The 69,756-nt window shown below is 49.4% G+C and overlaps 3 protein-coding genes across 6 annotated transcripts; 2 read left to right on the forward strand and 1 right to left on the reverse strand.

Annotated features, from left to right (window-relative positions):
- The first annotated feature begins 2,250 nt into the window (after positions 1-2,250).
- Positions 2,251-20,379, forward strand: OASL (2'-5'-oligoadenylate synthetase like). The gene is made up of 6 exons (XM_082417502.1): positions 2,251-2,575; positions 7,518-7,800; positions 9,220-9,395; positions 14,154-14,395; positions 16,652-16,799; positions 19,361-20,379. Exons 1-6 carry the CDS (start codon positions 2,378-2,380, stop codon positions 19,922-19,924), a joined length of 1,611 nt encoding a protein of 536 aa, XP_082273628.1. The 5' UTR covers positions 2,251-2,377; the 3' UTR covers positions 19,925-20,379.
- A 1,984-nt stretch (positions 20,380-22,363) lies between these two features.
- LOC309639824 (protein CUSTOS) lies at positions 22,364-30,325 on the forward strand. 2 transcript variants are annotated; one of them, XM_082417592.1, is made up of 6 exons: positions 22,365-22,540; positions 24,666-24,708; positions 24,888-24,986; positions 27,764-27,837; positions 28,374-28,464; positions 28,977-30,325. In XM_082417592.1, the coding sequence occupies exons 1-6, from the start codon at positions 22,417-22,419 to the stop codon at positions 29,326-29,328; spliced, it is 783 nt and encodes a 260-aa protein (XP_082273718.1). In that variant the 5' UTR covers positions 22,365-22,416; the 3' UTR covers positions 29,329-30,325. The 2 variants fall into 2 exon arrangements, with proteins under 2 accessions (XP_082273719.1, XP_082273718.1); XM_082417593.1 differs by lacking the exon at positions 24,888-24,986 and having other exon boundaries at positions 22,364-22,540.
- Positions 30,274-55,689, reverse strand: HNF1A (HNF1 homeobox A). Of its 3 annotated transcripts, XM_082417469.1 has the most exons (10): positions 46,062-55,689; positions 39,252-39,451; positions 37,545-37,731; positions 36,863-37,104; positions 35,720-35,871; positions 35,396-35,597; positions 34,438-34,629; positions 33,194-33,315; positions 32,966-33,110; positions 30,274-31,572 (listed from the first exon to the last, which is right to left on the reverse strand). In XM_082417469.1, exons 1-10 carry the CDS (start codon positions 46,388-46,390, stop codon positions 31,445-31,447), a joined length of 1,899 nt encoding a protein of 632 aa, XP_082273595.1. In that variant the 5' UTR covers positions 46,391-55,689; the 3' UTR covers positions 30,274-31,444. The 3 variants fall into 3 exon arrangements, with proteins under 3 accessions (XP_082273595.1, XP_082273593.1, XP_082273594.1); XM_082417467.1 differs by having other exon boundaries at positions 31,513-33,315; positions 36,875-37,104; XM_082417468.1 differs by having other exon boundaries at positions 31,513-33,315; positions 35,456-35,597.
- Between the last annotated feature and the right edge of the window lie 14,067 nt (positions 55,690-69,756).

The raw sequence follows: 69,756 nt of genomic DNA on the forward strand, positions 1-69,756 counted from the left end.
AAACAAGATTGTCTATAGGCTGGGACTTCCCTGGCAGTCCAGTCGTTAGGACTCTGTGCTTCTACTGCAGGGGGCACGGGTTAGATCCCAAGTTGGGGAACTAAGATCCCGCGTGCTGGGCGGCCAATAAAAATAAAAATGGGCAGAAGACCTGAAAAAACATTTTAAAAACTGTCTACAGGTTGATGATTGTTGAAGGTGGGGGATGGTACATGGAGGTTCATTATATTATTCTACTTTTGTTCATGTTTGAAATTTTCCATAATAAGAAAATTGAATCATACCACTTCTCCCTACCTTTCACTGCTACCATTCTGACCCAAGGTGCCACACCTCTTGTCTGGACTGTTGTACTAGCTTCTTAACTGAATTCCTGCTTCTGCTCTCACCTCCACTCCCCACCCTCTGCTTTTAATCTAATCTTCCCACCAACAGTCAGTGTGATACTGTTAAAATGAAAGTCCAACCATGTCCCTCTTCTGCTTGGAACTCCCCAGTGGCTCCCCATTTCAATCAGAGTAAAAGCCAAAGTCTTAATAGTCTTCAAAATCCTACACAATTTACCCCCCACCCTTGTACTCAAACCTCATCCCCTCCCACTCTCCCCCCTTGATCATTCCATTCCAGTCACACTGCTATTCCTCAATCCCACCAGGCATACTGCCGCCACAGGGCCTTTGCACTTGCTGTTCCTTCTCCCATTCTTTTTTTTTTTTTAATATTTATTTATTTTTTTCTTTTTGGCTGAGCCGGGTCTTAGCTGCAGCACACGGGATCTTTCGTTGCAGTGTGTGGACTTCTTAGATGCCGCATACAGACTCTTAGTTGCGGCATGCATGTGGGATCTAGTTCCCCGACCAGGGATCGAACCTGGGCCCCCTGCATTGGGAGAGTGGAGTCTTACCCACTGGACCACCAGGGAAGTCCCACCTTCTCTCATTCTTCCCTGTGACATACGTACAGCTCACTCTTCGCCTCCTTCATGTCTTGGCTCAAATGTCTCCTTTTCAGACCTTCCCTAACCACCTTCTTTGAGACTGAACCCCTAAACATCGCCACTTCTCACTCCCCACACGTAGTTGGTACCTTTTAACCTCTTTCCCTGCTTTATTTTCCTGATTAGCACTTACCACCGTCTTAATTACTATAATGTTACTTATTTATCCTGTTTACTATCTGTCTCCACCATTAGAGTGTAAGCCCTCTGCAGTCTAAGAATTTTGCCTATTCACTGCTGTATCCCCAGGACGCCTGCCTGGCACACAGCAGGCGCTCAACAAATGTTTGTTGAATGAATGAATGAATGGCATTCTGAGTCTCAATCCCTGCCCACCTGTCCAGGCACAGCTCTCACCTCTCCCCTCCCTGCCCTCCATGCCAACGTGGATCTGAAAGCCGAGTCCTGGCACATACCAGGATGATTCACACTTCTCAGCCTTATCCAGTCTGGTGCCCTCTGTCTCCTGGCCGCATTCCCAGTCTTTTAAGACTCTTCTCAAGCAGGTGTCCACTGACACCACAGGTGACTCCAAAGAAACTCTTCTACCTGAATTTCCACCAGGTTTCTGTGCCCTCTTTTCTCCTAGTACACAGGACACTGGACTCTCTGTGTCTCCTCTGTCTCCCCTGCTGCTCTGGGAGCCCCTGAGGCAGGAACCACATCTCATGTTTTCTTCTTAGCACAATGTCTGGCACCCAGCCAGCACTCACTAGATGTACAGTGAACGAATAACAATACTTGCATTTACTTAACGTTTTCTCTGCTAAATGTTCTCACGCTTAATCCACACAACCTATGGGGTAGGTATTATTCTTAAACCCATTTTAAGGATTATTTATGTGAGGATCAGAGAGGTTAAGAGTCTGGCAGAGGGCAGAGTGGAATTCTAGAATTTGTTCTGCGGGACCCTAGAATTCCCACTGTTCAGCCCAACCTCGAGCGAGTCCCTGCTCTTACTGACCTGTTTCAGGTGACAAGGTGGTGGGGATGGGATTGGTGGATACCGTCCAATTCCCATCTCCTGGGGGAGTTGCCTTTCCCAGGGCCATCCTCAAGCCAATTTCAGTTTCCAAGTTGTAAAAGGGAAACTAAAAGTTGAGAAACGAAACCTACAGCAGAAAGGGTGACTAAAAGCCACGCCTGTTAAGGTGGTTTCACTCAGTGTCCCTCGGTGCCCCAGCTGCAGTGAACGGCCTCCAGGAAGAGGATCCCCTGGTCAACCAGACACCCCTTGTTTCCTCTCCACTCTGGTCCTTTATTCCACAGGGTGCTGGAGGCCAGCTGAGGAGGAGTCCCCTTACAGAAGAGTGTGTGTGCCAGGAGCTGGGTTGGTGTGTGTGTATATATCTAGCCACCAGTGGTACTCTCAAGACAGAGATGGCAGTGCCCCCGGAGCTGTTTGTCACCCCGGCTTCCAGGCTGAACTCCTTCGTGGCTCACTCTCTGCATCCCAGCCAGGAGTGGAAAAAAGAGGTTCTGGAGACTGTGCAGACTGTGGAGCAGTTCCTGAGAGAGCAGAGCTTCCAGGGGGAGCACGGGCTGGACCAGGAATTGTGGGTGCTGAAGGTGGTCAAGGTGAGACTGGTCCCCTCCATCCCCAGACCAGGGCTGGGCAAAATGCAGCTTGTGGGTCTACATCCCTGAGGATGCTGGGACCTCTTGCCTCATTATCCCTAGCCCCTGCTACTGACATCTCAAGACACTCCATTCCAGTGCACTGCTGCCTTGAGCAGAGCAAGTCCAGTAAGGAAGCTAATAATAAGAGTGCACTTTTTTGGATGCACTACACTAACCCCTTAACATATATTATCTCTAATTTGTGTACCCTGTGAGGTATGTACTATTCTTTTCCCATTTTACAGATAAGCAGAATGGAAACAGTGATTTAAGATCCATAATGACCAAATACAATGCAAATTCTCTGATTGGATTTTGGTGTGAATGGACCATCTGTAAAATATAATTTGGGAACAATTGGGGAAATTTCAATATGGCCAGAATATTAAATAATATATATAAGGGAATTTTTTAAAAATATTTATTTATTTTATTTATTTCTTTTCTTGGCTGCATCAGGTCTTAGTTGTGGCAATGCAGGATCTTTCGTTGCAGCGTGCGGGCTCGGGCTTCTCTCTAGTTGTGGCGCGTGGGATCCAGGGCGTGTGGGCTCTGTAGTTTGCGGCACGTGGGCTCTCTAGTTGAGGCGTGGGAGCTCAGTAGTTGTGGCATGTGGGCTTAGTCGCCCTGCGGCATGTGAGGTCTTAGTTCCCTCACCAGGGATCGAACCCGAGTCCCCTGCATTGGAAGGTGGATTCTTTACCACTGGACCACCAGGGAAGTCCCAGGGAATTGTTTTTTTGAGACATAATAGTTTTGTGGTTATGGGGGAAAATGTTCTCCTTTGTTGGACACAAATGCTAAAGTATTTAGGGACAATAGTCCTTAGCGTCTGTAATTGACTTTAAAGTGGCTTAGTTGAAGCAAATATGACAAAGAGTTTAGACTTGTTGAATCTGGATGGATGTATAAGTGTTCATTGTATTCTCTTTCTATTTTTCTGTTTAAAATTTTTGATAATGGAAAATGTTTTTAATGGAAGCTCAGAGAGGTGAGGTCACTTGCCCAAGGTCACACAGCTAGTGGTGAAGCTGGGATTTCAACCAGGATCTATCTTACTCCACTCCAGGCTGAGCTTTTTTCCCCCAAGCCTTTCCTGCAGCTGCCTCATGTCACCTCCTGTCCTAGCTAGGATAATAATGCAAGAGGGTCAAAACTAGAAAGGCGTGATGAGAAAAACAACTTTTGAGGAAAACAATTTTGTTTTTCTGAGTGGCTGCCTAGGCCTTTTACAGTATGGTGACCCTACTAACACCAAAAGTTCAGAGTCTGGACTTGTAGATAGGTTTAGGGTATCCCCACAGGTTCCTGCTTTGCCTTTCCCAGTGGAACCTTTTAAAATAGCCACTGAGTGGGCTTCCCTGCTGGTCCAGTGGTTAAGACTCTGAGCTTCCACTGCAGCAGGCACGGGTTCGATCCCTGGTCAGGGAAGTTCTGCATGCCACACTGTGTGGCCAAAAAACATAAATAAATAAAATTTTTTAAAAATGTAGAGCTAAGAGCGTTTATAAAAAATTTTTTTTTAATTAAAAAATAATAACCACTTAGAGTTAAGCCTGTGAAAAGTTAGTAACCTCTGCCCCAATCACCTTGTAAGTACTAGGTGCTTGCTACCCTGCTCTATCTCCTGCTGGCTTGTGACCTGGGGCGGAGAACGGCCCTTCCCCCAGCTCACTGCGTCCCCTTGCTTCTGGGATCTGTAAGTAATAAATCTTTTTTTTTTTTCTTTTTTTTAAAAATGGTGCTGAAAGAAAGGTTGTGACCAAATTAAAGGTTGTTGACCAAATTTTTTTTTTTTTATTTTTATTTATTTATTTATTTATTTATGACTGTGTTGGGTCTTCGTTTCTGTGCGAGGGCTTTCTCTAGCTGCGGCAAGTGGGGGCCACTCTTCATCGCGGTGCGCGGGCCTCTCACTATTGCGGCCTCTCTTGTTGTGGAGCGCAGGCTCCAGACGCGCAGGCTCAGTAACTGTGGCTCACGGGCCCAGCCGCTCCGCGGCATGTGGGATCTTCCCAGACCAGGGCTCGAACCCGTGTCCCCTGCATTGTCAGGCAGATTCTCAACCACTGCGCCACCAGGGAAGCCCTAAATTTTTTAAATTAATTTTTGTTGGAGTATAGCTGCTTTACAATGTTGTGTTAGTCTCTGCTGTACAGCAAAGTGAATCAGTTATACATATACATATACCCCCTCCTTTTTAGATTTCTTTCTCATTTAGGTCACCACAGAGCATTGAGTAGAGTTCCCGGTGCTCTACAGTAGGTTCTCATTAGTTATCTATTTTTGAAAGTAATAAATCTTATGACTCTACTCCCTTTGTATGGGTGTATTGAAACTGCACCTTTCCTCCAAATGACCCCGTGGGTTTCATTTCCCCACGGAGGGAGTTTGGATGCTGAGGGAGCTACCTGCCCACCCTGTGTGGGCGGCTTGTGCCCCCCCAACAACAATGAGAAATTAACACTTTATTTGGGCTTTAAACCCTCCCCCCACCCCTGAAAATCTGGTGAGCTGTGCTGGTCCACAAGAGTGAATGCTTGTCCTTGGGTTTGAATAGGTTTGGGCTGAAGCAAGTCATGAAACCTGTTCTAGAACGCTCTTTCCTCTCTGCCTGTATCTTACCACTGGAAAAGGTGGGAAGGGCAGTGCAGGCACAGCCTTCAGCGGGATGTGCTCTTCATCTGCACCCAGGGTGCCATTCCCAACACTCTCACATGGGGCAGAAACGCTGAGTCCGAATGCAGGTGGAGAAAGAAAATGGAAAAGGAAGAGGAAAGAAAAGATGGCGGACTCCTGCACAGAAGCAGGGCCTGCCACATAGACTTGGGTCACAGGGAAGAAAGAGGTAGAAGCACCACACCTGGTGTTCTGACTCATCTGACTGTGACTATCACTCCTGGCTGTGAGTCCATGGCAAGTTGATTAACCCCCAACTGCCTCCCTTATCTCATCTGTACAATGGGGATAATTATACTAGTCCCCCCACCTCAATTAATGGGGGTGAGGATTAAAAGACATTGTGTGTATAAAGGGCTTTCAGTGGTGCCAGGCACAGCGAGGGCTCAATTGGCGGCAGCTGGGTCATCATCAGTGTTCCTTGACTCCACCCACCAGCAGAGGTAGCCGACCTGTGGTCTGATGCATCCCTGGCAATTCCACCTCCCGACCTGGAGTGAGAAAGAGAGAAGGCCAGAGAGTTGGGGGACTTAGTATACCAGAGGCAACAGTGCTGGAGAGCAAGTTTAGGATCTCAGAACATCAAAAAGACCCTTTCAAAATCATCCAGCTCAGGCTCCTTCAATTCAGATGGGGAAGCTGAACTCCAGGCAGCAGAAGAGATGATCTAAGTCAAGTAGAGCAGAAGGAAGAGAGATATATTGCTGACTTCCTGTGTGCCAGGCACCACGGCAAGCCCTTGGCACACACTGTCTTATCGAATCCTCCCAATCACCCAGTGACTCATGTGCCATCATTACTCTGAGGTGACAGATGAGGGACGGCGTTCAGAAGGATCACGCAACTGAGAAACAGGGGCAAGAGGCGAGGTCAAGATCAGGCTGCCTCATTCCCCAGCCCGTGGTTCTTATCCACCAGGCAATACTGTGCCCCCCTTTTTATTTTTATTTTATTTTATTTTTTAGATATTTATTTCTTCATTTATTTATTTATTTAGGCTGTGCCAGGTCTGAGTTGCCACAGGCGGGATCTTAGTTTTGGCATACAGACTTCTTAGTTGCGGCATGCATGCAGGATCTAGTTCCCCAACCAGGGATCAAACCTGGGCACCCTACATTGGGGGGGGGGCGGAGTCTTACCCACTGGACCACCAGGGAAGTCCCTGTGGCCCCCCCTTTTTTAATTTATTTATTTATTTATTTATTTATTTTTGGCTGTGTTGGGTCTTCGTTTCTGTGCGAGGGCTTTCTCCAGTTGTGGCGAGCGGGGGCCACTCTTCATCGCGGTGCGCGGGCCTCTCACTGTCGCGGCCTCTCGTTGTGGAGCACAGGCTCCAGACGCGCAGGCTCAGTAGTTGTGGCGCACGGGCTTGGTTGCTCCGCGGCATGTGGGATCTTCCCGGACCAGGGCTCGAACCCGTGTCCCCTGCATCGGCAGGCAGACTCTCAACCACTGCGCCACCAGGGAAGCCCTGCCCCCCTTTTTAATGTCATGAAATTATTCAGACCCCCCCCCCAGAATCCTCCTACCACCACCCTGTGGAGGATGACTGTTCCCTTGGAGTGGGGATCACTCTGCCGATAAGGCTGAGTCTCAGAAGCGAGGCAGTGGAGTAAATAAGAAACGTGTGCTGTGGAGTCTGGCTCCCTGGTTGGAAGCGCCCACTGTGTGACCCTAGAGGAGAGGCTTGCCTCTCGACATCCCCGCTTTCTCCCCTGTAAAGAAGAGATGTTAATACTCCCCACCCGGACATCCCTGGTGGCACAGTGGTTAAGAATCCGCCTGCCAATGCAGGGGACACGGGTTCCGATCTCTGGTCCGGGAAGATCCCACATGCCGCAGAGCAACTAAGCCCATGCGCCACAACTACTGAGCCTGCGCTCTATAGCCTGCGAGCCACAACTACTGAGCCTGCCTACCGCAACTGCTGAAGTCCGTGCGCCTAGAGCCCGTGCTCCGCAACAAGAGAAGCCACTGCAATGAGAAGCCCGCGCACCGCAATGAAGAGTAGCCCCCGCTCGCCGCAACTAGAGAAAGCCCGCGCACAGCAACGAAGACCCAATGCGGCCAAAAATAAATAAATAAATAAATAAATAATTTTTAAAAAAGGAAATACTCCCCGCCCATCCCTCAGGGCGGTGGTGATCATCCGTGGAAGGAGCCTCAGGGATTGCCTGGTCCAGGCAGTGGCCTCGTGGTGACGGGACTCTGTGCTCTGCAGGTGGGCTCTTTCGGGAACGGCACAGTGCTCAGGGACAGCTCGGAGGTGGAGCTGGTGATGGTCCTGAGCGGTTTCCACAGCTTCCAGGAGGAGGCCAGGCGCCTCGACGACGTTCTGAGCCTGCTATGTGAAAAGCTCAGGTACTGCCAGGACCTCCGGAGCCTCCAGCTCCAGGACCTGAGGCTGGTCCCGGGAGTCCCCTCTGCTGTCGCCTTCACCATCCAGTCCTGGGAGACTGCGGAGCCCATCACTGTCACCGTCGTGCCGGCCTACGGGGTCCTGGGTAAGGGGAAGCCCACCAGACTCACACGACCGCCCTCCCGGGGGACCCGCAGCTTCCTCACCTCTCCTTCGTGGCCACGTGCAGACACCTGTATTCACCCATTCAACCCACGTCCTGTGCTGGGTGCTGGGTGACCGCAGTGCCTGGGACTGACTCAACTCTGGCTGTCCTGTGGCTCAACTTAGGAAACAGATTTATCAAAGAATCACGCAGATAAATATATGGTTGGAGAGGAAGTGAGAGCCTTGGAGGGGAAGGAGGAAGAGCAACCTCGGGTGCTTCTGGAACATTTACCGCGGGGGCGGGGGCCTGTCATTGTCTGTGCTTTCCCGGAAGCAGACCCTGAGACAGGGATTTGGGGATAAGCAGTCCCAGGAGATGCTGGTAGGGAAGCAGGGGAGCGAGACGGAAGGGGAGGAGCCTGACAAGGTGCACGTGGAACTAGTCACCACGGTGAGCAGCTGGGCTTGTGCCCCTGCAGAGCTCCGGTAGAAGTGCAGAGCACGCCTCCCAAGTGGGTTGTTGAGTGTTTCATCCACGAGCTTCCCATCGGCCATTGGCTGAGGGCTGCTTCCCGGGAGCACCGATGGCAGTAGTAACGGTATCAGCTACAAACCCAGATGATACAGCTTTCACCTGGTGCACCAGCTCCTCTTAACTAGAGTGGCTGCTGGGAGTTGCTCCATGGAGAAAGTGTCACAATTGGGATCCCATCTGAGCCAGAAAGAGACAGTGGGAGACATTAGTGGTAGTGATGTACGCCCCACCCTTCGGCAAACGTGCTCTCTGAGCCCAGCTTTCTTATATGGAACTGGTCCTTCCCTACAGTGATGGAAGCTTCATATAAATCGCTGAGAGATCCAAAACAGACATTAAGGGAAACTGAGGGTGTTGGGCACATCAAGAGAGGACAATAGTCCTTGAGTAGCCTGAGGAATAGAAAACCCACTTTTAAAAAAAATGTATTTTATTGAAGTCTAGTTGATTTACAATGTTGTCTTAATTTCTGCTGTACAGCAAAGTGAGTCAGTTATCCATATATACACCATTATGTTTTATCACAGCATATTGAATCTAGTTCCCTGGGCTGTACAGTAGAACCTTGTTGTTTCTCCATCCTATGTATAATAGTTTGCATCTGCTAATCCCAAACTCCCAATCCATCCCTCCCCCACCCACCCTCCCCCTTTGGTAATCACAAGTCTGTTCTCTGTGCCTGTGAGTCTGTTTCTGGAAAACTCACTTTTGATTCTCCAGAAGGACAATCAAGAAGGCAAACTGTTAGTCTCTTAAGCTATGTGGTCCCAGGTTTCCCTGGAGAGATACTCCAATAATTACCAGTCTCTCCCCCATGGACTAGTCAGCAACCTGGGGCTTCCTGAGCCCTCACTCTCTCCCCTTTGCCTCCTCTCTCCTCAGGGCCTTCTGTTCCCAACCCTCATCCCTCCCCAGGGGTCTATGTGAGTCTGATTAAGGCCTGCGGTTCCCCTGGACATTTCTCCCCATCCTTCAGCGAGCTGCAGAGAAACTTCGTGAAACACCGGCCAGCCCAGCTGAAGAGCCTCTTGCGGCTGGTAAAACACTGGTACCTGGAGGTGAGGAGGCTGCCAGGCTGGGGGCAGGAGCGGAAGATGGAGGAGGGAGGGGAAGAAAAAGGCAGGAACCATATCTGTTATCTCGGGAAACTGCACCCAGAAGCAATGAAGGTTGGGTGGGAGGGAAGGCTCATCTTTTAAAATGTAAACCTGGCAGAAGATGCAGATGAAGAAGGAGGAAGGAGAGGAGGGGGAGGAGAAAGAAACACAGGAGGAAGGAGAGAAATAAGGAACGTACTGTATTTCAAAGAACGAGTGCTTGTAATGGTCCAGCTACAGTCCAGTGCTGGCTAAGGTCAACTTCTCTGGGCTCTCTGGACATTAATCTCAGCTGATTAAGGACTAACAAGAGGAAAAATTCGTTTAATTCCACACTGCACCAATTCCCCCTCCAAATGATTGAGTTCCTGAGTATCATGATCATTACTGAGTGAATACATCCACAGCAGCTACTTTTTAGATTTCACATATGATGTCTGCATGGTACCAGGTATATTTCAAAATACCCAGATGAACATGTCATCTGAACTTATGAAAGGAAGACTCAGAGACAAGCAAAAAATGAGAAAGAAAGAAAAAAGATGCTTTCTTATTTTTAAAAAAATGGTAAGGGTCAGATTTTAGAAAGACCGGTCCAGTCCAAAAAGAAAAAAAAGTATTTAAAGATAAAAATCAGAATATTACCAAAGTTAGTTTATAGTTAGTATGTTTATGGTGGGAAAGCAGTCATTTTCTTACATGATTATCACTTCTACCGAGGTTGTGATGTATCTTCAGATGTTAGCATCACAGAAGCCAAGAATGAAATTGGTTTTTTTGGTCAGTCAGGCACTTAAGAGGAATTGATCCAAGGTTTTGTGGATTTGGAGAGCTAGAACTCAACAAAATGATCTGTTTGCTTTGTTTGTCTGCCTGTCTAAGTGTACAAAGTGTTTTCTTCCTGTATATGACTTGCACATTTATTGTAACGTCCACAGAACAACATATCAGCTTTACTTCTATAGCCCTTTCTTTGTTCAAGTCTCTGCCACTAAGGGACTTCCCTGGCAGTCCAGTGGTTAAGACTCCATGCTTCCACTGCAGGAGGCACAGGTTTGATTCCTGGTCAGGGAAACAAGATCCCCGCGTGGCCAAAAACAAACAAAAAAGCAAACAAAAAAACCCCAAAAGTCTCTGCCTCTAAGACAAGAATTTGTCTGCATATGGTTTTTTGAAACAGTTTTTTGATTCAGTATTATTATTTATTTATTTATTTATTTTTGGCTGTGTTGGGTCTTCGTTGCTGCGCCCAGGCTTTCTCTAGTTGCGGCGAACGGGGGCTACTCTTCATTGCGGTGCGTGGGCTTCTCATTGCGGTTGCTTCTCTTATTGCGGAGCACGGGCTCTAGGAGCGTGGGTTTCAGTAGTTGTGGCTCGCAGGCTCCAGGGCGCAGGCTCAGTAGTTGTGGCGCACAGGCTTAGTTGCTATGCGGCATGTGGGATCTCCCTGGACCAGGGCTCCAATGCGTGTCCCCTGCATTGGCAGGCGGATTCTTAACCACTGGGCCACCAGGAAAGTCCCAATTTATTCTTGATTTATCTAATTCTATCCTGGTAGGAAGGAGGACAGATTTTTTGAACGTATGTAAACACTACATATTCCTGAAAAGGAACTTAATAAAGACACTTTGTGAATATTAAGCCATCATTCTGAATAGTTTTATAAACAAGGCCAATTTACATATGCTATTATTTTACAGAATAATTATTTTTGTTTTCCTGAGGATTTGTTAGTTCATAATCTATAGTAGGAATTTTTATAGGGATTTTTTTTAATTCTGAGGTGTCAGTTGGAATAATATATCATTTACAGAATGTATCTTAGTTTGCGCATGTATTTCCGTATATTGAGGGTAGGAGAGTAAGAAAGAAAGGGTTTTTTTTTTTTTCTCTCTCACATAGTCATCAATAGAACATTAACCTGAGTAATTAATTCTCATTTTGTTAAGCAATCTGCTCTTATGAAGTTGCCTGCTTCTGAAATAAAAGATTCTGGTGAAATTCTGACTCAGTCCCTTTGGTGGCCGTGAGTCTTTATCCACGAATTTATTACACTTCATAAACTTCCCGTAGTGGAGTTGGGAGGAAGAGATTTGCTGGCAGATAGATTATATTGTAATCAGACCATTCTTTTATGAAATCCTTTTTTTTTCATTTACATACATAAAAACAAAAAGAATTGGCAGCTGTGATTTTACTATTTTAATTATGTGTCCAAAATAAACACAGCATAAAATCTAACAGTCCATCAGCTCCTAATTTTACAGGGCGGTTTTCCAGGAATCACATGTGTGTGCGTGCACACACCACACCCCTACCCCCCAATTTTTGAGTGATTTAAATTCATAATGGCATAGAAGACAACAATAACAGGGCTCCCAGGAGATATCTGAATTCTCAAGACAAACAGACCAAACGAGAGCGAGAGAGAGAGAGAAACACAAAATACAATCAAATTCTCATCGACTGCCACCCAGCAGAGAATAAATTCCTATCATCTGTCTCCCGATAGAGACCACCAGATGGTCAAACCATAAAAGCAGAGTTACAGATTGTAGTCATCAGTGGGGACATAAGTGGCCCCATACAAATACGTACAAGAACCAGAATCAGACTTGTCCAAGAATCAGACAATCTAGAATCAGAAATAAAAACAGAGTAGAGGTGGGGAGGGAGGAGAGAAACATCAGAAGAGTAAAAACTATTGTACTACAAGATTCACCCTCAGAGTTGAAAAAAGGGGCACATCTGAGTGTAAACAGCCCATGGGGCGCGTTTCTCAGGCAACACAGTTTACTCAGCTTTGGAACAGTCTCAGTGGAACCTCCAGCTGCAAACAGAAACAAGAGGTAAAAAGTCATTTATTAAATAAGAACTTGCAGAGAAGTTGCAAGGGAATCAGACTGCAGAAGGAAAGGCTTAATCCAATAAAAAATATATAATAGGTGTTTAAAGAAAAAACGATTACCAAGATTACTAGGTTTACAGTTCATCTCTGTTGGTGGTGGAAAAATAGCAAATTTCTCACGTGCTTATCAGATCTAGAAAGGTCATGAAGTATTGCAACTTCGCAAAAGTCAGAGAAATCCAAAATATGAAGAAATCAGAGCATCACTAACATAAATCAGCACTGGAAGGGAACATAAATCTTTTCTTCTGGTTTGCTCTTTTTTTTTTTTTTTATGTACCATTAAATAGTCTATCAAAGGTCCTAAAAGAAATGAACGGCTCATTTTTCCTAAGGCTTACATCTTATGATTACAGGCATTCTGCATTTTCTTTGTCATGTAAATTTAAGAATCTAGCTAGTAAAATTTCACTAGTATTGGAGAAAATAAATTGTCTTGTCATGAGTTTACCTTCTTAACAAAATTATAATTTTATTAGTTAAGATTTACAGCTTTGTGAGATGTGAATTCACAAAATGTTACAAAAACAAATTCATTAATTTATGAATAAGTTTGAAATCAATAAAAAAATTTTAAAGTCAAGGATAAAGTTGTTTTTGTTAGTGAGTCAATAACTTACAGGAAAGGCACAGGTTTCATTTATTTTGGGGACTAGAACTAGACCAGATGGCCTCGTTTCTGTTTGTTTCAAGGTCAAAGTGGGTTTTTGTCCCTTTGAGGGGTGTGATATAAAACTTATTTATAATGGCCACAGGACAAGATGACAATTTTGCTTCCACAAACCAAATAGCTGGATGTTTGACAGAAATTTTCATTTCCTAGCTCAATGTTAGAGAGGTTCTTTAGACAGGAGGTGACTGGTATCCGTTAAGATGCTTCCTTTTGCAAGTAACAGAAAAACAGAAAAACCAACTCAAACTGGCTTAACCAATAAAGAGAATTATCAGCTCATGTGTGAAAACCCACAGCAGTGGAGAGGAGGCTTCAGGCACTGTTTGATGAGTGCTCCAGCTCAGTTTCTCTATAATACTCTCAGCGTCTCTCAATTCTATATGTCACCTTGGTCCTCAGGCTGACTTCCCTCATGGTGGCAAAATGGCCACATCTGTTCCTGCCCTCACATCCACATACAAGAGAGGACTTCTCTTCTTTCAACCACTGAACAAAAGAACTAAGCTTGACTCAAATTAGGCCAACTTAGATTACAAAGCTTCTCTTGAACCAATCACTTGGCAAGGGGAATAGGTTTATACTGGTGACCCTGTCCAGTCAGGGCCAACCCTGGACAGGAGGATTGGGTCAATCCCGTCCAAACAGCATGGCTACTATACAATGGGGAAGGAAGAAACGCCTGTTAGAGAGGCAACCCCAATGTTCACCATGGATTCTCAGCTATTACCTAGTCCTATAGTCCCCCAACACACTCATACTTTTTTTTTTTCTCTTTAGCTAAGAAGACTTTTCTTTAAAAGAAATCTTTCAGAGGCCCAAATAGATTAAAATGGAGCTGCTTAGGCTGGGGTGCTGGTGACAGAGCCCAACCTGCTCACTCCTTGGGACACCCCTTTATCATTCCATTTCCGGGAGTTATGTCAAGCACAGTTTGAAACCAACTGGACTAACCTAGCTGCTTAATTCTAAAATGGAGAAACCCATTTAGGGTCAGAGAGGGAAAGTGACTTGGCCATGACTACGCAGCCAGTAGGTAGCAGAGCTGGGACCAGAACTTGGATTTTTCTAGTTTCTGGTCCAATGTCATCCTTATAAGGAATCTTGGGGTCTCGCTCTCTCTTCCCATGTCTTTCAACAGTGCGTGAAAGCCTGGTGCCTTCGGGCCGAGCTACCCCCTCTCTATGCCCTTGAGCTACTGACCGTCTACGCCTGGGAAGTGGGTACTCAGGAGAAGGAATGTTTCCGGTTGGACAGAGGCCTGGCTACCGTGATGAGCCTGCTCCAGCAGTATCAGTTCCTCTGTATCTACTGGACCAAATACTACACGTTCCAGAACCCAATCATTGAGGACTTTGTCAGAAAACAGCTCAGAAAAGAGAGGTACTAGATCACTGCATGCCAACCACATCTCAAAGAGAAAAGAAAGAGAATTAAGGGAAAGGTGGTATCGAGTTTTCTGGGTGGGCTTCATTAAGTAGGAAAGCTGATACCTCACCCTGACACACTTGACATCTCAAGTTGATTGCCTTTCAAAATTGCAAGGACCTTAGGGGCTATAAGCCTTTTCCTTGTTCCTCGAGCCACCACCCCACCCTACCTTAGCCCTCTTGCCCTCAGAAGACCATTTCAGAAAAACATTTCAGAAAAGCTAAGCTACCTTAGCTTTTTAGTGACAGCACAGGAAACTGGAAAGAAACGTGGAGACCCAAGTGTGAGCCCAGCTCCACCATTTTCTCATCTCTGTGAGCCTCCGTTCCTCATCTGTAAAACAGGAGTAATTGGCACCAACATGCAGGACTGTTGGGAGAGTCAGACAAAATATTTGTAAAGGGCCTACAGTATCTAGCCTATGGTAGATGCCAGACAAATGTTGTAGCACATGCTGCCTGTACCCATTCATATCCCCTGGGCCTTTACCGTTTCCAGGAAGGCTGGTTCAACCTCCAGCTGTCAGCACCTGCGTCCCTTTGCCTGTGGGTTTTCAGCTTCCCCCAGTGACTGATGGAAGTTGGTGTATAAATACCCCAGCTCCCTCCCATCTCAGATGGAGGGACTCTCTTTGGGACACATGTTCTATACTACTTCCCAGAGTCCACCCTGGGGGACTAACCCCCAGTTGCTCACAGTGGTAATCACCTTGACACATACCCTTTATTGGCATCCTTCCCTTCCCTGTCTCACTTTCTCACTCTCTTATTGGTGCTTCCTGGTATCTCCTTCCAAATAAATGACTTGCACTCAAATCCTGATCTTAGGATCTGCTTCTGGGGGAACCCAACCTGGGACAACTCTTTACATTAGAAGTTTTAGGTCAATGCAAGCAATATCGCAAGATTGTTTATTATTCCCTTATGTGAGTGTTGGGTCTTTTTTTACAAGGGAGAAAATCCCGGCTTCCTAATGAAAAGAGGATTTATTGTAAGGATGACCAGAAAATTGACCTTGGAAAACCACTGGGACCTGAGGCAAATCTATAGACTCCCCCTCTCTCTGTTGCTCACTCTCATTGCCCACGTGCTCCCTTTCCTCTCACTGCTTCTCTCTCCACACCTGTTCGGCTCCCCTCTTACTCCTAGTTGATGAGGAACCTCCATCATTCCTGGTCCAAACTCCAGAGGGAACCAGTAAGTTCGCTGGGCACAGGCCCTGCATATCAGGTCACCTGGTGTGTCACTTTGGGTCAGGTGACCCCATCCCATAGGACAGCGTGTTATGACTCTAAATGAGGCAGGACCATTCAGTGAGCCAGGGATGTTGGGAGTTGAGAGCATGGAGCCTAAGGTGTCTAGTTCATGTCAGTAGCCTGCTATCACATTCTGTCACTTAGATCAAATCTCAGCTCCCATCTAAGTCAAAAGCTCCTGGAGTACAAGGGCCGGGTCTTGATCATGGGCTTGCCATCCAACACATGTGGTCACCCCAAGCAACCCAAATAGGCTATTAGACCCCCTTCAAGCCAATATTCTTTAAAGTATTTATTCAACATTTACCTAGAGGAGAGATGCTTGGAGACAGCCCAGCCTCTCCTCTGTTGAGGCAGAGGACATGGGTAAGAACCTCACCTTCAGGTTGGGAGAACCTAGGGAGGTCTGTGCCTCAGTTTCCTCATCTGTAAAATGGGGGAAAATCATCATCATCACCATCATCATCATCATAGTCCCTACCTTATAGAATTGTTGTAGGGATTAAAATAGGTTAATTCACATAGGGTTTGAGCCCGTGCCTCAATAAACATCAGTAAATAGTGGTGGTGGTGTTACTGTCATCCAAAGCAATTCAGCAGCTCTAGCCTTGAACTCACTTACGTAGCCTGTTCAGCAAAATGAAAGCTCTGAACTTGAGGCCCACCTGCCTGAGTGGGCCGCTGTTACTGTTCCAGCATGCCTTTGGGGTTCTCACCCTCCATACACCTCAAAAATTCCTTGCAAACACCTAAAGTACTCTCCCCAAGAGGAATTCTTGGAAAAAGAATCCTCTCCATTCTGTTACTCTCCGGCAATGTTTTTGGGCCCTCCTAGACTGATAGTCCTGGGCTCTGGACATAGCAGATGCTCAGATGATTGCCAAGAAGGTTTCTTTCTGGCTTGCGGGCCTCCAAACCAGAAAGAACCTGGGCGCCTTCTCTCTGTGTTGCAGACCTATCATCCTGGATCCGGCTGACCCCACCCATAATGTGGCAAAAGGCTACAGATGGGACATAGTCGCTCAGAGGGCCTGCCAGTGCCTGAAACAGGACTGTTGCTATGACGACAACGAGAACCCAGTCCCCAGATGGAACGTGAAGGTAATGGCTCCTCTCTGGGCTGCCAGGGGCTTGAAGCTCAGAATGAGATAACTGCATAGTATTTACTTCTGTGTCAATGGAGCCAAGAGGACTTTAGTGTCAGTTTGAGGCCTGGCTGCACCACCTACCAGCTCTGTGAACTTGGGGAAATTATTCAACTGTCTGAGCTTCAGATTCCTTATCTTCAAATTCTTGTTTTCCTGTTTTTTCTTCTTCCCATAACCTACCAAAGAATCACTGGGATTCTTTGCTCTCAATCATTCTCTGCATAAGCTGAGCCCAGGCAAGTCAATTCAATCAGCTGTTTTGTGTTAGCACCAGGCTTGGGGTTGATGGGGGGTGACGAAAGGGGCAACAATGGTTCAGAAATAAGACATGGCCACAACCCTTAAGAAACTTGCCAGATGGAAGCAAACTTGCACAAAACTCCTAAATAGAATTACCAGAGAAGATACTCAGAAAACAAAAAAATGCCATATAATATTATAATGTGATGTCAAACCCACAGTACAGGTAAAGAACATAATAATCTATTTTATTCACATTGTGCTTTACGATTTGCATAGCACTTGTTCAGGGACAAGTCTGTAAAGTAGAAAGGTCAAGTAGTATTATTATCTTATCATTATTATCCCCATTTTACAGATGAGGAGATTGAGGCTCAGAGAGGTAAAGTGAATTAACCAAGGTCACACTGCTAAGAAGCAGCAGAGCCAGAATTCACACCCAGGTCTTTGTGGGGCTGTGGAATCGGAAAATAAATGTCATCATCATAAGTCACCAAGGAAGATTTCTTGAAGAAATTAAGGCTTGAGGTGGGCCCTAAAAGCCAAGGAGGGATGTAGACACTCAGAACAAAGAGTACTCCATCCAGGTAGAGGGTCAGGTAGGGGATGAGGGGCAAAGGACTAAAGTTGTGTTCAAAAGACTGAGGTGCTTAGAGCAGAAGGCAGAAGCAGAATCAGAGGCTCCCTAATAAGGAGCAGAGATTACAAACTGGGGGCCCACCAGCCATATGAGGCCCACAGATGGGCTAAAAAGTATATGCCTTTGGATTTTTCCTGAATATAAAAACCATCATGAAAAGATTTTTATCTTGACAAATCAGAAGACTTGGCAATGCTGGGCCTATATTCCTTCTTAAAAGGATCAGCTAGAGGTCTGCCCACCATTCCCCTCCCCCAGCACCTTCCAGATGTTGCTCTTCAGACATCTGGGGCTCTCAGGCCCTTGAGTGTGGCCTCCAGTGGTGAAGAACAGACTTTGGAGTCTGGCTGACCTCAGTTCAAATACCCGCTCTTGTGGGCAGAAGACCTAAATAGACATTTCTCCAAAGAAGACATACAGATGGCCAACAAATACATGAAAAGATGCTCAACATCACTAATCATTAGAGAAATGCAAATCAAAACCACAATGAGGTATCATCTCACGCCAGTTAGAATGGCCATCATCAAAAAATCTAGAAACAATAGATGCTGGAGAGGGTGTGGAGAAAAGGGAAGCCTCCTGCACTGTCGGTGGGAATGTAAATTGATACAGCCACTATGGAGAACTGTATGGAGGTTCCTTAAAAAACTAAAAATAGAACTACCATATGACCCAGCAATCCCACTACTGGGCATATGCCCTGAGAAAACCATAATTCAAAAAGATACATGTACTACAATGTTCATTGCAGCACTATTTACAATAGCCAGGACATGGAAGCAACCTAAATGTCCACCAACAGATGAATGCATAAAGAAGATGTGTCACATATATACAGTGGAATATTACTCAGCCATAAAAAGGAACGAAATTGAGTTATTTGTAGTGAGGTGGATGGCCCTAGAGTCCGTCATACAGAGTGAAGTAAGTCAGAAAGAGAACGCATATATATGGAATATGAAAAAGCATTACTGATGAACCTAGTGGCAGGGCAGGAATAAAGACGCAGACATAGAAAACGGACTTGAGGACATAGGGGGTGGGGAAGCGGAAGCTGGGATGAAGCGAGAGAGTAGCACTGACATATATACACTACCAAATGTAAAATGGATGGCTAGTGGGAAGCTGCTGCATAGCAAAGGGAGATCAACTCGATGCTTTGTGACAACCTAGAGGGTGGGATAGGGAGAGTGGGAGAGAGGTTCAAGAGGAAGGGGATATGGGGATATATGTATACATATAGCTGATTCACTTTGTTGTACAGCGGAAACTAACACAACATTGTAAAGCAATTATACTCCAATAAAGATGTGGAAGAAAAACAAACAAACAAATACCTGCTCTGCTCCTCACTACTTTTGTGATGGTCAATAAATGGCGTAACCCTGCTCAGCCACAGCTTCCTCATCTGTAAAATGGGCTAATAGCAGAACCAACCTCATAGGGCTGTGAGAATAAAATACATTAAGAAGAGTATGAACGGAGCCCAGCACAGGGCCTGGAAGGTGATTGGCACCCCCTAAATATTTGCAGCTGCTGCTGTCGTTGTAAAGATGAGGGCAGGTAAAGGGCACTTTTGTACTCAGACAGAGGGATGTGGACTTAACCCCTCTTTATCCTCTCCCTTCCAGGGGGCACGAGACATCCAAGTGACAGTGGAGCAGTGGGGCTTCTCGGATTTCATCATCACGGTGAACCCTTATGACTCCATAAAGAAGGTTAAAGGGAAGATCCAGGGGAACCTGGGCTCCACAGCCCTACAGCGTCTGTCCTTCCAGGAGCCCGGTGGGGAGCGACAGCTACTCAGTAGCCAGTACTCCTTGGCTGATTACGGGGTTTTCTCCAACACTCGCATCTGTCTGCTGCAGACCATCTCCCCTGAGATCCAGGTCTTTGTGAAGAATCCCAGTGGTGGGAGCCACGCCTATGCCATTTGCCCTGATAGCCTTGTCCTGAACCTGAAGCTGCAGATTGAATTCAAGGAGGGGCTGCTCAGAAAGGAGCAACAGCTAGAGTTCCAAGGCCAAGTCCTGCAGGATGGGTGGAGTTTGAGGAGCTATGGTGTCCAAGACAGCACCACCTTCACGCTGAAGAAAGAAGAAGAACGTGGAAAGAAGAAGAACCCAGCTAGTTCCTCTGAAAGACCTCTCTCTGAATTTCTGCCATTTAATCCAGACCCCATCAGTTCCACCTAACCTTGCCAGTAGACGGATGACAAGGGATATGAGAGACTAGATATACAAACGAACAATGGCCAGACTATATTCGACAATAGAACTCTGACCTACAAGCTTTGCAGCTACCAGCCCGAAGCCAAACCACAATCCCTGCATCAATCAACCCCAAACCATCAGGATTTGGTCAATAACTGCCAGCTTCCTTATTCCCTCCCTTCCAATTTAGGATCGATGAAAGAAAGCCAAACAAGCTCCCTAACCAATCACATAGGACACCCTGCTTCTGCTTAGCCCACCTCCAGCTTCCCCATGCAAACAACCTCAGTCAGGGTATGCCTGAAGCCTTCTCTTTTTCCCACTATAAAGCTGTCCCACAGCCCTGCTTGACTTGGAGTCTCTGCCAAAGGCAAGGGATGGTGGCTGATTCCCTGGTTATGGCAAGTTGGGAATAAATAATCTTTGTTTGTTCTCTTTCGGATGGTCTTCATTTCTTTCCACAGATGCTAAGGCTGTCCTGGCATTATTGCTGAAACATTTGAGCCTCTTAACTCTGGAAAGTGAGGGCTGTAGGGAAACTGAGATGAAGAAAAGCAAAGTCTGGGAGAGCGAGGATGATGTGGTGTTAAATGTCCCCTTGGACTTCCCTGGTGGCGCAGTGGTTAAGAATCTGCCTGCCAATGCAGGGGACCACGGGTTCGAGCCCTGGTCTGGGAAGATCCCACATGCCGCGGAGCACCTAAACCCGTGCGCCACAACAAGAGAAGCCATCACAATGAGAAGCCCGCGCACTGCAACAAAGACCCAACGCAACCAAAAGTAAAAATATAATAAATTTTTAAAAATCCCCTCAACTTATTTACAAAACAGAAGTAGAGTCACGGATGTAGAAAACAAACTTATGGTTACCAGAGGAAGGCGGGTAGGGGTGGTGAGGGATAAATTGGGAGATTGGGACTGACATATACATACTACTATATATAAAATAGATGACTAATAAGAACCTGCTGTATAGCACAGGGAATTCTACTCAATACTCTGTAATGGCCTATATGGGAAAATAATCTAAAACGAAAAAAAAAGAGTGGATATATGTATATGTATAACTGATTCACTTTGCTGTACACCTGAAACTAACACAACATTATAAATCAACTATACTCCAATATAAAAACAAACAAACAAAAAAATTCCCTCAACTCCTGCAATACACACACAAACAGTACCTAATGGTCCAAGGATGTAAGGACAGTAATAGCATCTTTAGCATCAAAGGACATCATGTGATCAGGTTTACTCCAATCAACCCATTAAATGTTTGCTTTTCCTCCCCTCCCCTTTGACCCACTTTCTAAAGGACTACTCACCGTAGGGGGGAAAAATGTACTTTATAATTGGTTCTCAATAGTCTCTGGGCAATTTATCAATAGCAGCCTGTTTCCCACCTCTTTTTGCCTTCAGGGGCGGAAAGAGTGCCTCCTTTCCATGGAGCAGACAGGTGAGTCCATCCCACACCCTTTGTATCCTTTATAAAGCCCAGTGTAGCCCACATTGTAGGTAGTGGACCAATTCTTGTTTAATAGAATGATGAATAAGTTACCTTCCTCTCTTTCGTAATAGGAAAGCTGAGGCCAGAGAGTTTATTTTTTTTTAATTTTGACACACTCAGCTTCAAAGATAAAACACAAAGAAAAGCATTCCAAAGACAAAAGTGATTTTGTTCATATTTTATATTGGAGTATCTTAACTGTGGAGAGTCTAATGTGTCGGTCTTGGGGGGATCTTAGGAGTCAGTATTTTAAAGTTTCCCAAATGTTTCCGATGTGCAGGTTGAGTGAAGTCCTGAGCTAGAAAACTGCAGAATGTTTCCCAAACCATATTGTGCAACAGAATCACCTAGGATAGTGCCTCTCAAACTTTAGTGTGCACACAAATCACTTGGAGATCCTGTTTAAATGCAGGTTCTGATTCAGGAGGTCTGGGCTGAAGCCAAGATTCTGCATTTTCTAACAAGCTCTGGAGTTTGCCGGTGCTGCTGGTTCACGGATTATACACTGAGTAGCAGCAAGGCCCTAGGATGTTGGAGGAAATACAGATTCCTGAGTCCCATTCTTGGAGATTCTGATTCGCCTAGTTTTTAGTGAGACTCAACAATCTGCATTTTAAAAAGTTCCCTAAGGTGCTTCTGATGCCCAGACGGATTTACCAAAACCTGGGAACCAATCCTGGCTCATTAACCCCTTGTGTGACCTTAGGCAATTCTTTCCTCTCTATAGGTCTCACTTTCCTCCTCAAGGATAGATAAGTTGATTTCTTAGGCCCTTCCAGCTCTCACGTTTAAGGAAACCCCCATTAACAGTTTAGGACCAATGGCGGCCTGAGTCTGAGAACTACAATCCCCACAATGCCCTGTGCTGCTCCGCTCCCTTGTGGGATCTTGGAAGAAGATCGCTCCTGGAGGCGCTCCCCACAATCCTTTGCGGTGCTTCAAGGTGGCGGCGCCCAGGGGCGCCATGAGCGATATGGAGAGCAGCAGCAGCAGCAGCGATGCGGAGGAGCTGGAGCGGTGCCGCGAGGCGGCGATTCCGGCCTGGGGCTTGGAGCAGCGCCCGAGGGGCCCGGAGAAGCCAAGAGTCGGTAAGGGACTATGTTCGGGGAGTCTGGCCGAAGGGCGCAGGATCTTCCCCTGCGGCCCGAGAGGATGGATGGTGGGGAGGGAGTCCCTGGAATTCGACTTCTTTCCCCGAGGAGGCTCCAGGGTCTGGGTGGGGTTCAGAGTCAAAGCGCGGACAAGTTCAGCAGGGAGGGTTGTTCCATTATCCCCGTCAGAGAAACCAAAGCACCTGAATGTCTCTTGACTTTGCTTCCCTGGGTCCATCCTAACTGTCGCACCCTGGGCAGCCCACCACCTGTCCGAGGTGACTGCGACCCTTACTGGATTTTCGCATCCAGGCTTTCCCCGCCTCCAACACTTTCTCACTCCCTGGGGCTGCCAGCGAGCTGTGTCCTACACGTCTCTCTGACCGTGACTCCCTAGTGCCCTGGGAATAAATCCAAAACCCCTTAACTTAAGGGTCCCTAATCCCGGACAGAATCCAGAGGGTCCGTGAATCTGAATGGGAAAAATATTTCATCTTTACTTTCATTAATCTCTGTTTGAAATTTAGCATCTCTTTCCATCATGTATGTGAACAACAAGCCACAGTAGTTTTGGCAATACCTGTTAACTTTGTCTTAACAAAAGTCACAGATTTTCAAATCCCATTACAGTCTTTGCAGATATATCAAAAATATTTTATTCACAATAAAATGTTGAAAAAAATCATTTCCACTCATCCCTGCTTTTAAATTACAGTAATTTTTAGACCCATCAGTAGATCTTATACATTAATTAAGAAGCACATATATTAATAATATCCCAAATTTGGCTTTTTACTATTAATGATAACTGAATTTCAGTATCATTGGTTTTCTTTGTAATCCTATGTGTTACATTTTTTTGCATCTAAATCATTCTGAGAAGGGATCCAGGCTTTACCAGACTGCCAGACCAGGCCGTGGCAAAGAACCCCTGCTTTTGTTGAGAAGGACTTGCAAGCCCTTTGGTAATCTATTTTTTTGCCTTCCTGCCATACTGCACACTTCCCGTAGGTAGGCTCCAGACCATACTGTGCCCTCTCATCTGTGGGCACCATAACTCTGCAGTTTTCTCTTCATTTTCTATAGGCAGAAATGCCTTTCCATCCCCATCACTTACTGGCAGTAAGAAATTTGGGCAAGGTACTTAAATCTCACTGTACTTAAATTTCCTCATCTGTAAAGTGGGGGTAATGGTAGTACCTACCCCATAAGGTTGAGAAGGAACTGAGATGATGTATCTGCAGTGCTTGGCACATATTAAAGGCCCAATAAATAGCAGCAATTATGTGATCGGTCTCTCTTCATGGACTGCTTTCCCCCTCCTGTCTGACTCCCACTCATCCTTTAATACTACAGCTGAGACACCATCTCTTCGGGAAAGCTGGGTTACACGCCTTCTCTCCACCATCATCATACTTTGTGTGATTCCCTTCGTATATAATGCTTTCCTTTCTTCTACAATTGCCTCTTTATTTATCCTGTCTTTTTTCCTTTCATCCCCTGCATCCCCAGCACCTAGAGTCAACTCTGGCCTGTACTTGATCCACAAATATTTATTGAGCGAGAGGTTACATGATGTGAACTTCACGAGGGCTGGTATCCCTTCACCATGGTATCCCCAGGGCCTACACAGTGGTCAGGAAAATAGTTCTTAAATAAATGAACTTGCTGGAAAGGCACCTCTAATGAGTGGAGGCTGAGACCCCAGCCAGACTCCCAGTCCAGTGATCAATATAACTGAGCCCCCTTCTTCTCTCTCTTCCACAGCACTTAGCACACAGCCAAGCACATAGTAGGCACTCAATAAATGCTGGAATCAAATTACACTTGCTTGTTCAGCATAGTGGTTAAGGGGGGACCTTTGGAGCCAGATGGCCTGTGTCCTCATCCCAACTCTGTCGCTTATTAGCTGTTTGACCCTGGCTAAGCTATTTTACATCTCCTTGCCTCAGTTTCCTCTTCTGCAAAATGGGGATAATGGTAACCCCCACCCCCCACCCCATGGGGTCATTGGAAAGATTCAATGAGTCATACATGTAAATCACATAAAATAGTGCTTGGCACACAACTGATGCTATAGTCGTTTCCTCTATAAATGCTTTGGTGTTCGTTATTTTCACAGGTGCTGCAAATACTCAGTTGCCAACCACCCAACCGAGCCTCAGGTACTGTGCACTTTGGGTTCACGTTTCATGCATTCATTCATTGATATTGCTCCCCTGCTGTGTGCCAGAGGCTATTAGACCCTGGGATGTCAGTGCGAACCAGACACACGTCTTCCCCGCCCTCATGGGGGCAGCTTCTGAGCTGGCAGGAAGTGAGGTCCTTTTCGTGTGTGTTGTAGGCACAAGGTGGATGAGCACGAACAAGACGGCAACGAGCTGCAGACCACCCCTGAATTCCGAGCCCATGTAGCTAAGATGCTGGGAGCCCTGCTGGACAGGTAACCTGCCCTTATTCATTAATACGAAGAGTAAGGGCTCCCATGGCCTGGAAGCTCAGCGTGTGTAAGTCGACATCGCGGCAAGCACGTGGCATCTGTCACATCATCGCTTTTCATAATCACCCTACCGCGGAGGTCCTGTCGTTGTCCTTCTCTAGATGTGGCAACAGGCTCCCCTCTGTGAGAGGAAGCATTTGCTTGAAGTCACAGGGAGGGAGGAGCAGAGTGGCTTTGACTCCAAAGGCCCTGCTCTTAACCACTGTGGAATCCTGCTACCACGAGAGGAAGAGGGGAACCCGAGCTCATTCCCACTGCAAGAGGGCAAGGGACCAACTGTATTCCTATTTCTTGGGTGCTTTCTGTATGCCAGGCACTGTGAGAATACAATCTGTAAAGATCCAGGTCAGCATTCCCAAAATAGGTGCCCAGAAATGCGAGTCCAGAGTGTGGCTCTTGACAAAAGGGGTCCAACAGCAAAGAGGTGGAGAAACGCTGCACTCTGCATACCCCCGTGCCTGGGAGATTTAGATTCCTAATAGTGTATTCAAGGTCCTGAGAAGTCCTGCAGTAAAGAGACCTGTGTAACTTTGTTTAGCCCAGCATCTTGCGAATTCATTTGGCCACAATGCCGCTGTTCCATGGATGACTGATAGTGTGTCATGGGACGTGTTCCGGGATAGGCTGGTCTACATCCATCCCCACTTGACAGAGCCCTAGCAGGGTTTTTGTTGTTGTTCTTTTTTAATATTTATTTATTTATTTGGTGGCACCGGGTCTTAGTTGCCACTCCAGGGCTCCTTAGTTGTGACATGCAAACTCTTAGTTGCAGCATGCATGTGGGATCTAGTTCCCTGATCAGGGATCGAACCCGGGCCCCCTGCATTGGGAACGCGGCGTCTTATCCACTGTGCCACCAGTGAAGTCCCCAGCCTAGCAGGTTTTGAAAAGGAGATTGAGGGTGTTCAGGCCATAGTCCTGCAATTTGAAGTAGTCATTGAAAAAGGACAAATAAGCCTTCCCAAAGTGCACACCAGCTGCTCCTCCCAGACAGAATGTAGGGCCAGGCCTCAGCAGCCTGCACCCCCATGGCGTTAGTGCCAGTCCCCCAACCTGGGAATGTGTTAAACATGTTTAGGAAGGTCAATTAGCATCTCACCCCATGGGAGCGGTTTTTCTCCATGACGGTTCGGCTTCAGGGTGACCAGGGCCCGCCTGGCGTTGCAGTGATCCGCAATGGATGCTTCCCTAGGTGGACATCCAGCAGGATGCGGGTTACACGCGGTCAGGATATTCCCTGCAGCGTTCCCATATTTCTCTCCAAAGAAACGATACTCCAGTTGGCCCCTTGTGTTAGATCAGGGTTTCTCATCTTGGCACTATGGACATTTTGGACTGGATCGTCCGTGGTTGTGCGGGGCTATACCATGCACGTAGGATGGTTCGCTGCCTCCTTGGCCTCTACCCATGAGATCCTAGTAGTGTCTCTCCACCAGCCGTGACAACCAACTGTGTCTCCAGACATTGCCTGGTGTCCCCTGCGGACCGACGTTGAACTACTGGGTTAGATACTACCCGGGTCAGGGGCGGCGCCCAGTTGGGCCAGACCGCGTCTCCGCTCCCTCTCCCCAGACCCCAGACCGCGTCCCGCACAGGACTTCGGGGAGGCCTCTGGCACCTACAGAAGGCAGTTAGGAGAAGCACCCAGTGCATTGCTGTGTTCGCTGCGAGGATGTTGCTGAGAGCGTCGGTCTCTGCGGTGCGAGGTGACTGCCCCACCAGCATTCCCCCAAGACCTGCTTCCTGGTCTCGTCAGTTCTCCCCGCTCTCTCTGTGCTTCTAGAGAAAGGGGGTCCTGTGAAGCTCATTGCTTATCTTGACAACAGTAATCGTCTTCAGCATCGTCGTAGCTGCTGTTTACTGAGCGCTGGCTTGCAGCCAGGCTCTGTGCTCAGGGCTTGGTACCCACTGTCTCATTTAATTCTTGTGGCAGCCCTCAGAGGCGGGGACTCTTAGCACTCGCAGTGTAGAGACAGGTAACACAGGCTCAGAGAGATGAAGTCCCTTGTTAGTAAGTGACAAAATCAGGATTCAAAACCCAGGTCTGAAGTCCGAAAAAGGTCGGTGGGTTGTAGCAAAGTCAGTTTCCCAGTTGTGATAATGGACCCTAGTTACACGCAGTGTCACCAGAGGGAGAAACGGGGTGGGGGGGAGTCCGTGGATCTCCCCGTATTATTTCTTGGTACTGTATGTCAATCTACAATGAGCTCAAGTTTTTAAAAATTTAAAAATGAAAAAAAAAACAAACAACAAAAAAAACAGGTCTGCCCTGCCCTAGGAGCTGACCTCTGAACTGTTTTTTGCTAGACTGGTCATATTTCCCTTTTCGTGCTTGCTGCCAGGAAGTTCAGAACGAAATGTGTACCCTCTGTCTAGCAAGTGTGTAGGGCTTCCTGGCCACACTTCTGGCTCTTTCTGTCCTTCCTGCTCTTGTTTTCTCTTTGCCTTATTTGAAATTGCACTCATTTTGTTGTACTGTATCTTCAAAACTTCTTCAGCACTTTCTGGAATAAAGTAGGGTTTAAACCAGTGAGGCACCGCAGTTCGAGCTGGCACTATGGACATTTGCGTCCCCATCAGGCCGGGGTGCTCTCCGCCTTTGCACTTAGTATCACGTTACCCTACCCCCTCCACTTAAAGGGAGAAAAGCAAGTTTTAATTAAAAAGAATTTTCGTTGTTACCCAGAATCTCATCTTAAATCCACCCTCTCTTCCCTTAGCTCCATTACCATCTCAGAAGTAGTGAAGGAGCCAAGAAAGGCTGAGGTACCGAGAGGCGTCCTGGAGGATGATGGTGAGCAGTTATACTTTCCTTTATCAAGCACCTCCCGTGAGTCTGGAGCTGGGAAATACATTTTGGCATTTTATCTTCTTTCATCCCTGCAGCCCCTGTGCGAGGCGTGTATTACGGTGATCCTGTTCACAGGGGGGAGTCATGAGGGGACTGGGGCTCTGGGGAATGCAGACACTGGCCCGAGGTGACCCTAAGCAGGAGTGCCTAGCCACTGCACCCTGCAGCCTCTCCCGCATGAGTCTCTGTCCCCTGCCCAACTCATTAGCCACTCTGAGGGCTGCCTTAGGCGGGAGGCTCAGCTGCTGGCTCCCTGAAGCCTCTGAGGGCTTGCTGACTTGATTCGGCAGCCGGCATCCCCTCAAGCACCCCATCCTCTCGCTGCAGCAGGTAGCAAGTGAGCCTCTCATCCTACGAGGCACCGTTTTGTAGTTAGGAGCGATGCCCGCTGGACTGGGAGCTCCTTGAGGGCAGAGACGGGGCAGCCTCGGCCCCTGGGGTGCCCCTGGCGGTGCTGACTCCGCCCCTGTGGGTTGCAGGCTTCCGCCTTTTCTTCACGTCCATCCCTGGAGGCCCTGAGAAGGAAGCTGCTCCCCAGCCCCGCCGGAAACGGTTGCCTTCCAGCTCCAGGTAAGATGGGACACCCACTCCTCAAGTTCCCTCGTTGTTGCCTGTGTTCTGTCTTGGCCAGTCCCCCTTGCCCCCCAAATAGCCAGGCCAACTCCAGTCAGGTCCAGGCCCAGAAGGAGCCCTGCAGTAGCTGAAAAAATAGTACCTCAGTGGGAGGGGGAAGAGTTTCCACTGGGCGTTGGCTTTGGATGTTTACTGCTTTTCCAGCACCCATCTTGTGCCGGACACTGCACTCCTGGGACATCCCTGTGAGGCCTGGGCTCTGTTAAGATCCCCGTTTTATAGATGAAGACACTGAGGGTCAGAGAGGTTAAGTCGCAATATGAGGTCACACAGCCAGGAAGCAGAGAAGCCAGTATTGGAACCCAGCTCTGCCTCACTGCCAAGGCTGAGTTCTCCAACCGCCACCCTCTGTCCGTGGCCTCTCTCTGGTGGCTTGGACTGAGGCAGTGAGAGGCGGCTTTGGGGCCCCGTCCCGACTCCAGCTGACCTGGCCTGCACTCCCGTTGCAGCAGCGAGGATGGCGACGAGGAGTTGCAGCGCTGCCGGGAGGCGGCTGTGTCAGCCTCTGACATCGTCCAGGAGTCCGCCATCCACGGCCCTGGCAACGTGGAGAAAAAAGCAAAGAAGAAGAAAAGGAAGTGGAAAAAGAAAGCCAAGGAGGACAGCACCGACCTTGACCCCGTGGCCACCACTGCAAGCAAGGCCGCATCTGGGGAGCAAGGAAGGGAGTCCACCGGGCTCAATGGAGACCAGGTGCCGTTTGGGACCAAAAAGAAGAAAAGGAAGAAAAAGGCAAAGAGGGCCAGTGAGGCCTCCCCATCCCCACCAGCAAAGAGCGCAGCAGCCGTGCCTGCAAACTGAGCCCCGCCTGTGAGCACGGGGCCCAGCTCGGGCACCTGCCGGGGACAAGGCATGTCCAAGCCCCGCCTCCCTCTCCAAGTGCAAGGACTTGGCTAGCAAGTCTAGACTTCGCCCATGACTGGGGCTGGCCCAAGGGTCGGGGCAAAGAAGCGGTTGTGGGGTGAGCAAGGCCTGCCCTTCTGTGCTCCCACTGGGGCTGGGGCAGACCTGTGGTACCAGAACATTCTGTGGTCTCAGGAAGAAGGAGGAGCCTCCCAGTTATTGAAGGCTGATGGCCAAGTGGTAGAGCTTCCACCTCCTCAGCCTGGTGTGGGAGACGACCTGAAGAAAACGAGGGAGGGGGTCTCCGAGATGCCAAGCCCCAGGAGGAGTTTTGTGCGTCCCCCTCCAAGCCACACAGACCTGATATAACACTGTCTGGAAAAGAAGGAGAGAGATCCCTGCCTCCACCTGGTTTTCCAGAATTTTCTTTCTTCACATTGTGAATACGCCATGCATGATCATGTCTCTGAGCCATCCAGATAATTGAAAATAAATTGTCGAGGGACCCAGAATGTCACAGAGGGATTTGGGTGCTACCCTCGTGTCCGTGCTGAATCCTGACGGGCCACTGTAAGTAAGCATCACACAGGAGGGGTCCTGCCTACACCCCCAGAAGTGTTCCACTGCCCCAGCATCAAGGCTTCAGGAAGTGTCACAGCACTCGTCGCCTGGGGGATTCATGGACCCATGTATCCTGCAAGAAGGAGCAGAAGTTCAAGGTGAAGGTGAAGTGCTGGCTTCGTTGCCTGGCCTTGGAGATTCGGCAAAGCAAGGAAGACAGAGGTGGGATGTGAGAGCGTGTGTGCCGGCCCCATCCCTCCTTGGGCTCCTGGTCCCCTTCCACCCCCCTCTGCCTGCCCAATCCCATCTGCGCGATGTGTGGACAAGCAAGACGTTTCAACATGTTCCTCATTTACTTTACTAAAAGTTAAATAAATGTACAGGCTCGCCCTTAGCCGGCTGCAAGCTGCAGGGGATGCCAGTTCTCCCCTGGCTCCTTCCTCAATCCAGTATGGAGGCAGTCCACTGGGGCTGGGTTATCTGCAGCAGCCCCAGGGAGATGAGCCCTGGGTTGGCACGGCTCCCTTGTCCCTCAGGACCTCAACCTCCCCGGGGTGGTGGGCTGTGATCGCCTTCCCTCAGCCAGCTGGGCTCCAAGCTTCCAGGCGGCAACCTCTCCTCTGGTCTCGTCTCTCTTCTCCCTCTGGGCCCCTCAGCTCTGCCAGCTGCCCTGGCCTTACCGCCTTCTGAGCTCAGCAGCTTCTCCCCCAAAGCAGGGAAGGGTCTGCTGCCCCACGACCTTGACTTGGCACCAGGCACAGAGTCACGAGTCTCCCATAGGAGCAGGGACAACACCTAGGCCTGCGGGGGTGGGGGCTTTCCAGTAGAGGCGAGATGCCAGGCTGGCATCAGAAGGTGTGATGCGCAGGGGGACAGATGTCCAAGAAAACGGGAGATCATGGCGGCCGGGGAGAGGGATGGCTCAGGACGAGGGAAGCTGGAGAGGCCTGCTTGCCCCAGGCCCTGGCACAGAGGAGCCACTCAGGCGATGCTTATGTGATGGGGGACAGGTGGGTCCAAATGGGTGTGCGGGTTAAAAGCAGGAAGGGGGGCTGGGTGGAGTGGCCTGATTGGGGCACAGGTGACAGCATGGGGCCACGTTGACCTATGACCTCTCTCCCAGCTGCACAGCCTGGTGTCCTGAGAAGTGTGGCCTCTCCACAGGCCCGGCCTGGGGGTACCAGAGTCCAGGGCTGCCCCCTTCTGTTCCAAGTGACAAGATTTACCCTGAGCAGCAGGGACAGTCCCTCCCGAGTCCCACCAGGAGCAGGCTCTGCTTCCCAGCTCTGCATGGTTCCCTCTTGTGCACTGAAGCAGCCCTCCTCGGGTTGGGGCGCCTCAGAACCCCCCCCACCTTTTCTGAGGGGAACAGGGTGGGGACTGAGGCACAGTTTTCCAGGGAGGAGCAGCAGCCTGGGGGCAGTGAAAGTTTTGCAGGCTCAGATGTCTTGGTCACCCCTCCAGCAGTCTGTGTAGGCTCCAGGGCCCATCCCCTGGGAGGCCGTGTCCATGGTTACTGGGAGGAAGAGGCCATCTGCGTGGAGATGAAGGTCTCAATGACGCTGTGGTTGGACGGCAGCAGATGGCCATGGCCGTTGGTGGAGTCGGAGCTCTGGTACAACACCAGGCTGCTGGAGGACACTGCAGAGGCAGAGGAGGCGGCTGGCTTCCTGCCATGCCCGTCCCGACCCCTCCCCACCCACCATCCCTAAGGGGTACTCGGGATGGGAAAGTGGCACCTCGCCACCTCCTAAATCTCAGCAGGTGACCGGACCCCAGAGTCACACCTCTGCCCTCGGGCCTTATTAACCGCCAGCTAGGCTCCAGGGCCACGAGGCAGTGGTCTTCCCAGCACATTTTAGTGGGAACATCACAGAAGCGCTGGTGAGCTGGCGTCGTGGTTAGTTTTATGCGTCAGCTCGGCTGCCTTTTAGTACCCAGTCATTGAGCCAAACCCTAATGCAGGCGTGGCTGTGCAGGTATTTTGTAGATGTGGTTAACACCTACGGCAGTTGACGTTAAGTAAGGGAGAGTTCCCTTGATAATGTGGGTGGCCCTCATCCAATCAGTTGAAGGCCTCAAGAGCAAAGGCTGTGGTTTCCCGGAGGAGACTGCAGCGTCACTTCCTACCCTGCAGCTCTCAGACTCACCAGCCCTCACAGTCGTATCAGCCAATTCCTTATATATATGTGCGTGTGTGTGTATTCCTATTGGTTCTGCGTCTCAGGAGAACCCTGACTGATTCAGATGGTTAAGAGCATGAATGGGCTTTGAGTTTGGACCTGGGTTCAGGTCCTGGCCCCACTACCTAGTGGCTGTTGGAAGCACCGCCAAGTCCCTCTCCTCCTTGAGTGCTTTCTCATCTGTAAAACGGGGATGCCGACACACACCTCATGGGTAGAGCACAGAGCCTGGACCGTGGAGCCCTCAGTGACTGTCCCTGCAGCCGCCAGCGCTGGGCGGAGGATGCTGAGGCTCACACTTAGCAAGCGGCTGCCCTGGGTCTCAGAGCCCAGCAGCCTGACTCCAGAGTGCCTGCTCTTCACCCTGACGTTGTGGGCTGCAGACTCAGGTCTTCAGGGAATGGAAATGTGTGGGTTGGGTGGGACGTGGTGGGCTAGAGAGCCCACACTCTGTGGTTGCCACGGGGCAACACGAGTCCTTCCGACTTTCGAAGAGGAGCCAGAAGTCTATGAAAGCTCTTAATTTTTAGCTGTTGGCAACGAATTCAAAAAAATGCTAAACCCTGAGCTAAAGCAACACATCCATGAGTCACTTCTGGTCCCCGGCAAGCCCAGTTCTCGCCTCCTGATTACCCCCTACCACCTCTTCCGGTTATCTTTTTCCTCAACTGAGTTAATAGATGTTCCTGTGAGACAGGCCCATTTCCTGTGGTTTCACACCCCCCTCGGCTCACTTCAGGGGAGCACAGGTGCCCCCTCACATTTACCCCCTCCCTGCCCCCCGTCTGCTGCTCACGTCTTCCTCCCCAGCTATGGGGACGGCAGGGGGGCGGCAGGGAAAGGCCACTCACCGGTGGGGCTGGCGCTGAGCCGATGGGTGGGCTGCAGGTGCTGGATGCCAGCAGGGTCCTGGCTGGGAATGTGGATGGTGGCGGCCTGGGACGCTGGTGTGTGAAGCCCGGACTCACTGGAGGCCTCAGCGTCTGAGGTGAAGACCTGGCAGAAGGGCAGCTCTTGAGCCGCCAGGGTGTGCGCTGGGGCAGGACCCAGGGAGGGGCCGGGGCAGGCCTGGGCCTTACCTGCTTGGTGGGTGTGAGGCTGGCCAGGGCGCTCAGGTTGGTGGTGTCGGTGATGAGCATGGTCTGCGGAAGCAGGCCCGTGTGGGTGTACTGGGCCACCTCGGGCTTGTGGCTGTAGAGGGCTGGCCGGGAGGGAGGGAGGAGAGAGGACACAGACTTGGCACCTGGGCTGGGCTGAACCCCTCCCAGGAGGGCCTCAAGGCGAGGGGCTCCGGGGAAATGGGGCGTGGGCCTGGTGAGCAGCCCAGTGGGGCAGTGTCTGGGGACTCAGGGCCGATTTCCCAAACTGGGAGCTCCAGATAGAGGGGTTGGACGCTCTCCCCAACCACAGGGGCCTGCTCCGCCTGTCTCAGTGGAGAGGAGCCTGGGCGAGGCCGGGACCCCAAACCCAGCTCCTGCGGTCACCTCAAGAGGACAGGTGTGAAGGGCAACGGGAGCACAGGTGCTGTTAGGGCACTAAGTACCGGCCTTGGAGGGAAAGGCCAGGGCTCCTGCTAGGGGGTGAGGAGGGGGCAGCATTTCTCCATCTCCAGGACCCCTCTCCACAGTGTAACCCAGAATTTCACCTGCAGTCCCCAGCCCCACAAATATACACACAGATGCCAGTAGAAAACAAATCACGTATTCTCACATGGACTCAGATGAAAACACAACCACCCACATACACATATAAATGGTGCCCTCAACCATACACAGATGTTCAGGTCCACAAGCCCTTATCCAAGAGTCCAAGTTCCAGAAAGGTCTGAAAGCCAACAGGTTTTTGTCTGGTTGGCACTAGAGCTCATTTGGTGGCAAAATCTGACCTGAACCTGATGTGAGGCTGAGTCTTTATTAACCCACTTCGTGGAATTCTACCTTTTGCTGCAGGAATCATGGTGTTTGATGACAGAGTGTTGCTCCAAGCCCTGCTGGGAGTGTTGTGTCATTCATGGTGTATGCTCCACATTACCTTTCTAAAAGCTGAGAAATACATATGGCCCCAAGGGCACACGTGGGTGTGCACACACAAACACCCACTCACACAAACCCACGTGCGTGCACATGCAGCCACACACTGAAACGTATTCCAGCCCACAGACGCTCACCTGAGCGCCCGCAGAGCCTCCGTCACAGAAGCACTCACACTTGTATCAGACACACACGCAGACCGCAGCATCTGCTGAGCCGCCCCCTTCCCCTGGGCTCAACGACAGCCAGCCTCTCCCACCGCCTCCCCCAGCAGGGGGCCGAGGGGTGCTCACCGTGGGGGCTCTGCAGCTGGGCCATGGTGGCCATGAAGGGGCTCTGGGCCACGTGGCTCTGCGCGGAGGGCATGAGCGGCTGCTGGTAGGAAGGGTGCAGAGGCTGCGAGAACTGGACGGGCTGCAGGGTGGTCAGGCTGCTGCCCATGCTGTTGATGACCGGCACGCTCTGTGCCTGCGTGGAGGCCAGGCCTGGAGCGGGAGGGGCAGGAGTCAGCCAGACCTCCTGCCGCCTCCGTGGCCTCCTCAGGCCCAGCCCTGACCCCCAGGGGCACCATCTCTCCCTCCTAGAGCCAGTGGGTTGGAGGAGGGGACAAGGTAATCAGGAAAGAGCCTTGCACTAGGAACCTTCACTAAGTTACAGCCCTGGCAAGTTAACTCCCCCTCTGAGCTGCTAGCTCATCATAAGGGCAGGGGGTGTGTCAAACTAGGGTCCCTGGAGCCCTGGGGTTCCACAACAATGCAAAGGCCCTGGGGCTTAACTCTCTGTACCCGGCTCCCAGCAGCTCCCTGTCTGTCTTATATATTGAGTTTCTGCATAATAGTTCTGAATAAAGTTTTTCTGGGCTTTTAAAAAAAAAACTAAAACCTAAAACCTAGAAAACTTCAGTCCTCCTTGCTCTGCTCTGTTTTCCCATAGCTGTTTTACCTTTATAAGGTACTCTATAACGTATGTATTGGATTGGCCAAAAAGTTCGTTCGGGGTTTTCTGTAAGATGTTAGGACAAACCTGAACGAACTTTTTGGCCAACCCATATTCTGCTTATTGTCTGCCTCCCCACTTGGGTGGCTGAGATTTGGCGCTGTTTGGTCCACTTGTGTATCACTGGTGGAGCACGGAGTGGGCACTCAATAAATACATGAAGGAATGAGTCCCAGCGGCTCTCCCTGCTCCTGGATTCTGTGGGAGACCCGGGAGACCCTCCCCCAGATGCCCCCGTCCATCCCACCAGCTTACCAATGACCAGGGTGGAGGCGCCCGTGTTGGTGAACGTGGGGCCCAGGGAGGCAGGCTCACCAGGCCCTATGGCCATGACCCCGGGAAGCGAGGCCATGATGAGGTTCTGGGGCTGCTGGCTGAGGCCCGGGGATGTCTGCTCCAAGCTGTGCAGTGCTGTCAGGGTGCTGACCGGGGGCAGCGGGCCCCCAGTGGCCGAGACCTTGACGGGGAAGCCGAACTGAGTCAGGTGGGGTCCCACCCTACCTCCCTGGGGACTGCTCCAGAATCTCCCAGCCAAGGGGAGATTGGCGGGGGTGGGGGGGGATGGGGCGGGACACTCACCAATTTGGCTTCTGTGCTCAGCAGACTGTGACTGGGCTCCAGACCCGTGGGGGACACTTGATGCAGGGGTGCAGACACTGTCACCAAGGGACCACCACTGCTTGAGGGCACTTCTGCCCCCTCACTGCTTGCAGGCTGTCCATAGCGCACTCCTGGAGCGGGAGCAGTGTCCAGCCTCAGCACCCCACTTCCCTGCCCGCCTCCATGGCCCCCATCATTCCAAACTGCATTGGTTTGCGCAGACCCCTCACCCCATCTTTATGCAGCCAGCAGACTTTGCTTGAGTGTCCACTTCCTGCCAGGCCCTGTGCTGGTTGCTTCCAACTCCTTGAACACAAGGGCCACGTTTTATTAGCTCTGTGGCCCTCACTGCCCAGGGCTATACCTGACGTGAAGTAGGTGCTCAGTAAAAGACAACTGAGCCAGGGACTTTCCTGGTGGTCCAGGGGTTAAGACTCTACGCTCCCACTGCAGGGGGCACGGGGTTTGATCCCTGGTCGGGGTAAGATCCCGCATGCCGTGCAGTGCAGTGTGGCCAAAAAAAAAAAGACAACTGAGCCAAACTGAATTGACGGTAGTGAAATTAAACCACAGCAAACTGAGTTGAATAGAATGAACTGGAATTTGTTGAATGAAACTGAGTATCATTGAATCAAACCAGAAATGAATTGAGATTGATTGAGTCGAATTGGATTGGAATTGAACTGATACAAAATTAACTGAATTTCCTTGAAATACATTTAGTTAAACTGAATCAACTGGGAATTGGATTGGATCAAACTATTCCAAATTTAAATGAACTAAATTAGATTATAATGAGTTGAACTGAATTGAGTTGAATTGAACTGAGCTGAAATGAATTGAGTTGGTTTGATCTGGAATGAGTTGAAGTAACTGAAATCAAATGAGGGTGGAGTGAATGGAGCGGATGGAATGGAGTACAGTGGGCGAAGTTGAGTGGTCAATGGACTGGAGAGGGGTGGAGTGGATAGAGCAGTGCAAATAGAGTGGAGTTGGAGCCGTAAGGAAGTGCTAAGAGGTTTGGGTGGCTGCTGCCACTGGGGTGGTGCTCCCCAACTCTCCCACCCACCCCCATATTCTCTGTACCCACCATCCCAATCCCTCTGCCCACATGGCACTCACCGTGGACCTTACCGGGGGAGAGGGCCGGTGGGGGCAGGCCAGGGGAGCCGTGGGCAGGCAGCGCAGGGCCTGGGCCTGGCCCTGGTGGCGGCCCGCTGTACGTGTCCATGGCCAGCTTGTGCCGAAAGGCTTCTTCCTTGCGCCGATTGGCAAACCAGTTGTAGACGCGCACCTCTGTGACGAGGTTGGAGCCCAGCCCCTGCGCCTGTGACGGTGACACCCCCCTCTGGATGCACTCCGCCCTGCAGAAATGGCCACTCATGAGCCTCTGGATCAGGCACAGAAGAACCCTCCCTTGGGGCTGGGGGGAGGGTTCTGAGAAGTAGGGCTCTACCTGAGTATTTGCTGAGGCTGGCAGACCTGGGTTCCGAGCCCAGTCTGCTGTGCAACCTTGAGCAAGTGACTTAGCCTCTCTTAATCTCTTCAGTTATAGAGTGAGCCCAGTAAGTGTAGGGTTGTAGTGAGGATGAGTGAGACGAGCAGCCACTCAAGGGCTGCTTGGGTCCGTGGGGGGTGGGTGCCAGGAATGGAGCTAGGTGTCAGACACTGAACAGGAGCTGAGAACTCCTGGGCCAACAGCAGGAGCTCTCAAAACCTGGGGAGCCTCCCTCAGGACCCAGAGCCCCCCTCGCCTTCCCCCAGCCCAGACCAAACCAGCCCTGCTGACCACCAGCCATTCTACCTGTTACACTCCTCCACCAGCGCCTCCCGCTCCTCCTTGCTGGGGTTCTTCTGCCTCTCGTAGGCCTGGAACAGGATCTGCTGGGATGCTGGGCCCCATTTGAAACGGTTTCTCCGACCCTTCTTGGTTGGTAGCTCATCGCCCGTGGGCTCTTCAATCAGCCCACCCTGCCCTGCGTGGGTGAACTCTGTGGGCACAGAGAGCCATTAGCAAGACACTGGCCAATCCCACCTTCCAGCATTGGTTCACCATGCTGGAATTGGTTCACCTAACCATGCCTCTGGTTCTTTCTCATTCCTAGGGTGCTGAGCCAGAGGAGCTTACAGCTAGAACTTAGAAATCATCTAATCCAGTGATGACAGACACATAGCACACACACCACCCCTTTCCTAACCTGTGTCCAAGGCAGACATCACTAATCAACCCCTGCATACTTTGCTACTGGGCCAAGATATAATCTCACAGTCTTCAATACAAGGCTCCAGGTAAGCATTAAGCATTTGTTCACATTTGACACATATGCCGTCCCATTTTATAGATGAGGTAGCTGAGGATCAGGGAGGTTAAATATTTTTCCAGGGTCGCACAGTAGAGCAGAAACTTGAACTGTATCTCCTGAGTAGATTCCGCGCTATTTTCAACATTCCAGACTTGAAAATCAAGCTTAAAGTATAAGAATTAGCCAGGAGAGAAGAGACCCAGGCACTTTCTCAGCTGGTTCTTTGGTAGGAGGCCAGTTAATGGCGCCTCCAAATAACAGAACAGCTAGCAGCCCTTCAAAGAGCAGGGGAAATATGTATATAGCCAGTATATACATACAGTACCCCTGGAAGGTTACGTATGAGACTGGGAATGCCAGTGGCTGCCTTAGGAGAAGGACACCTAATTTTTATTGTAAAATCTTTACTTTCTTCTATTTTTTTTTAATTAAGTGTGTATTACCTTGAAAACCTGGATAATTGTAAAAGAAACATCAAAAACATTTTTTTTTTTACACTTAGGCTCCAAAGTGTGGAAGTGCACTTGGGATTTTGTGGGGTATGAGGCCCGGGTAGTGAAACCCACCATCCCCGGAATAATAGTGCACCTAGCTCTTCCCAGGTTTGCAGTGGAGGATTCCCTAAGCATGCACCTCACCTCTGAGCCTTTACTCCTGCTGTTCCTTCTGCCTGAAACCCCATCCCTGCATCTTCGTGGGTCAAAATTCAACTCACACTTTAAGACTTAGTTGAAAGATCATACTTCTAGTTGATCCTTCCTGATGCCCCTGCCTCCCTGAGGAAGAGATTATTCTCTCCTCCTCCACCAGCTCAACACTTGGAAACACTTTCTGTAGTGCCCTGCCCTGGGCCTGGCGCACGGTGAGTGCTCCATAAACACTAGCTTTTGTTGTTGGCGTTATCACATTATAATACTTGTCTCACTGAATCATGATGATTTGTTCTCCTGCCTCCCCTCTACACAGGGAGCTCTTGGAAGGCAGGGGCCCAGTTCACCCACCCAAAGAGGATGCCCAAGACCAACCCTCCTCCCCTCCCCCAGAGCGCCTTGCGCAGAACAGCTGTCACATGCTGGCTGAATCCTCCCGACTTCCTCTCAGTCTGCCTGTCCGAGGAACGGGGTGGGAGGCTGCCAGCTCCCACCCTCGAGCTGCAGGTAGTCCCGGGCCCTGCTGGGAAGACAGGGCTGCAGTCGGTTATTACTTACGCTGGGCCACCTCTCGCTGCTTGCGGACGTACCAGGTGTACAGGGCGGCTCGCTTCTGCGTCTTCATGGGGGTGCCCTTGTTGAGGTGCTGGGACAGGTGGGATTGGTTGAGGCCGGTGGTGTCGACCACCTCCCGCTGCGGGATGTTGTGCTGCTGCAGGTAGGACTTGACCATCTTAGCCACACGCCATGGGTCCTCCCTGGGGTCGGGGGGGGGGGCGGGGGCGCAAGGACAGGCTGGCTCAGCCCAGGGTGGGTGCTGGGAGCCCTGTCCACCCGGGGGGTGAGGGTCGTAGATGGAAGCAGGCGTGGAGCCCAGGAGCCTGTACCTAGACTCAGGGACAGGAGATAAAGGCACTCATGCCAGGACACAAGGACATGGGGACAGAGACTTGCAGACACATGCACATGGCAGACGTGGACACAGGCCCCAGCCAGTCCCACACAGACATAGGAACAGACAAAGGTTTCGAAACACGGACACACAGAGACGTGGACACAGATGTAGACAAAAACAGACCCCCTGGGAGCTGCCCAAGCCAGATGGGGAGGGTACTCATCTTTCTGCCTCCTTTAAAGATTCCCCCCGCCATTCTACCTAGAAATGTTATTTGTGGCTGTGTCTTAACCACTGTGAGAGACTATAAACACCTGGAGGGCAGGAACTGTCTGGTTCTCAGCACCCAAAATAGGCCTGACATAGAGTCTGCCCTTGGTGAATGCATGAATGAATGAGTGGATGTGTGTGTGTATGTATGGATGGGTGGGTAATGGGATGGTCAATGGATTGATGGTGGATGGTGGGTGAGAGGATGGATGGATGGATGGATGAATGGGATGGTTGATGGGTAGATGTTAGATGGATGGGTGGATGGGTGGGTGGATGGATGGATAGATGAGAGAGATCTACTGGAAAAAAATTTGGGTCTGAAAACAAGGAGAGAAACATGATTCTCCCACTTTACATCCAAGGCCACTGAGGCTCAGAGCACTGTGTCACTTGTATCTCTTGTCCAAGGTCACAGGGTCAGCCCAGTAGAATCCCACCCCAGCTGAAAGGATTTGGTTCTAAGTCAGTCTGTCAGATAAAAATCACATAGCATCAAAACGTCTCCTGAAAATCTGCACTAAACCCTAGATGGTGGTGCGGCCAGTCTCCCCACAGCACTGAGGCGGGTGGCTAATTTCTCAACAGAGTCCCAGGTGAAGGGGTTAGGGGCTGGCATCCCAAGGCCTTGTAAGAAAAATGAGCGTGTCTGAGCATGGAATCCCACTCTGTGAGCTCAGTTCTCTCACTCGAGGGATTCAAGGGGACCTGAGGCCACCTGTGGCTCAATCTCCTGTTCTCTGCTCACTGTGGGGAATGGAACGGGTCAGGTTGCCTGTACGATATAAATTCTTCTCTCTCCCTCTTCTGCTCTGTCTCAACCCTCCTCTCTTCCCTTCATCCTCTCCTGAGCTTCTATTACAACCATGTGTCAGATACAACAGTGCTGAAACAGGCAGAGCTGGGATTTAAACCCAGGTCTGTGCGATCCCAAGCCTGTGTTCCCACAGCCTTGATGCAGCAGTTTGCTTCTAGAATTGAGGCATATGTGACAAATGGCGTGTGTAGGAAGTGATTCATCTCCATGTCGTTTGCCACAGCCAAAGATTGGAAACAACCTAAGCGTCCAGCAAAAGGATGCTGATTAACCAAATTGCAGTGCCTCTGTACAATGCAGCCATGAAAACCCACTGAGAAAGCTCTGTACAAGCCCAGATGGAACAGTTTGTGTGATAGGTCTACTGTGCTATGTGTGTAAAATTTTAAGTGGGATAAAAGAAGATTTCTACGTATTTGTTTTGTTCACATGAAATACCAGAAGTATACAGAATGAACTGGAGTCACTGATTGGATGCTGGGGACAGGGTGAGAGGGGAGGGTTTTCTCTGTTACTCTTCTGTACTTCATAAATTATGTATCAATAATATAGTATCATATAATATACTACATATGCATATATAATGTTTAAAAGTGAATTGTGAAAAAAAAAAGAAAAGAAGCCCCCCAGTGCTCTGAAGCCCACCCCACACTGCCTTCTCCCCTGGCCCTTCTCTCTTTCCTCAAAGAACCAGCCTCGCCTGCGTCCTTGACAATGCCCTTCCAAGACATGAGGGCACAGAGCCTTTCATCCACTTTGGCCCTCTGATTTCCTCCTTTTTTAATCAGCAGTTCCCATACAGGCAGGGAGGAATGGAAGGTGGGGACAGATATAGTTAATCAGCAGTCGGTCCAGCAAAGTCCCATTTGTGTAGAAATGATAGCTGTGAGAATTCATGCTTCTTGAGTATTTATGGTGAGCCAGGTAAGGGCTGGTCATTTAAATCTTAGAATAACCCTAGGAAGTATGCCCATTTCACAGGTGAGAAGACTGAGGCTCAGAAAGGTGAACACTTGTCCAAGGTAACTTCGCTGGGACTCAAGAATATTTCACTTTCCTGAACCCCCCAACCTCTCCCCAAGCCCTATCTCCCTTCTTTCCTAGGAGCTTCTCCTCCCCACCTCCCCCGTTCCCCGGGTGCCAGTCAGAGCTGGGAGGGAAGGGCAGGACAAAGTCCAGCCTTGTGCTCCGTGGCAAACATGTTTATCTGACTCCAGGGCTGGGCTGCCCGATGGCCTCCCTCCTCCCCCAACTGCAGTCATCACCCTCCTGAGAGATCCTCCCTCCCTCTGTCTCTTCTCCAGAGAGAAGGAGCCCAGTCTTCCTTCAACAGGGCCTCTCCTGGCTCAAACTAAAGATTTACTGTCTGTCTCTGTCCTTCTGACCCCATGTGTCTCTGTCTGTCTCTGTTTCTCTCACTCTCTCTCCTTCTGTCTCTGTGTCTCTCTGTTTTCTGCTCTCTTTCTCTCCCCCCACCCCCCGCCCCACAGTCTCCAAGAACATGGCTCTTTTCCGGACATTTTCCCCAACGCAGAACTAAGAGGCCAGGTCTCCAGGCATCTCCTGCTTTCACTCTAATGGGTTTGAGAGTCGAACCAACCTGGGTTCAAATCCCACCACTGTGGCCTCGCGCCCAATGTGCACATGGCCCGCATCTCCCCTGTAACACAGCGGCAAATTCACGCCTGCCTCCCTGTTCTCTATTGGGAGAACTGAATGAGTTTCTAATAGGAGTGAAATGCTGAGGACAGGGCCAGGCACACAGTAAGTGCTCAGTAAGTGGAACAATATTGTTACCACCATCAGCAGCAGCAGCAAACTAGTCCTGGGACCTCCAGCCCCACAGCAGAGGGAAGAGGGCCCAGGAAAGGTGAAGGTCTGCCCACATCCCCCTCCTCCCGCCTCCTGCCAGTTCTAGGGTCAGTCAGAGGTTCGAGGCTTTGGGCCTCTTGCTCCCTGGCCCGTGGGGTTTCAGTGGGTCCAAGTCTGCAGAGCTGGGAGACCAGCCTGAAGGCCACTCATCCGGAGGGGGAGCCGAGTTCTCAGTGTGAATCCCAGCTCTGCCACTCACTCTCCGGGCGGCCCTGGGAAGTTTCTTAACTTCTGTGTGCCTCAGTTTCCTCAACTGTAATAGGGAGCTAATAATATTTAATAGGCTGCCAGGAGGAGAAAACGAGCTTAATGCACTTGTAAGCTCTTCGTGAGCCCTCGAGCACTACGCAGAAGTGGTCGATGGTGACATTAACAGCAAGAATGACCCAGGAGGGTAAAGAGGGAGATAAATGTATCAAGGACAGGCATGCGACCTCAGGGTGCTGTGCAAAGTGTGGGATTAGGAGGACCTGGGTCCAAGTCCTGGCCTTACTGCTTTGTAAGAGTTACTTTGGGCAGGTCGCTTTGCCTCTCTGAGCTTTAGTTTGCTCATCTGTAAAATGGGACCACTGATAATAGCAACTGTTCGTTGCACTCACATGCTTACCCTGTGGGTAAGCGTTATGATCAACTCTGCCTTGCAGAGAACACTGGGACTCAGAAGAGTGAAATTGCCTGCCTGAGCAGAGCTGGGGTTCAAGCCCAGGCAGGCTGGCCTCAGTTAGGGATGTCAGATTGCCCCACCTTGGCCACTGTCTTCCTGGGTCTCAGTGCCTTGGTGCTGCCCAGTGGAGAGGACCAGAGACCCTCAAGATTGAGTCTGAGCTGCTCAGGGACAAGAGGGCCCAGGAGGACACTGAGGAAGGAGCCCTGGGAACATGTTACTCCCTTGGCCATTGCAGCAGACATCCCCAGGGCTCAGAGAAGCCTAGTCCCTCGTTCATTCATGCTGTGTGTCAGCACTGGGCTTGGATATCAGGGGTCTGAGTGTTGAACAAGCCTCTGGAAGAGCTTCTGTTGTCATAGCAGGAGATAGAAAACAGACAAATAAGGTAATAATAAGTAATGATAAGTTTCAGGGAAAAGTCAATGAAAGTAGTGGAAGAGGGAGTGACTGTGGTGGCATTTGAGCAAAAAGAGGAGAAGGAATTGACCATGGGAAGATCTGGAAAGAGGGTTTCGGGGAGAAGGTACAACACATGCAAAGGCCCTGAGGTGGGAATCAGCAAAGTGTAGTGTAACTGGAGGAAAGTGAGGGAGGGAGAGAGGTCCCTCAGGAAGAGATCAGGGAATCAGGGCAGGGAGTTTGAATTTTACTCATTGTCCAGGTAGGGAAACAGAGGCAGGAGGAGAAGAGACTTGCCCAAGGTCACTCTTGGTCACACTTGGCTTCCACGGGAAGCCCTGCCTCTTCACCATCCTTTCCAGCCTCAACCTCCCCCACTGGCCAGGCCTTCATGGGGGTCCCCCACCCCTCTGCAGCCTGTGCCCTGAGGCTCGAGGCCCCACTTTTTCCCCTCGGGGCGTTTTCAGATCCCTTTTGTTACCTGAACAATAAGTAACCCAGGTAGTTAGTTATAAACCCCGCAGGAACAAGGAGCTGGTTGATAATTTATAGCAACATCTCAAATTTAAATGGAAAGTAAATAGCATGCTGTTAGCATTAAAGAAAACCCAATCGGGGCGGGAGGCAAGCACTCCAGCTTCCTCGCAGCTTGGGGCGCCTCGCTCTCTCCCCAGCCCATTCTCCCAGCTGCGTGTCAGCCCCTCTCCCCTCCCGGCTCCTCCGCTCCACTCTGCTTCTCCAGGCCTCTCTCTCCATCTCCCCTGACGCCCTGTCTCTTCCTCCATGTCTCCCCTCTCTCCCTCAGTTTCCAGGTCTCTGCTGGTCCCCAGGAAGCACTTTGACCCCTGCTTCCTGCTCGAGTGCTGTGGATCAAGCCTTTCCCTCCACCCATCATCCCACCAAAGGGGCTGCTGATCAAGAGGCCCCACCCAGCCAGGTAAGGCCTTTGGCACTCCCTGCCCCCAGTCCGCCCCGAAAGCCCCCAGTCCCACCTGGGGCCCTGAGCAGGTCTGGCCCTGCCCCACCCTTGTCCGAGTTGCCCTCGCCCTGGGTCTGGAGATGCCAGACTCTTTGCCCCTCCCCTGCAACGCGGCAGGGCCCTTTGCCCTCCTCTTCCTGCCAAGTCAGGGGGCCCTGGCTACTCCCCTGCCCCCTGCCCAGGCCCTCACAAGGCCTGGCAGGCCCTGAGAGCTCCCTGAGGCAGGGATCCAGCCCTCCCCAACCCCAAGCTGGGATCAGGACCTTGGACAGAAAAGAGGTGGTCTTTGGGACTCTTCCTCAGAACCCCCAGCCACCCCCCAGCTGGCCCCTGGCCCCGGTCATGGTGATTGAGGGCACCGAAGAGAGTGGGTGTGGAGCCCCAGCTGGGTGGCCTTAGTCCAGCTCCGCCCCCCTCTGAGCCTCAGTTCCCTCATCTGCGAAGCAGTTGTCCCCAGGTGCCTCCAGAGTTCATCTCAACACTACCCGAAATGATACCTGTGAAACCTCAGCACGTGCCCACCTGGCTGTGAAGATGGAGGCTACAGAGCCTTAGGGGAGGGGCAGTCCCTGCAGCCCCCAGGTCCCCTTCCCTCACCTCCAACCTCCCCCACCCCCGCTCCGTGCGAAGTTGGTTGGCCCAGGCCTCGCCAGGCTACCAGCCCTCCAAGTTAATGATCACAGGCCTTATCAGAGCCTTTTGCCATTTATAAATTTATAAAACAAAAGAGAAATAATAAAGCCCGTGGGTAATTAGTAACCAGGTCAGCTCTGCTGAGGAGAGGGGAGGCATCGGGCTCAGACCCACCCAGTTCTCCAGGAGATGGGGAGCCAGCCAGTGGGTGGGGTACAGAGTGGGGAGGCTTCTAACGGTACCCACTGGTGAGGGGCATGGCCTGAGGCTGTGCTGGAAAGGGGAGCAGCTCCCATCCTAAGGCTCCGTTTCCCTCAGGTAAGAAAGACCTGGCTTCTGCTGGCTGAATGCTTGAGTTCCGGGGAGGCCAAGCGGGGCGCCCAAAACCCCGGCCTGGGCTCCCCCTCCCCACTGGTGCATCCGGGTGCCTAGCAGGGAAGTTGGGATTGGGAGAGTCGAAATGGGCATGGTAGCTAAAAATTCCCTGCCTCCCCACCCCCGTTGTCCAGGGACTAGAATCGTGGACTCTCCTGCTTTGTCCCCATCTTGGGGCTCCCCTGGGGCATGCCCCACTTCCCAAGCACTGGGCTGAAAGCCTTGGCTCATGGAGACTCGGGACCCCTCAGAGGGCCGGGTCAGGGGCTGGAGGCTCCAACCTCCGAGCTAGGACCCCACCCCACCCCCGCTTCCAAGCTCTAATGGGCCCTGTCCCCCTTGCCGACAACCAGCCTAAAGGCTACAGCCCATGGGACTCTGGACTGGCAAGGGCTGGTCAGGAGCCGAGGCTGGGCCCCTCCGGGCTCCTTGGGAGCTGGGGACAGGGGAGGGGTCCTTACTGCAGCAGGGTCTCCACCACGGCTTTCTGGTGGGCTGCCTCCTCGGGGCTGAGGTTCTCCAGCTCTCTGAGAATGGGCGGTGTGAAGTCTTCACCCTCGTCGTCCGTCTCGTCCTCGGAGCCCCTCGTCTCCCCCAGCCCATTGGGCAACTCGGCCAGCTCCCCTCGACCGCCGCCACCACAGGACTCCCCCTTGTCCGGGGGGCCGTCTCCAGCCAGCAGGTAGGGCCCCGGCTCACCCAACGCCTGGATCAGCGCCTCTTTGCTCAGGCCCGACTCGAGCAAGGCCGCCAGGAGCTCCGTCTGCAGCTGGCTCAGTTTAGAAACCATGGCTCCACTAGCGCGGGCCACGCGGCCCAGGGCCACTGAGCCGGCCGCCTCCCCGCCGTGTGGGCTGGCTCCGTGCTGGCCGGCCAGCAGGCAGGCCCAAACCAGGCTCCTTGCGCCCGCTGCCCCCCCAAACCCCACTAGCCAAGCCCTGTGGGCACCCCCAACCCCCAACCCTGGCCCCAGTGGCCAGTGAATCAGGGCCCCTGCCCGCTCTGTTTACATTGGAGCTGGGGAAATTCTCCAAGGTTCATATTTATCCATGTGCTTAGCGAAGGGACTGAACTTTGGACTTCACCCTGCAAAGTGCAGGCCTCATGGCAGCGCAGAGGGACGGGGAGCCGTGGCCTTCCATGGGAGTGGGCAGAGCGGAGGGCGGGGGAGGCAGCGGTGGGGGGCCCAGGACAGCTGGGATGGAAGGTGCTGGGAGCCGGGGAGGCCTTCGGGTGACCAGCATCGGGTCCCTCCCCCAGCGACCTCGTAGGGGGCCAGGCTGAGGCAAGAGAACAAAAACAGCCTTGGGAACAGAAGCAGCAGAGAGTTCTAGGCTGTCGGGTAAACTCTCCTCAAGGGCAAGGCTAGGACACATCCATTTGAGGACCCCCCACTGCCAGCCCCAACATCTGGCCTCCCAGGAGGGAAAACGCTTCGACTTAAGTCTACTGTGGGCTGGGTCTGTAACGTGCGTCATTACCTCAGTGTAGCCCACTAACAGCTGTGAGTAGGTACAGGGATTATGCCCATTTTACAGAGGAGGAAACTGAGGCTCTGAGAGGGTAAGCAACTCGCTCAAAGTCACACAGCTAACAGGGACAAGATTTGTGGAGTGGGAGCAGGGTGAGGCCAGTCAAGCACTTGGTGCAGGTGCAAATTTTAAGGGGACGTCGAAAAACTCAAGATGAAAAAATATTTTTATATACTCTATTAAAAATTCAAAATTAATGCAAAACCCAAAAGGACTTAAAAGAAATGTTCACACGAAAACTTGCTTGCGAATGTTCTCAGCAGCATGATTCACAAGAGCTAAAAAATAGAAAAAACATAAATATCCATCAGTGGATGAATGGATAGAAGAAATGTGGTCTGTCTGTGCAATGGCATATTATTTGGCCATAAAAAGGAATGAAGTCCTGATTCATGCTACAGTAGGCATGAATCTTGAAGACATCATGCTAAGTGAAAGAAGCCAGACACAAAAGACCATCTATTGTATGATTCCATGTATAGGAAACGTCCAGAATAGGCAAATCCATACAGACAGAAAGTAGATTCGTGGTTGCTGGGGGCTGGGGAGGTGGGGGTGGGCACAGGGAATGGCTGCTTAATGGGTACAGGGTTTCTTTGGAGATGATGGAAATGTTCTAATATTGATGGGGTGATGTTACACAACTCTGTAAATTTACTAAAAACCACTGAAGTTTGCAATTTAAAAGGGCAAATTTTATGATCTATGAATCAATAAAATATACTTTTCATTAATTTGAAAAATTAATGCCAAAAATCTGTGATGAACAAAAAATATCAAAATGTTAAATAAAGGCAGGTTCCAACCCTCACTCACCTCCTGCTAATGCCAGTCCTAGGCAAAAACTCATCCTCAACCCCCACCCTTCCCTCTTCCGGTAAGAGCCTGGACAAAAATTCCTGCTGTCTGTCCCCTGGGGTGGCCCTAAGCTCCCAGAACAAGGGGTGTGCGCCATTGCCTGGAGCAGGCAGGGTGGTGCTGAGGGGCTGCCCCCAGGCTGGGGCATCTCTCAGGGGTCTGCAGAGCCGGGGTCATGCTTGGCAGCGGTGGAAGGGAAAAGACGCCCTTGGCCAGAAGGCCCTCCCTGCAGGCCAGGCTAGGCCAGCAGGGGGACAGGGGCTTCTCAGTTCTTCATTTTTGTACTCACCTGACACACTCGGCAGCTGTGAGGCCCGTGCGGCCACTGAGCACTTGAAATGTGGCTAATGCCTCTGACTGAAATGATAATATTTTGGATCTATTGAGTGAACGTTTTTAATTTTAAAACTAAATATTTTAAAAATTAGAAAACTTAATTTCACCTGTTTCTTTTTACTTTTATAATGGTACCGCTGGAAACTTTTGAATTACATTTGCGCCTCACATTCTGTCTCTATTGGACAGCACTGCTCTGTAATTTACTTACACGTATGATGTTTATTATTTATGGTCTGTCTGCCTCTGCTAGAATGTCGGGCCCCCCACCCCCGCTCCAGAGCAGGGCTTTTGTCTGTCTTGTTCACTGCTGTATTCGAAGTGCTTAGTATGTTGCCTCATCTGTACTTAGTAGGTGCTCAGTAATATTTGTGGAATGATAAATTTCATTGCACACCGCCCAACGTATACTTAGCTCCACACCAGGCTTTAGTAATGTGTGAAATGCTCAGAACCCCTCTATGAAGTAGGCACTGTTATTCCCAGAGCCCGGCCGTCTGCACAGGGTGATGCTGGCAGTTGCCCCTTGAGAAAGTGGGCCCCCCACATTTCTCTCAGTGCTTCCCTTCTCCTCTAGCACAAGTAGCTTTGGGATCAGGCAGCTCACTACTGGGGGCAGAATTCTCAAGTCCAGCTAAAGGACAGGGAAGATGCGGTGTGCTGTCCCTTCGCGGTTTCATGGCTCTCCTCCTTGCTACCCCGTCCAGGAGGCTGCTTGCTGCCTGCAGCTGCCCTCGGAGACTTTCCTCTAGAAGAGGGAGCCAGACAGGGTGGGGCCTGGATACTTCGCACAACTTTTGGGCTCATTGACTGCTGGGTCCCCCCGGCAGCCAGGTGGCTGAACTGGTGACTCCGGGACTGAAGGTGGATTTAGTTGGGAGGAGGAGAGTGGCGTGGGGCGGGGGGAGCCTCTAAGGTGTCTAAGGAGAGAGACACCCCCAGGGTCCAACTTCAGCTCCAGTACACACAGAGGCTATTGTCCTGCCCGCCCCCAACCCCCCCGACTAGGGCTCCCTCTGAAAATGAGAAGGGTGTCGGGTATTGATACTTGGCAACAGACAATGGAAACGGCGGTTCCAGCCCCCAGCCTGCCCTTCCCCACAATCAGGGGACACATCTAAACAGACTCAAAGGTTGGGAGGCATTTTGCCTTCTTGAGAATCACTCAGGACCTAGTGTGCGTTTCACGGGCCCCCCACACACACACCCCAAGCCCGCACTGGGTGGCCTCAGGCACTGAGTTCGCCTTTCATGACTTATTTATAAAACAGAGGTGTTGATCTCCTAGGGTTGCTTGAGACAACTTTGTACACCTAATGCAGAGATTCCAAACTTTCTTGGTTCCAGGTACCCCCAGTGTCTCAGTAATACATTTTTATGACAGCTCCTACCCATATCCCCCAACCCCCCAGCCAAAAAACTAACAGTTCTGTTTAGTAAGTAGGTCAGAACAACTAATAAGTATTTATGTCCTAACAACTTAGTAGCCACTTGAAAATGCACATAAACTGAAGAAAAGTAATATTTTAGTTTCTTCTTAAATAATCATACGTATGTACTAATATGAGTGGATTTGTTGGGCTCTACACAACTGCTCAAACTTTGGAATTAGATTGGACATGACCACCTTCATTTCCTGTTCCACAATCATTTTTGCATGATGCTTACTTTTTTTTGTTGTTGTTAGAACAACTGCCGTAAACCCAGCTTCACAAAGTTATGACATCATCTTAACATTCAAACTGCAAACTACCTTGAGCTAGCGCAAGGTGGCCGACAGATGTCGCTGTGTTCCTTTCAAAAATCCTCTAAAATATTCTGCGGCGCCCAGGGGCACCTCGAGGCGTAGTTGGGAACTGCGGACCTAAGGGATGGTCTTGGACACAGAGGGTGTTCGGTAAACCGTAGTTGTGAACTTTATCACCATTCTCACCTACTGAGTGAGCAAATGTTTGCAAAACCGAAGTTCTGGCAAGGCACAAGTCTTCTCCTTGGCCTTAGGAAGCGGCGCAAGAGGGGTGCCCCGTCAGCCAATCTCAGGGCTCTCTTGGAATTTAATCGCCAACCCTACCACCCCACCACCCCCACCTCGGGGCCCACCTGTATTCATACTTGGACTATTCTTCCTCCCAGCCCCAGTACCTTTAACCTTTTAACCTTTATTGAGCAGTCGCTGGTATATGCAATTTTCATGCTTTTTCTCATTTAACATCTCAACAGCCTCATGAGGTAGGTACTTTTATCCCCATTTTACAGATGAGGAAACTGAGGCTCTAGGAGGCTATGTAACCTGCCCAGCTAGTGCTTGGCAGAGCTAGGATTTGAACGCCGATCACCCTGATGCCAGAATCCAAGCCCTTGACCACTATTCCACGCTACCTCTTTCTGTGAGGCAGTTCACTTTCACTAAATACTTGTTACTATTATTTTGTTGTCATCATTGTTTTGTTGTTCTGGTTAAGCATAACTCTGCTTATTGGACTTGTCACCTTTGTGTTGGTTTTACAGATGAGGAGACTGAGGTGCTGAGGGAATAAAAGAGTGATTAAAAACCAGACTGCCTGGGTTTGAGCCTGGCTCTGACATTTACCAGCTTTGTGACCTTGGGCAACTTGCTTAACCTCTCTGTGCCTCAGTTTGCTCTTCTGTACAATGATAATGAAAATACTATCTGCCTCGTGAGTTGTTAGGAGGATTAATGAAGTAATACACAGACAGCACTGTGCCTGGCACATTGTAAGCACTCCCCACTACTGAATGATAATCGTTACCTGATTACTAAAACAGCCGTTCCACTCCTATTACCCAGGCTGAGTTTTCTTTGTTTGCGAAAGTTCTCCACATGAGTCCCTGCCACCCACTTTATTTGACTCTTAAGCCCCGCCTACTCTCTATCCAGTCACACTATTTGCCATCTCCAGAGCATACCTGAAACTGTCTCCCATCTATGACTTTTGCACAAGCTGTTTTCCTGGAGACCCTCACCTGTGAACCTCAAGATCCTCAAGATCCTCCTGGGTCTCCTCCTGATCCCTTCTCCTTCCCACAGCAACATGAGCCTTCACTAGCCAGCCTTCCCTGACTCACTGAAGCAGGACCAGCAGCAACAGAAAGCCTTGGGTTGAGGATTAGAAACTCAGATTCCTGACTCCACACTCAAAGGGTTTCTTTAGTAGATCTGGGGTGAAGCCCAAAGTGTGCACACTCCTTGCATCAAAGGGCAGAGAACTGAATAGTGTTCTCTGCAAATCAACAGTAAGTGTGGTTGTATGTATGTGTTTGAGAAAAATGTGAAAGGACATACTCCAAGCTGTCAACATCAGTTATCTTTGGCAGAGAGGTATACATAAAGAAAAACAAAAACAATAGCAGGAGGAGAGGAAGAGAAATAAAAGAAACCTCAAAAAAAATTGTAACTCTATGAGGTAACAGATATTAACTAAACTTATTGTGGTAATCATTTTGCAGTATATATGGACGTATATCAAATCATCATGTTGTACACCTTAAACTAATACGATGTTATAAGTCAACTATATCTCAATAAAATTGGGGGAAAATTAGTTTATGATGATGGTTGCACAACTCTGGTAATATACTAAAACCATTGAACTGACACTTTAAATGGGTGAGTTATATGGTATATGTATTATATTTCAGTAAAGATCTTAATAAAAAAAGAAAGAAAAGGGGACTTCCCCGGTGGTCCAGTGGGTAAGATTCCATGCTCCCAATGCAGGGGGCCTGGGTTCGATCCCTGGTTGGGGAAATAGATCCCGCATGCATGCTGCAACTAAGAAGTCCACATGGCACAACTAAAGATCCCACATACCGCAACTAAGACCTGGTGCAGCCTAAATAAATAAATAAATATATATTTTTTAAAACTAAAAAACAATGGACCTTCCCAAGCTTAAAAAAAAGAAAGAAAAGAAGCCTCAATAAAATATTGCATGTATAATGAAGTGACTGGGTGTGTATACGTGTATCAGTATAAAAGCACAGTGAGCCATGTGGAAAGATGGTCTTCAAAAGTATATTTGCAGTTATTGCTAGGTGGTAAGATTTCAGGTGATTTTTACTTTCTTGATTATCCTTGTCTGTATTATTTGAATAGTTTAACATGAATATTTTCATAGATATAAAATAGAAAAACAATAAAGTTATTTTTATTTGAATGGTACCTCCTCTCCCCCCCCCCCCACCCAATGAGCCAGATTCCCCAGGCTATCGTGATGCCCACAGTTCTGTCCCCCATCTCAGGTGTTTGTCCCTGGACCCCCACCTGGCTGTGAGCCACAGATGGCAAGAACCATGGTATGTCTATTCCTGGGCGCCCAGGGCTCCCAAGTGCTATTACCTACGCTAGTGGAGCTCCAGACACAGCTCATGCTCAGGAAATAGTTGCCGGATGGAGCCCCATCCAGTGTTTCCGAATGCATTTCTCATGATTTCCTGAAGATGTCTTGTCAGTTCAATTAGATTGTAAATTCTGTGAGATCAGGGAGAGCCTTTGCCTTCCTTTTACTCCCCTTGCCCCTGCCCAGCTCTGATCTGGGCACATAGTGACCTTGAAGGGTAAAAAAAAGACTCGAGGCAGGAAAAACACCTGCAGGAGGAAGGGACCAAACAGCCTGGGAGTGCCTCCGTCCGTTTTATTGTCATCCTCTTCATCGACAGCAGAGGGCGCTCTAATTCTACGCAGCAAAAGTTTCCAAATCTGACTTATGTTTAGAACTCCGGGTCACCAGGGCAAACAAACAAATAACAACACCAAAAAAAACCCACCAAAACCGAAATCCAAGGCCCCACCGCCATTGTTTCTGAATCTGCCTCTTTAGCAGAAATACCAGAGAATCCCTCCTTTGAACAAACACCTCAGGCAATTTTCTCAGGATCAAGCAAGTTGCAGAAACTCTGTCTCACACAGCCCTCCAGGTGTTTACAAGATAAATAACGTGGTTTCGTGGTTTCGACAAGCAAAAAGCCCAGAGAGACTTACAAGGGTGTGAATCAAAGTGAGCAAACAAATTCTTTAGCCAGGATGTCACACTTCAGCCCCAGGGCTAGGTGATGGTGCTGCCTAGAGGGCAAACTATTACAAGCTTTGCTGTTGACTCTGAACAAGTCCCATAACCACTTTAAACCTGTTTCCTCATTTGTAAAGTAGGGACAATGTGGGCCTGAATGGGTTGTTGTGAGAATTCAGTGAGATAAACTGCAGTTGTATTTATACAGCAAGCAGGCATTTGGACAAATGTGAGTTTTCATCCTAGTGAAAATAGCTAGTTTTTGAGCACCTACTACCTGCCAAGCCCTGCATAAGTGCTTTACATTTATTTGTTCCTTTAACCCTCGCAGCAACCCTATGAGGAAAGGTCTGTTATTATCCCCATTTCACAGATGAGGAAACTGAGGCACAGAGAGGTTAAGCAACTTGCCCATTGTCTCCCAGCTAGGAAGTGGCAGAACTGGAATTTGAACCCAAGAAGCCTGGCTCCAAGCCCCAGGATGAACTAGCCCCATGGGAACAAAACTATAACACCTTTGGGGTTTTTGTTTGTTTTTGTTGTTGTTGTTTTTGGCCGTGCCACGCGGCACATGGGATCTTAGTTCCCCGACCAGGGGTCGAACCTGCGACCCCTGCATTTGAAGGGCAGTCTTAACCACTGGACCACCAGGGAAGTCCCGACAACATCTTTTAGGAATCATGAAAATTGCCCCTTGGCTTCTTTGGGGAAAAGTAGACCACCCAGATGAGCGAGTCCAGAAATTAGCTGAGGGGCCAAATGCAGATGCAGGCTGCCGGCTGGGATTCCTAGTCCTACAACTTTTCTCAGATTGGCTTACACACATCTGAATTCATGGGACCAGGAAGTGCTTGGTCTTGCTAAAGCTGGTTCCCGTTGGCGGACTTCCGACTCACTGCTGGACTAGTGTCAATCAGTTGCAGCCTCAATATAGGACATGGGTAATTCCAGAAAGCTGTGGCTTCTGGACACCGCCCCCTGGAAACAAGGCTTTTGTGAGGATACAAAGGGACAAGAGGGAAATCAAGCTGAACTAGTGTCCTCGGGACCTGGCATTGGGGTCATGTCCACTCACGTGCCTGGCTTGACTCACAAGTTATTGATAATCCCAAACAAGCTAACAGAAACGAGGCAATCATGTTTCTGGATGGAGAGATGCAAAGGAGTCTGGGAACACTTTCTGGGGAGGGGAAACCAGAGCCTGGAGGACAGGGTGGGATGAAGGCTTTGCTTTTGTGCAGCTTCATTTTTACACCCTGAGCGAGTTGGTCAGGGTCCTGGCAGGATACAGCTGGCACTCTCTCAAATGAAATGATGCAGCCAGGCTTTCCTGCCGGGGCTCTTTACCAAAGTGGGAGCAGATGTAGGGAGACCAAAGGGATGGAGTGTCCGGGGTGGGGCTGGGGCCAGTAACAGTGGGGAACTGTTGGCAGGCCTGGGCCTGGCTGGGTGAGGGCTGGGATGGCCACCAGTGCCGTGGAAAGGGCTGCCCTAGGAGGACAGGTGACTCAAAGCCTGGAGGCGGGGAAGGGCAATATATACCTCCACCTCTGCCTTGCTCCAGTCCTACCCTCCAGTCTCCTGCTGGCCTCTCCACTTGCCGAACCCAACCACCAGGCAGAGACGGGGGGGAGACTCCGCGGGCACGGAGCAGGGTGGAGACGGGCAGGGAGCACCTCTGTGGAGCAGACCAGACCACTGAGCAGTAGGCATAGTTATGGAGATATGGGGATGTAATAAGAAATATATATTTGGTCTTCATAGAGCTCCTAAACCCTTGTAAAATTGAGTGATGGGGTGAGCAGAGCATCTTTTGTTATACCGTTTGATCTTAGTCCCCATTCCTGACATAGAGTTCCTAAGACCTTTGAACCTCCAGAGTGATTAAGAGCGTCTTTCTGTACGTTAAGGAGGCGATTGATGACTGGGGGCTGCAGGGAGTCCTTACCAGAACCAGAAAGACCGAGGCATGGTTAGAGGGTTAGAAATTTCAGCCCGACGCCCACTCCGACCTCTGGGAAGGGTAGAGGGGCTAGAGGTTGAGTTAATCACCTATTGCCAGTGATTTAATCAATCATGCCTATGTAATGAAATCTCCATGAAAATCCTAAATGAAAGGGTTGGCACTCCTTGCACTTGGGAATATATTCATGAGCCCGGAGGGTGGTACACCCCTACTCCACGGGGATAGAAACTCCTGCACATGGAACTCTTCTGGAACTCACCTATGCACCCCTTCCTCTGTCTGGTCATTTGTGTCCTTTATAATATCCTTTATAATAAACTGGTAATTGGGACTTCCCTGGCAGTCCAGTGATTAAAACTCCTCACTTCCGTTGCAGAGGGAGCGGGTTCGATCCCTGGTCAGGGAACTAAGATCCTGCGTGCCGCGAGATGCAGCCCAAAATGACGACAACAACAATAAACCGGTAATAGTATGTAAAGTGTTTCCCTGAGTTCTGTGAGCTGTTATAGCAGATCATCCAATGTGAGGAGGGGGTCAGGGGAAACCCTGATTTGTAGCCAAGTTGCACAGAAGCATTGATGCCCCAGTACTTGTGAACCCAATACCTGTGACTGGCGTCTGAGGTGGGGACCATCTTGTGATATGAAACCCCTAACCTGTTGGGTCTGCGTGAACCCCGGGGGTTTAGTGTCAGAATTGAATTAAAGGCTGAGGCTTCTAAAAGTCTCATGCAGGGAATTCCTTGGCGGTCCAATGGTTAGGAATCGACGCTTTCACTGCTGTGGCCTGGGTTCAATCCCTGGTCGGGGAACTAAGATCCCACAAGCTGCACAGCGCGGCCAAAAAAAAGTTTCATGCAATACTTCTACCTACGGTTCATCGAACTAAATGCAGTCACATGGCCTTGCCTAGGTTTGAGAGAGGCTGGGAAGTGTCTTTATTCTAGGCAATGAGAGCAGGGTTCTACTAAAGCAAAAATGGGAAGAATGTATATTAGGAATGTAACTGGCTACAAATGATAAAAATAGCATCTCACTGAGCACTTACTATGTGGCAGACCCAGTGCTGAGCACTTAATAAGTGTGGTCTAGTCAAACAAGATCGCCCTCTTGTAGCCAGGAAGACACACACACACACACACACACACACACACACACACACACACACACACACATACACAGAAGCCTCTTGGACATGGCCCCTTCACTGTGAGCCATTGATGTGAGAAGTCTTTGTGACCCAGCAGAGAGGGAGGGGTAATATTCCCTTAGCATAATAAGGTCAGGATTACTGGTTCTCATGAAATTAAATCAAAATCTGTACCAGGAAGAATATGAGTGTTCCATGTAGAAGATAAGGGGGAGGGATGTTTTCAAAAGGAAATTAATCTTTGTGGTTTGAGACGTGTTTGATTTTAAATACATCGAGAGAGAACCAGCCACTACCCGGCAATGGAAACCCCCGTTCTTCCAGCCTACCCCATCCTCCCCACACCTGCCCCCAGAGGAGTCAACGAATGATGAGACCAAAGTCCCTCTGTCCCCCTCTGCGTGTCAGCAGAAAACTCGGAGAAGAAAGACTTTCAACAGTCAGCAGACTCTGGGAACTGTGTACTTAGCAATTTACAAAAAGGGGCTTCATGGGGACTTTGACATTTTTACAGAGAAGGGTGATGTTTCACGAATAGTGAAAAGGTCAGAGACAGAAGTAGGCAGTTCAGAGAGGAAGGGAGCATCACAGGGCTGCCATTTTGCACAACTCCAGGGTAACGCCCACCCACAGAGAAGAGAGGACGACAGTGGTTCTAAAGGCTTATTGAAAGGCGATTCCACAGGACCTAGGGGGTGGGGGCAGGGGGCTTGGAAGAACAGTTGGAGGGTTAGAGGCTGAAGTAGTGGGAGATACCCCAGGACTGGAGACAGGTTTGGGGTTCCTGAGCATCTGGGGAGACTGGATCTGAAATATGAGTAGCCAGTCTGAACCAAGACCCCTGTGTCAACACTTGGCACAGAAATAGCGATGTTAGCAGCCTTCAGAGGATCCACAGGCTTGATCAGAGAGCACATCAGGGTAACCAGTGTAGACCAAAGGCCAGAAGGCTTCCCCCAAACCTTTTTGCCTGGATAGGAATCCTACCACCCCTGTACAAGACAAGAAATAGGAAGCCCTGAGTTACAACTAGGCCTAAATACCACCCCCCGAACACGTGGAAGTCTTGGGTCAGGAATAATTTGATTTCAGAAAACTTAAGCGATGTTCGCAGATTCCAATCATCATCATCATCATCATCATCATCATCGATCACAAAGTTGGGTGGGCTTGAGATAACATTAGGATCCCAGGTTCTCTCCATCCTCCCTCTCAGCAGGCCACAGCATCAGCTTCCCTGAAGGCCAACTCCCCTGATGGTCACAAAGTGGCTGCCACCACTCACTGAGGCATCTTGGTTTTGCGGAGGGTGGGCGGGGAGGAGAGGGAGGAGCTGCTCACGCCCATTAGCTCAGACCACGCCCCCCTTGCATCTCATTGGCCCACCAGTTCAGGCCCACTCTGAATCAATCACTAGCAAAGCGAGATGGAATTGCCGTGATTAAGTTAGGCCAGCTGTTCTCCCTGTGGTCCCAGGACCAGCAGCATCAGCATCACCTGGGAACTTGTTAGAAAGGCAGGTCCTTCAGCCTCATCTCACATGTGCTGGATCACAAACGCTAGGGATGGGACCCAGCGGGCTGGATTTTCACAAGCTCTCCGGGGATTCTGATGCACGAACCCCTGCCTTAGGTAAAGGTCTTCTTAAATTGCTCTCAAGGTCTGTGCGTGAGGATGACTTTGGAGGAAGGTAGGTGAGGCGGGCTGAGGGTGGGGGATGGGAAGAATACCCTCTTCAATGGGCAGTGCAGCTCCCGCTGTCGACAGTGTGATGACAGGGACCATGTGGACCCAGGAGTCCTCACCTGCAGTAGGGAGACAGCAAGACTAAAGTCTCCTCTTAAGACCACCCCCCCCCCACCCCAGAGGAAAAGGAAAAGCCCAACGGACAGGAAAGAAACCCAAAAATCTACATGCATATTATGTCACTTGACCTCTCTGCTATCCTCTAGAAGGGATATTATTAAATTCTCATTTTAGTGACGAGGAAATTGAGGTTCAGAGAAGTCGCTGCTACACGGCTACACACAGCCACCCATTCCACGTGAGATGTCCAATCTCTTGTCCGTGTGATGTAACAATGGCGGGGCAGTGGGAGTGGTCAGGCAGCAAAGGGGAACATTTTGTGTAGAGAATTTTAAAACAGTAATAAAACAGGCTAAAAGTCCTTTATTGTGAAAGTGTAATGGCAATTTTAAAGATCAAAATGCAATAGCAATTCTAATTATTTCTCAATAAAACTGGGCAAAAATAATAAAAGCAAAAAAAAAATGCAATAGCAATTCTAAACAGTTCTAAACAATGTCAGTGACAAGACTCTCTCCCCTCAGTTGGTTTGGGTTCTAAACAATTTCTGTGGTTGCTGTTGAGTTTTAGTAAGAGAAATGATGATATAGGGAATTCCCAGGTGGTCCAGTGGTTAGGGCTCCCACACTCTCACTGCCGAGGTCCGGGGTCCAATCCCTGGTCGGGGAACTAAGATCCCACAAGCCGCGTGGCAAGAAAAAAAGAAAGAAAGAAGAAAAAAAGATGATATAATGATAGAAGTTAAAATATAACACAAATAATACAAATTAAAAACGAGCACTTTTTAATAACCCCTCTTTTAATAAACATTGTAGTCTCCATGTAAGAAGTTAATTCAGAGAATTTTCCCAGTTATACAGCTGGTCCCTGACACAGCTGGTCTCAACTATCGTGGTTTCAAAAGTAAGTTTATAATAATATGAAATCACTGGACCTGGTTTATGACTCCAGCCCCTATGGTACTTCATATTCCTCATTTAAACAGTAGATTAAAAAAAATAATAATACAGTGATTGTAAAGATGAAGGAACAGAACCTAGCCTACTTCAGTTCTGTCAATCTATATGGCCACTTGGAGTTTTTATTTGTGTTTAAAATTTAAAACAGTGAAACAGCATGTAAGTGACAAAGTGTCATACTTTTGGTCGGTCAATGCTAATTGTGGTTCATGCATGAAATATTTTACTGAATTTCAATAATATCTTTAAAATTGAAATATATACCTACTTCCTAATTGTTAATGGTTTTCAAATGAAAGAATGAATCAAGAAAATGATGATGATTGATTGTTACATGATTAATATTGAAAATATTTTTATCACCTAGAGGAGGAAAGTGTTAAAGACGGTCTATTCTGGGTCGAGTACAGTTATTCAAATGTCTGAAGACTATTTCATGCCACTGCTGAGAGTTCTCGCTTCCTGGCTAAATGGCCCTAATTCCTTTGTCCACTCCTCAGCTGACACATTTCAGACAGTTCACTTGCCCAGTGTTACTCCTGGAGCCTAGAGGAGATCTTCTAAGATTGTGGCATCCAGAACGGAGGATTCTGCAGGAGAGGAGAGCGAACACAAATTTTAGAATCAGGTGTGCCAGGATGCAAATCCAGGATGTGGCCATGTGACCTCAGGCAGGTCATTTTCTCTCTGAGCCTGTTTCCTCATCTCTACAATTTGATTAAGGATCTTTATAATCTCTTGGGGTTAATATGAGCTAACTTATTTTTATCTAGATGTGATTATTCATACTGTTTCCCTCCCCACCCTCTAAGGGGAGAGGATTCTTGCCAACTCAGCTCCATGATACCTTCCATTTGTTTTACAGGATCCCAGCCACGGGTTACAGCCTGGGAGAAAAGTGGTCAGGGAGTTTGAGATCTGAGTATGGGTCCAAGGGACTGCCTTTCCCAGGGAGACCTCTGAAAGGGAAGAAGGAGTGTTTTGGAGAAGTTTTACTCTGCATTGAAAATGAGCTCCCTCCAAAACCACACCTATGAGAATGGCTACAATGAAAACGACTGACCTAATCAAGCCCTGGCGAGGATGTGAAGCAAGGGGAACTCTCATGCCCTGCTGTTAGAAATGTAAAGTGGGGGAATTCCCTGGTGTCCTGTAGTTAGGAATCTGTGCTTCCACTGCCAGGGACCATGCGCTGCCAAACACACACACACACACACACACACACACACACACACACAAGAAATGTAAAGTGGTGCAAATACTTTGGAGTTTGTAGTTTCTTTTCTTTCTTTCTTTCTTTTTTTTGGCTGTGGGGCATGCAGGATCTTAGTTCCCCAACCAGGGATCGAACCCAATGCAGGGGCCACGGGTTCGATCCCTGATTGGGGAACTAAGATCCTGCATGCTGCACAGAGCAGCAAAAAAAAAAAAAAAAAAAAAAAAGGAGAACATACCATGTGATTTCACTTAGATAAAAGTCTAGAAAATGCAAAGTAATCCACAGTGATAGAAGGCAATCTAGTGGTTATCGGGTATGGAGGGAGGGTGGCAGAGGCAGGAGGAAAGGATTACAAAGCACAGGAAGAAACTTGGATGTTACAGGTATATTCATTATCTTGATCGTGATGATGGTTTCACAGGTGTATACTTATGTCAAAACTTGTCAAATTATACACTTTAAATATGTGCAGTTTATTGTATGTCAATTATACTGCAACAAAGCTTTTGTTAAAATGTACTCACCCCTTTGCATTCTTTGAGAGATTGGGAAAAGATTTTAATTACTTCCATTTTTCTGACAAATAAGTCACCATGCAGAGACAAGGCCACCAGAAGCCCTGGGTATATTTGGTTTACATATATTATGCAGAAAGCCTGGTTCCTGGCTCAGTAAATAGCAGTGATTGGAATTATTAATGCAGCATTCCAGGTATCATCTGACCGGCACAGAATTCTCTATTTAGACCAGAAGTTGCAAGCTCAGAGGACTTTAGGGGCCAGGCAGGTGAATTAACGCAAGAGTGAGACACGCATATATGGCAGAGACCATGGCAAAAATAATTTATGTCCAGTCTAAATGCATCCAAGTTCTAAGTGTTAAACAACAGACATTGGTGGGCTGAACTGGGCAAGTTTGGGGTTGGGGGGGCGGTCCCTGCATTATCCCTAAGACAAGATACCTCAGGTCAAGTAGGTCCATGAAATTTAGTGATTCGATAGCAACAGGTGACATCTTACAAAATGCTTTTATCAATATTTGGTCCTCCCGACAATGCTGTATGCTCGAGAGGATTATCTCCACTTCTAGATGAGGAAACTGATGTTCAGAGAAGTCACCAAGACTCCCACCCAGGGCCAGTGAAACTGAGACACCCCCTTGCTGCTTCTCACCCCAGCTTGAGTTTTTTTCCCCACGCAGCTACAACTATGATTGTATTAGCTTTGTTTACTCCTGTGGATAAAACTCCACTGTCTCTTCCTTCCCATGGTGGTCACCTCAGGGGCTGAGGATATTTTGGAAGGAGAAAGAGCTCAAGAAGCCCTCTGGTGGACATTCCAGGAAAAAAAAGAGTTGAAAACGCACTGCCTGTTACGACTCCAATTTTTTTTTTTTTTTAAATAAACTCCCTTTATAAGGAGTTCATCTGTGAATATCCTAGGATATTATGCAGGTAAGTTCACTTTAAGAAAACTATTATATATGGTCAGTAATTATGTAATATCTTTATATGGTGCCAGGTACCCAGACTTATCGTTGTGATCATTTTTAAATGTATAGAAACATTGAATCACTATGTTGTGTAACAGGAACTAACATAGTGTTGTTGTAGGTCAATTATACTGCAAAAACAAACTCATAGAAAAAGAGATCATATTTGTGGTTATCAGAGGTGGGGGTAGGGGGAGGAGGAATTGGATGAAGGCAGTTATAAGGTACAAACCTCAGGGAATTCCCTGGTGGTTCAGTGGTTAGGACTCCACGCTTTCACTGCAGAGGACCCAGAACCCTGGTGGCGGAACTAGGATCCCTCACGTCGCAGGGCGTGGCCAAAAAAAAAAAAGAGGTACAAACCTCAGTTATAAGATAAATAAGTACCAGGGATGTAATGTACAACACAATAAATATGATTAACACTGCTGTATGTTACGTATGAAAGTTGTTAAGAGAGTACGTCCTAAGAGTTCTCATCACAAGAAAAAAATTTTTTTCTATTTCTTCTTTCTTTCTTTATTTTTATTTTATTTACTTATTTTTGGCTGCGATGGGTCTTCACTGCTGCGTGCAGGCTTTCTCTAGTTGCAGTGAGCAGGGGCTACTCTTCGTTGCAGTGTGCAGGCTTCTCATTGCGGCGGCTTCTCTTGTTGTGGAGCACAGGCTCTAGGCGCGCGGGCTTCAGTAGTTGTGGCACGTGGGCTCAGTAGTTGTGGCTCGTGGGCTCTAGAGCACAGGCTCAGTAGTTTGGCGCATGGGCTTAGTTGCTCCGTGGCATGTGGGATCTTCCCGGACCAGGGCTCGAACCCGTGCCCCTTGCCTTGGCAGGCGGATTCTTAACCACTGCGCCAGCAGGGAAGTCCTTTTTTCTATTTCTTTACTCTTGTATCTATAGGAGATGATGGATGTTCACTGTACTTATTGTGGTCATCATTTCATGATGTATGTAAGTCAAGTCATTATGCTGTACACCTTAAACTTGTACAGTGCTGTGTGTCAATTATATCTCAAGAAAACTGGAAGGAAAAAATTAAGGGTATTAATCGTATTCATGAGGGTTCTGCCTCCCAAAGGCCCTATCTCCTAACATCATCCTATTGGATGTTAGGATTTCCAACATGTGAATTTGAGGGAGACATAAACATTCAGATTATAGCACCATTCATCACACAAAAGGATAGGATCCCCCCCAAAAAACCCCAAAACCATTACGTAAGAACGTAAACTGCAAAATAGATCTGCAAATACACCTGGTGTGTGACAATCTTAACAGTTGATGGGCTAACTATGCGCCAGGCTCAGTTTTAAGTGCTTTCTTTACAGGTGTTAAAAATTAGTCCTGAAAAAACAATTATTTAGGTGGATTCTGTTATGTCTTAGTCCGTTTGGCCTTCCATAACAAAATAACCATTGACTGAGTGACTTAAACAACAGGAATTTTATTTCTCACAGTTCTGGAGGCTGGGAGTCCAAGATCAAGGTGTCAACAAGGTAGATTTCATTCTGAGGTCTCTTTTCTTGGCTTAGAGGTGGCTGCCTTCTTACTGTGTGCCCACAGGACCTCTTCGTGCTCTGGGAGACAGAGAAGGTGAGCTCTCAGTTGTCTCTCCTTTTAAGGTCACTAATCCTATTGGATCAGAGCCCCAACCTCATGATCTTGTTTAACCTTAATTATTTCCATAAAGGCCCTATCTCCAAATACCATCCATTGGGGGTTAAGGCTTCAACAAGTGAATTTGGTGGTAGTAGAGAGGGGCACAAACATTTGGCCCATAGCAGTTCCCATCCCCATTTTACAGATGAGAAAAATAAAGCAACCCTCCTGAGCTGACAGTCTGGTGAGAGAGACAGATATCAAATTCCAAATTTCTATCATCTCCGTGGAGGAAAAGCTTGGGGAGTTATGCAAGCCTAGGGAAGTGGAACCCTGTCTAAGTTTGGGGAGTCAGAGAAAGGGACTTTCCTGAGGAAGTGCTGGTGAGCAAAGGAAGGGGGTGGGGCAGTGGAGTGGAAGGCAGAGTGGAAAACCCAGAGGCAGACAGGAGCAAGGCACATTCTAGAAACCAAAGAACTGTGGACAGGATGCAGAAAGCCAATGGAGGACCCAACAGAGGACAGTGGTTGAATTGGGGTTGTATTTTGAAGATAGGTGACTTAGAGGGACAGGGAAGAGCAGGGGATGGCCCTGTATGAGTCCCTGCTTCCCTCAAACTGTTATTGGGGGACTTCCCTGGTGGTGCAGTGGTTAAGAATCCACCTGCCAATGCAGCGGACACGGGTTCGAGCCCTGGTCCGGGAAGATCCCACATGCCGCGGAGCAACTAAGCCCGTGCGCCACAACTACTGAGCCCACGTGCCACAACTACTGAAGCCCATGCGCCTAGAGCCCGTGCTCCACAACAAGAGAAGCCACCGCAATGAGAAGCCCGCGCACCACAACGAAGAGTAGCCCCCACTCTCCGCAACTAGAGAAAGCCCGCGCGCAGCAACGAAGACCCAATGCAGCCATAAATAAAAAAATAAATAAATGTATTTTTTTTTTTTAAAAACTGTTATTGGGAGCAAAGCAGAAGCAGCAGCAACTGTGGAGACTGTAGCAGAGTCGCTGGCTCCCCAGTGCGAGCTGCTTGGGGTGTGGAGAGACCTTGCAGCGTTGGGACTCAGATTTTGATGCCTCCCCTCAATGGCTTATTGGCTGTGTATCCTTCTGCAAATAGCTTGCCCTCTCTGGGCCTCTGAGCCTCTGGGTGGACTGCAGGAGATGAGGCTGTGAGGCTCTGAGCTGCCTTCTCAGCATCACGCAGCATGTTGTACTCTGAGCGCATCATGACAAGCCCCAGGCTGTGCTGATAATGGCAGGAGTCCCCGCGCCACCGCCTGCCTCCTCCGAGTGGCTTCAGAGTCCCCCGGTAAATACCTGAGCTCACCTGGCCAACCCCAGCTCTTAAACAACAGAGCTGTGCGTTAGGAGAGCGTTTCCCCCCTCCAGGACCTCTCCTCAGTCCCACAGCTTCTTGAGCCCAGGCTTGTCCCCAGTCCACCTCCAGATTACTCCAGGCTCTTGTCTTTGCTGAGTTCAAATCCCACTTCTGCCGCATCCTAGCTATGAGCTTGGGCAAAGAACAGGCTCTCGAACCCCAGTTTCACCATCTGCATAATGAGGACTTGTGAGGATTCAAGGAGATCTTACTGTACATAAAGTGTTCAACACACGACATGGTACACAGCAACCCCAATAACTGTCTCCATTGAAAAAAGACATTGTACTATATAATATTCAACACATACCACATAACATATTTATTCCAAAACCATTTATGAAGGACGTGCTGGGTACCAGACCCTGTTGTAGATGCTGGGGATACAGCAGGGACTGAGATTTCATTGCTGCTTTTGCAGAGCTTACCTTGTAGAAAAAGCTATAGATGATATACAAACAAAAACTAACATTTTCATCTCTCACATGGGAATAAGTGTTCCAGAAAACTATTAAGTAGGGACAGAGTAAAGGAGCACAGAGCGGGCGATGGGGGTATAATTTTAAAGAGGATGACCTTAAAAAGCTTCACTGAGGAGATAATTTTTGAGCAAAACCCTGAAATATGTTATAAAACTTAACCACAAAATAAACATCATCCTGGAACCCACCTCCTAATTTATGGCCTAGAACATTATCTCCTGTGAAGCTATTATTTTTATTTTTTATTTTTTTTGCATTGCTTTCCCCACACTGAATAGGCATTGCTTTTCAAACTTTAATGTGCTCTGGAATCACTTGGCAATCTGGTCAAAATGGAAGCCAGGCCTCAGGCTCTGCATTTCCAACAACAAAGCTATGGCTTTCATATTATGGTTTTCGTTACTTTATTATGGCCTACCCCAGCTTTAGCCATCTTAAGAGGTCTCTCCTGGACTTCCCTGGCGGTCCAGTGGTTAAGACTTCGCGCTTCCACTGCAGGGGGTGCAGGTTCAATCCCTGGTCTGGGAAATAAGATCCTGCATGCTGCAAGGTGCGGCCTGGAAAAAAAAAAAAGAGATCTCTCCATCTTTCTCCATCCTCCTCCATCAAGAGGGCTTCCTGTCTGCCATACCTCACATTTGTCTCCTTTCTCATGAGTTCTGAAGTGCTTTACAGCTCAGTTGGAAAACCTGAGTCGGGAGGTCTGGGTTCAACGTGTGGATTGACCACAAGCTCTCTCTGTGACCTTGAGCAAGTCATTGGCCTGTGCCTCAGTTTCTCCATTCTGAAACTGAAAGATAAGAGGCTCTTCAAGACCCCTTCCAGCTTAGACCATGGATTGGATCTTGTGCATGCGTGTGTGTGTGTGTGTGTGTGTGTGTGTGTGTGTGTGTGTGTGTGTTTTGTCTTTCCAGCACGGGAACCTCATTCCTGTGTTTGGAGGATCCACCTTGTAGATCAAATCAGATTTTGTGTGGAACAAAAGTATCAAATACTTGTTCTCACCAAGCTGGATCATTTGGAGGGAATCCCTCAAAGCACAGGCTGAAGGCTACACAGGAGGAGAGGTGGTCTGGACTTCAGGTGGCCGCCAGTATCCAGAAGAGGCAGCAGGCTGTTTGTGGTGAAATCCTTAGCTGTGGTTCCAGCCATCCTGCTCCTGTGGGTTTCTGCCAATTCTCAGATCCTGTCTCACCCATCAGTTCTCTAAGCTTCCAGACATCCTTCCAACAAACTCCTTTCTGCCTAAGTTACCTAGAATTGGATTCTGTTGTTGGCAACTGTTGGGCTCAGAACTTCAAGTGATCCTGTGACATAAGCATGTGTCTTTAAAAAAAAAGCAATCATTTTAATTAATTAATTAATTAACTTATTTATTGGCCACACTGTGCAGCTTGCGGGATCTTAGTTCCCTGACCAGGGATTGAACCTGGGCCCCAGCAGTGAAAGCACTGAGTCCTAACCACTGGACCCCCAGGGAATTCCAGCATGTGTATTTTCTTAAGTGTCTTGCCTTTTGGATGTGTATGATTTACGTCTCACCACCCCCAGCTTCCCCTCCCCAGATAGAGGGGTATCTTGAGGGCCCCAAAGTAGTGCAAAACTCAAAACCGGGTGGTTTAGAGACATGGAATCCTTCCAAAGATCGTGGAGCATCTTCCAGGGGACCAAATTGTCAGCCCGATACAGCCAGCATGTGGATACCCTTTGTTTGCAAATTTCACACAAAAGTTTCAGATTTCCAGATTTTCTCAGAAAATCAGAAGATCTGTCCACACTGACCCAAAGTCCCAGATGGCAGCATTTGATTAGAGCTGAGTAGCACCTACTCCCTTTGGATGGAGTGTGACTTCTCCAGTTATCCACAGTCTCCACTCATCCCTTTTGTGTTACACCTGGACGGCTTCACTCATTTAAATGATCTATTGGAGTCCAGGAGGCACTGGAGTTTGCATCCCTTGTTTAGGTGGGTAGAATGCTATAGTTCCTACCTTGTTTTCCTTGAGCATGTCTTTTAAGGCCACAGCTGGGGATAAGATGCGGCAGTGTGAGATCAGCACAGACTTTGGAGTCATTTACTAGCTATATAACCCTTGGAAAGTCCCTTAACCTCTCTGACCCTCAGTCCCTTCAACTCTCAAATGGAAATAATAGTTCACAAGAATGTTGTAAAAAAGATAAGTGGGGGCTTCCCTGGTGGTGCAGTGGTTGAGAATCTGCCTGCCAATGCAGGGAACACGGGTTCGAGCCCTGGTCTGGGAAAATCCCACATGTCGCGGAGCAACTGGGCCCGTGAGCCACAATTGCTGAGCCTGCGCGTCTGGAGCCTGTGCTCCGCAACAAGAGAGGCCTCTACAGTGAGAGGCCCGCGCACCACGATGAAGAGTGGCCCCCGCTCGCCGCAACTACAGAAAGCCCTCGCATAGAAACGAAGACCCAACACAGCCAAAAATAAATAAATAAATTTAAAAAATAATAATAATCTTTAAAAAAAAAAAAAGATAAGTGATAAAGCCTGACACAGAGGACGTGTTCATAAAAGTTTATGGAAGAGGGACTCCCCTGGTGGTGCAGTGGTTAAGAATCCGCCTGCCAATGCAGGGGACACGGGTTCGAGCCCTGGCCTGGGAAGATCCCACATGCTGCAGAGCAACTAAGCCCGTGTGCCACCACTACTGAGCCCACGTGCTACAACTACTGAAGCCCGCACGCCTAGAGCCCATGCTCCACAACAAGAGAAGCCACTGCAGTGAGAAGCCCACGCACCGCAGAGAAGAGTAGCCCCCACTCGCTGCAACTAGAGAAAGCCCGCATGCAGCAACGAAGACCCAACGCAGCCAAACATAAATAAATAAATAACTTTATAAAAAAAAAAAAGTTTATGGAAGAGTTAGGGGATTCTGAGGTCTTAAATTTGGAAGGGCTCAGTAGGGCCCAGGCTCAGAGCGGGTGCTTTGAAAATGTGCTTTCTCTTTCCCCAGCTTCTTGATTGTTGGGCAGAGTCTCTGGGTACGGATGTTATGGCTGAGACAGGCTTGGGCAATCAGGCCACGGTGCCCTCCAGTGGAGTCTTGTGGGCTAGAAATAGATCAGTCCCTGAATAGCTTTGGGACATTAGATATGCGGTACGGCCAGCCACACCCCCTGATTTGCATGGGACCCGAGGGCTTCTTGGGAAAGAACTGATATCCTGTCCAGGTGTGTGAACCTGGGATTCAGACAGGTTCAGACCAGCCCAACAGTCTTGGTGGGGCAGAAAGAAGCTGGATAGAGGGAGGAATGGGGCCCGAGGGAAAATCACAGGAGGAAGACAACTGGCAGAGAGGGCCTGACAGAGAGCTGGGCCTGAGATTGGAGAGAACAGATGTTCAAGGAACAATCTGAGGCTGTGTTTGCCCTCCTTCATGCCCACGTGGTCCTCGCTTGCTCCGGATGGAGAAGCCTGTGGTGTGAAGGCTAGAAGGGGCTCACGTGGAGCCCAAACAGCTCTGCCAAGGGATCCCCCTCCCTGTAGAAGCTCCACAGAAAGCATTGCAGGGGTCAGCAAATAGCCTCCTCAGTTGACAGGCCGGGGGAGGCCGGCAAGGGGGGCAGGGCCTGAGAACCCCAGAGAGCAAACAGCAGCTTGAGTCACACCTGAGGCAACTCCTCCCTTCCGGGACCTCGGAAAGAGCCACAGCGCCTGTCAGAACCCGGAGCATCCTGGGATGCTTGCGGAAGGGGACCCACGTCCAGGACAGGACTTCCTGCTGGCCCAGCTCAGGGTGGGGGTGGGGTACGGGGGGTTTGGGGGGGCCTTGGAGCACCAAGACTGTAGGTAGAGGCGTGGCTGTACCCGTGGTCCCTATTATATTTGCGGCTCATCTCCACCTATTCACCACCTGCTCTGTGCTAGGCTCCATCCCAGGTGTACAGCAGGAGCAATGGGCGAGAGCGTCAAGGCAGCGGGGGAGATAACAAGCAAGTGATCAGATGAGTCAAGGAAACAGGAAGTGCTATGTGTTGTGATGCGTCGGAGCGGCTGAGGTAGGTGGGGCTGAGTGTCCAGGGCAGACTTGATCCTTGTGTCACCATGGGATGAGCTAGGTAGAGGCAGAGGGGCCACCGCTGTTTCCTCCCAGGTCCTGCATTGCGGGGGCCCCTGTCCCTCCTGAGAACTCAGGTCCATGGAATGGCCTGCCCAGGAGGGCAGGTCAACCCTGCAGCCCTCTCAGCAAGCCAACCCCGGCTGTCTCATTTTAGGAATAAGACCAAGTGGGTGAGTGTCCTCAGAACCACTGGTGGGGTTGGCAATGTGCTCCTACCTGCCCAGGTAGGCCCAGGCTCCAGGGCTGGGGCGTCACCTGT

The sequence above is a fragment of the Balaenoptera physalus genome (genome assembly GCF_965194825.1).
Source record: "Balaenoptera physalus genome assembly, chromosome: 12".
In the NCBI taxonomy this organism is placed as follows: domain Eukaryota; kingdom Metazoa; phylum Chordata; class Mammalia; order Artiodactyla; family Balaenopteridae; genus Balaenoptera; species Balaenoptera physalus.

Coding starts and splice junctions, on each gene's coding strand:
- OASL (XM_082417502.1), top strand. CDS start 2,378: ATGGCAGTGCCCCCGGAGCTGTTTGTCACCCCGGCTTCCAGGCTGAAC. Junction 9,396..14,153: donor TAAAACACTGGTACCTGGAG/GTGAGGAGGCTG, acceptor GTCTTTCAACAG/TGCGTGAAAGCCTGGTGCCT. Junction 14,396..16,651: donor AAACAGCTCAGAAAAGAGAG/GTACTAGATCAC, acceptor TCTGTGTTGCAG/ACCTATCATCCTGGATCCGG.
- LOC309639824 (XM_082417592.1), top strand. CDS start 22,417: ATGAGCGATATGGAGAGCAGCAGCAGCAGCAGCGATGCGGAGGAGCTG. Junction 24,987..27,763: donor CTGGGAGCCCTGCTGGACAG/GTAACCTGCCCT, acceptor CTCTTCCCTTAG/CTCCATTACCATCTCAGAAG. Junction 27,838..28,373: donor AGGCGTCCTGGAGGATGATG/GTGAGCAGTTAT, acceptor TGTGGGTTGCAG/GCTTCCGCCTTTTCTTCACG.
- HNF1A (XM_082417467.1), bottom strand. CDS start 46,390: ATGGTTTCTAAACTGAGCCAGCTGCAGACGGAGCTCCTGGCGGCCTTG. Junction 37,105..37,544: donor CTGGTGGAGGAGTGTAACAG/GTAGAATGGCTG, acceptor CCATTTCTGCAG/GGCGGAGTGCATCCAGAGGG. Junction 35,872..36,874: donor CCCACCGGCCCTCTCCCCCG/GTAAGGTCCACG, acceptor CTCCCGCTCCAG/GAGTGCGCTATGGACAGCCT.